The sequence below is a fragment of the Notolabrus celidotus genome, chromosome 5, assembly GCF_009762535.1.
Source record: "Notolabrus celidotus isolate fNotCel1 chromosome 5, fNotCel1.pri, whole genome shotgun sequence".
Taxonomy (NCBI): domain Eukaryota; kingdom Metazoa; phylum Chordata; class Actinopteri; order Labriformes; family Labridae; genus Notolabrus; species Notolabrus celidotus.
Window position 1 is genome coordinate 2,244,064 of NC_048276.1, and position 72,089 is coordinate 2,316,152.

At 42.2% G+C, this 72,089-nt stretch overlaps 1 protein-coding gene across 1 annotated transcript; it reads right to left on the reverse strand.

Moving 5' to 3' along the window:
- Window positions 1-6,304: 6,304 nt before the first annotated feature.
- LOC117813352 (transcription factor 7-like 2) lies at window positions 6,305-42,081 on the reverse strand. Its single transcript, XM_034684520.1, has 4 exons — window positions 41,587-42,081; window positions 40,310-40,379; window positions 38,943-39,043; window positions 6,305-7,338 (listed from the first exon to the last, which is right to left on the reverse strand). Exons 1-4 carry the CDS (start codon window positions 41,767-41,769, stop codon window positions 7,264-7,266), a joined length of 429 nt encoding a protein of 142 aa, XP_034540411.1. The 5' UTR covers window positions 41,770-42,081; the 3' UTR covers window positions 6,305-7,263.
- Between the last annotated feature and the right edge of the window lie 30,008 nt (window positions 42,082-72,089).

The following is a 72,089-nucleotide window of genomic DNA, read 5'->3' on the forward strand; positions in this document are numbered from 1 at the left end:
CCTGGAAAAACAGCTTCAGCCTGGCTCCCTGCTCGATGGTTATAAGTGGTTGTTACCGCGAGCGGTTTGGCTCGCTCTCTGAGGTTATACCATGCTTCTCCGTACCGCGGATAAACCCTGAAGTCAGTTACTGTTCACAGCTGCAGCAGAGTCCCTGAGCCAGATCACAGAGGCCCTGAAGTCCAACTGAAAAACCCTCTGCTGAGTGTCCTCACACAGGACCAGCATGAACCCAGAGCTCAGGTACCCCCTTAAAACACTCAGATTAAACCTTTGAGTCTGTTCTATGATCCTGTCCTATGATCCTGTCCTATGATCCTGTTCATATCATCACCATTACCCTGTTCTATGATCCTGTCCTATGATCCTGTCCTATGATCCTGTCCTATGATCCTGTCCTATGATCCTGTTCTATGATCCTGTTCTATGATCCTGTTCATATCATCATAACTATCCTGTTCTATGATCCTGTCCTATGATCCTGTCCTATGATCCTGTCCTATGATCCTGTTCTATGATCCTGTTCATATCATCATAACTATCCTGTTCTAAGATCCTGTCCTATGATCCTGTTCTATGATCCTGTCCTATGATCCTATACTAAAATCCTGTCCTATGATCCTGTCCTAAAATCCTGTCATTTGATGCTGTTCATATCATCATAACTATCCTGTTCTATGATCCTGTTCTATGATCCTGTTCTAAAATCCTGTTCTATAATCCTGTTCATATCATCATAACTATCCTGTTCTGTGATCCTGTTATATGATCTTGTCCTATGATCCAGTATATATCATCATAACTATCCTGTTCTATGATTCTGTTCTATGATCCTGTTCTATAATCACGTTTAAGATCTTGTTTTAAGATCCTATTCTGTGATCCTGTTCTACAATCCTGTGATCCTGTTCTATGATCCTGTCCTATAATCCTGTCCTATAATCCTGCCCTATAATAATGTCCTATAATCCTGTTTAATGATCATGCTCTATGATCCTGTTCTATGATTCAGTTCTAGAATCCTGTTCTATAGTCCCGTTTAAAGTCCTTTTCTATGATCCTGTTAATAACAAATCTATCCTGTTCTTTGATCCTGTTCTATGATCTTGTTCTATGATCTTGTTCTGTAATCCTGTTCTATGATCTTGTTCTGTAATCTTGTTCTATGATCTTGTTCTATGATCTTGTTCTGTAATCCTGTTCTATGATCTAGTTCTGTGATCCTGTCATGTCTCTCAGTGGCGCTCTGTGTATCTCAGACCCCTGACAGTTAATGTTCTTCTTCGTTGGTGTCTCTCAGTGGCGCTCTGTGTATCTCAGACCCCTCACAGTAAGAGTTCTTCTTCGTTGGTGTCTCTCAGTGACGCTCTGTGTATCTCAGACCCCTGACAGTAAGAGTTCTTCTTCGTTGGTGTCTCTCTCTGCAGTCTGCGGGCTGAGCGACGCCCCTCGTGTGTCGGGTAAACCTCCTGGCTGCAGTTTAGCTGTCTTGAATTATAGATGGAGACGCGAGCCACCCGCTGCTTGTTTGTTTGTTTGAGACTTTGAGTAAACAAAGGGAACGCGAGAGGAATGAGACACAGAGAGATGTGAGGGCGAGCGAGGGGGGCAGAAGAAAGAGAAGAAAGAGCTGAAATGAGAAAAGGACAGAATAGAAAAGGAGGGGACAAAAACATGGAGAGATTAAATCCTGCAGAGGCCACCCGCGTGAAACATGAAGTCATACACGGGGAAGATCAGAAGCTCACATGCTGCGTCTTCATCATGGAGGCAGAAACATCCAGAGACAAAGACCCTGAGTCCACAGTCAGACCCCGAGTCCACAGTCAGACCCAGAGTCCACAGTCAGACCCAGAGTCCACAGTCAGACCCAGAGTCCACAGTCAGACCCCAAGTCCACAATCAGACCCCGAGTCCATAGGCAGACCCCGAGTCCACAGTCAGAACCGTTAAAGAGCACTGCCTTACATCACGCCGGCCCTGCTGCTCCTCAGGGTTACATCCTCTGGATCCAAAGGGGGAATCCTCCTCTGCCCGTCCAGATCACGTTACAGGACTCCGGCTCTGATGTGGCTACTCACAGAGAGCGCACTAACCCCGGCCCACAACCACACAGACCGGCTCGGCTCAGTCCTGCGGTCTGCTCGCTCTGAAAGAATATTTCAGTGAATTCCCTGAAGACCGCCTTCCCCCACATGCTGCTCTGTTTACAGGCCTCGTCTGTGGGGGGTTCATGTCAGCGGCTGTTACTGAGCTGAGGGGACGCACACAGAGCTTCAGGGGGTCTCGCTGTGGACAGAGGGTTCTGCTGGGTTCTGGTTCGAGCCGGAGACAATACAGATAATCAGAGACAGAGCGGAGGATGGAGAGCAGCGTCGCTCTGTTTCTGAAGTCACAAAATCAAGTTATTGTTAAAGACTCTCTCCTGGGTCAGGACTGACAGCTGAAGAAGATCCTCCTCCAGAGGAACCAGGACTTCATTTAGGTCATATAAAGACGGAGGGGGGCACGCACGAAGGGGACTCAGGTTTGAGACTCGGGTCGCTTTGAATCGAACACAAACGTGACTCGAGACGCGACTCACCCCTCAGACCTGAGACTCGACTCAGACTCCATCTTTCATTTATGTTTCAGATCAGACAGACCGGGCAGGACACACATGAAGACTGGAGGGGCAGGACTCTGGAGTCCTTTTAATGGATCCAAAAACTAGAAGCAGGAAGCAGAGACAGGAGGAGAGGAGGAGAGGAGGAGAGGAGGAGAGGAGGAGAGGAGGAGAGGAGGAGAGGAGGAGAGTAAAAGGTGGAAAAGATGAAAGTTTAGAGAGACGGATGAACACAGAGGTAAAGACAGGACGGTGAGGAGAAGTTAGATTTAGTAAATAAGTCAACAAATGAAATCTCACTAATGGATCCCCCCCCTCCATCACATCTCACTCAGCTCTCACCTTTTCATCCCTCTCTCTCTCTCTCGCTCTCTCTTCTACACATCAATTAAATCACTTTCCACGGCCTCGTATCATCAGCTCCCGGTCTCCCCCCTCGCTCTGAGAGCTGCTCTTTAATCTTCAGATGTTCATCCATGGATCTATTGATTCAACGCAGAGCCCGAGGCTTTCATCTCCAGGGGTCTGAAGAGGAGGAGGAGGAGGAGGAAGAGCGGCTCTACGCTGCAGGTTTACCTACACAGACCCAGACTGAAGACCGTCTGTAACTCTGAGACCGTCTGTAACCCTGAGACCATCTGTAAGACTGTCTGTAACTCTGAGACCGTCTGTAAGACCGTCTGTAACTCTCGTGATATAAACTCGGTCCGCTTGGAGAAACAGAAAATACCTCTCTCCAGCTTTGAGCCATAAACTGAGCCGAGGGTTTGAACTCGGCGCGGCTCCACTGAGTCATCTGTGTACGTTGGGAGAGCGAAGCGAGGGCGCTCCCGTCCAGCTGACCACACGTGGAGCCGGTCCAAAACCCTTCGAGAGCCGGTGCTGCTCCGTTCCACCGCAGAGCTGCATGCACAGGCCCAGGGGGCCCTACCATGCAGCAGCATCAGAGAGACCGCCTGTCACCACGGCAATCTCTCAGTGTCCCTCCGACAGCAGAGCGAGCTCGCTCCACTGTTTGGACCAGAGCGAGTGTGAGTGTGTGTGTGTGTGTGTGTGTGTGTGTGTGTGTGTGTGTGTGTGTGTGTGTGTGTGTGTGTGTGTGTGCAGCAGAGGGACCCTGAGAGCAGGCCTGTGGTTTGAGGAGCTCCTGCAGAGGCCTGACGGAGGAGGAGAAGGTTGATATATTCAGATCGATCGTGCTCTCTAATAACACGCTGACTCAAACACACCGTGTTATTATCACCCCAAAATAAAGAGGCTGGTTGGTCTGAGGGACCTCTGCCCTCCAAACAGCTGATCATCTGCTCCCTCTCTCTCTCTCTGAGCTCTGCATGGAGGAGTCCACTCACACACCTCGTCGTGTAAATCTGTTAAACCAGCAGGGATCGAGTCGGAGCTTCTTCCCTCTGACGTCTGAATCTTCCAGGTTTCAGAATGAGGAGCTTTAAGGATCTGAACGTCTTCCTCTACAGCCGAGGAAACACAAGCAGCATCAGTCAGAGGTTTACACTCACACCTGTCCAAACCTGCGCCCCTCTTTCCTCCTCACATCTTTAATCCATGAACGTCTCGAGACTCAGAGTCTGAGAGGTTTACTGACTTTCACTTCGTCTAAAGATCAACAAACTAAAGAGAAAGATTATGATGAAATAATCTGAACATGACTGACAGAGAAAAGGTTCACCACTTCTGTCTCTAACCACTCCATCCTTCTTTCCATCCCTCCCTTCTTGACTCATCCCTCTATCACTCTTATCATCCATGAAGACGTCTGAAGTCTGAGTCTGCGGTCGGATGATTGTTTAGTGCTGATTTGTAGTGTAAATATGTGGCTGCGTGTGAGAGCATCACTCCCTTTACAAACACACACACACACTGACACAGTACTGTAATTGTTCTCGTCCTCTCCTCCGTCACAGCGTGCCGAGCGTCTAACCATCAGCAGCCGTCTCTGCTGGCTCCTCCCTCAGACTCTCTCGCTCTGTGACGGAGCGTCAGTCAGGAGGAACCGCTCACACTGATTAAGAACGAGCTCACACACTTTATTTCTACTTAGTTTAAGATCTTTAAACAACTTCAGGAGACCTAACTCTGACAACAAGGTGTGTTTTTGTAGTCCCAGTGAAAGCAAACAGTTCCTCCCCTTCCTTAAAGCTGGGGTTGGTAATCAGATTTAGATCCACTTTTTGTTATACTGGTTAAAATGATCTTTATGTCCTGGTAAAAAAAATCTGCTATCAACAGCCGGAGTAAACCTGGGAAAACACCAACCAATCCCTGCCATCAGGAGCCAAATGATGAAACCAATCAAATCCCTCGTTAGTTCATCTCGTCACAGAGAGACGTGATTATCAGTTTGTTTTATAACCAGTGAGAAACTCCTCACAGGAGCTTTAACCCTCCTATTATCCTTGGGGTCAATTTGACCCCATTCAATGTTTAACGTCTCTAAATTAATGACTAGGCTTGGCTTCATATTTCATGACTTTTCCTAATGGAGCGCCGCCTGCAAGCTAGTTCAGGCAGACAACTCGAGCGCGCTCATCATACTGACACGTCACCACCTCTCCATCAGCTGATCTCAACATCCTCATTCGGCGGTCTATTTAAACGGCAAGCCTCCTGTCTCTGCCTCTGCTTGCAGTGCTCCTGCTGTTCTGCTCAGTGCTGTGTGAAGTTTGTCCCCACCTCCTCCCCGGCTTCCACCTGCGGGCTCCAGGGGGGTTAGTCCTCTCTCATTGCTCCTAATGTCTGCATTTAAATAATCTACGAGGAGTAATGAAATTCGGAGCCCACACGCCAAACACAATACTGTATGCTGCAATAAACTTATTAAGTAAACGTGAGTTGTCTGACTGAAATTTAATGGGGACAACAGGGAAAATGTCAAATTAAAATGTTGATATGTTCTAATTTCCTGTGAAAAAAAATGTTTGCAATGGTGTTCCTTGGGGTCAATTTGACCCCAGGCTGTTTTAGCTGTAATAACAGAAGAAATATCAACATTTTCCATTTGTTTTGGTTGTTTTGGATGATATTGAGGTCACTATAACCATGGACACTTCCTCATGTGACTGCAGGAGCTGGGATCAAACTACCAACCTTCACATTGAGATATAATATTTCCACCATGTCTCTGAAGACATTCAGTGATGAGTCCTGTGTCAGACGTTTTGATAACATAGAAACAAGGCAGGGCTGAGAGAGCATGACAGACTCACAGCAGTTTGATGTTCTGTTTTATATTGAAGTTCTTCTGAATTCTTTAAATTGTGTTTATGGTTAAAGTATATTTTATTTAAAGGTAGGTAGTCAACAAAGAAACATGAAGTACCTGACACATAAACCTGGGTAACAATCAGTTTCTGGAGGTTTAAATTGCTGGGGTCAAATTGACCCCAGGGATAAAAGGTGTTAGTACATTTCAGGGTGTAGGAGCCTTATTCTGTTTTGTTTTCTTATTTGCATAGTTTGTACATTGTCTGCATGTTTTGTCTTTTGCCTTTTAATTTTGTCTGCGCCCTCCACAGGTGGTGAGGGCGCTAATAGGCCTACTTAAGTTGATGCACATGGCACAGAGGGAAAAGGAGACGGGTCACGGCGCATACCGTCCTTGACCGCAGGAGAAAAGACTCCCGACATTCCCCCCAGATTAACTCTGAAGCCAAAAGATTGATTTCATTTTGTTTATTTGTCATTTCTTCCTTTTTTGCAATAAACCTCCCAACAAACTTTGAATGAGCGTTCACTGGATTTTTTGATTTCTTATTACAACATGTGCGTGTGAAGCCAATGCCCGTACCCCCTGGTTACAGGACAAACCAGATTTTTAAAGTTTTTGCTATTTCAGAGGGTCAGGGGAGGGTTAATATAAAAGCTGAAATCATCCAGCCTTTATCTAAACTCTCATTATCCACTGATGAACTCTCTTATAATGAAGCTCACTGAGGAGGACTTAAACTGCTGCTGATCATCTCTTTGATTAATCATGATATCATAGCATTCATTCAAATCACCTGAACTAATAAAATATCTACTTCATGAATCTCTGAATTAAATTCTGGAAAAACAACTCCTTCATAAGAAGATTAAAATTCAGGGACCATATGATAACATTCTAACAGTTTGTTAAAGCCGTTATAATAAAATATAATAATAGAAACATCTGTGAACTTTGTCGTCCTTGTTGATTAATAAAGAAACGTCTCCTCAGGGTCCGTTCAGATTATCTGCAGCCTTTAATCGTTCTTTCCTCAGCAGAGACGTCTGCCCTGAGATTATTCTTCTGTATTTGATTTAAGAACTCATTAAACCTGATAAATGGTGTCTGTGTAAAAGGATCAGAAAGAAGCCGTTCAGGTCTTCATCTGGTCCCGAATCCTCAGACTCTCCGGTCTCATGACATCTCTCCCTCTCTCTTCAGAGGAGCGTCTTCCCTCTCTTTCTCCCTCGCTCGTCTCATCTCCGTCCAACAGAAACATGGTGGGAAACCAAGAAACCCGGCAGCTCCACTGAGGCCAAACCATAGATCACTGCTCACATCACTCCCTCTCTCTCTCCTTTCCTCTCTCTCTCCTGATGCTGTGGAGCATGAGCAGGCTTCAGCATGTTGATCTGACTCTTGATGATTTTCCGTGACTCTCTCTTGATGAAGCATCTCATCCACAGCCAGCGAGCAGAAGGATGGCTTCGTATTGTGCAGTTAAGTTTCCTCGTTTCCTGGACTTCCCCACCTGGGAAATGTAAACTAAAAGTCAAGTCTTTCCATGACGACAGACGAAGAACGCGCTGAAAGAGGGAGGAGAGTTTCCTCTGCCTCGTTAGCTGGGTTTGTAATCTCTGCAGAGGCGCTGACGCTTCAACTGCAGAAACAACAAGACCTCAAATACTCTGATAAGATGCAAAGAATCACTTATAGCACAAACTCTATATAACTACATCTTTAAAAATATATATATATATATATTTAAATATATAACTATAACCACAGAGGCTCCTCCTCTGAGCTCGGTTAGAGATCGTGTTTGTTGCTCTCCTGCAGACAAACTTCAGTTTCATGAAGTGAGAAAGAAAAGCAGACAAACATGAACGAGTCAAGCTTTAAAAATTTTCCACTACAGGAACAACACACACACAGTTAGGGTGGAGCTGTGTGTGTGTGTGTGTGTGTGTGTGTGTGTGTGTGTGTGTGTGTGCGTGTGCGTGCGTGCGTGTGCGTGCGTGTTGTTCAGGTGACGATGAGACTGGGGGCCTTTATTTTCCACGGTAAACCACAACAGGCTCAACCGCGCCTCACTGTACACAGCAAACACACTCTTGGCACTTGCAGATGCAAACACACACACAGACACACACACTTACACACACACACTGATAGAAGGATGATACTCTACAGGTCTCACTTTTACATTTACAAATCAAAACCAACCTCCAGCTGAGCGCTCAGAGAGAGAGATAAACCGTCTCTTCGTCCTCGGCTCCTCTGATCTGAACGCCGCTGACCTCAGGTTCAGGTGTAAGGTTTATAAAACATGAACTAGTCTCAGTGATACCTCCTGTTTGTGTCTGCAGAGGAGTTATGAAACCCAAAGTGTCAGCGGCCATTTTGAAAAGCTGACTCTCTTTAAGATAAGCAGTGAAGCAACGTTATTACCGTTAATGGAAACTAATGAGAGGTGAAAAAACATTTTGTTAACTTAATGTTTTGGAATATGTGTAATATGTGGTTGATGAATATAACATGTAATGAATATGGTGTGTGATTAATGTATATGTTGTGAGTGTAGTGTGTTGTGGATATATATGTAATGTATGTGTATGAATTTATGTGCTTTGGCAATAACATGTCTTTGTTCATGCCACTAAAGCAAAATTGAATTGAATAAACTGAAATAAAAATTAAAAAACAATAACTGTCTGTAACTGTATTGTTAGTTTACAAAACTAACTATAATAAACTCAAATTCTAGAGAACATGTCTTTAGTTTTTGTCTTTGTCAATCTATCTCATACATAAACTCAGTATTTTGAGTGGATATAAATTTTGTTTATTTGTTTGTTTTCTGACAGTTTCACTTCAGTTGGAGCAGTCGCACAATCACCCGTCCACACTTTACCTGCTAGCAGAGTGTCCACACTTAACCTGCTAGCAGAGTGTCCACACTTTACCTGCTAGCAGAGCGTCCACACTTACCCTGCTAGCAGAGTGTCCAAGCTTTACCTGCTAGCAGGGCGTCAACACTTTACCTGCTAGCAGGGCGTCCACATTTTACCTGCTAGCAGAGGGTCCATACTTTACCTGCTAGCAGGGCGTCCACACTTTACCTGCTAGCAGGGCGTCAACACTTTACCTGCTAGCATGGCGTCAACACTTTACCTGCTAGCAGGGCGTCCACATTTTACCTGCTAGCAGAGGGTCCATACTTTACCTGCTAGCAGGGCGTCCACACTTTACCTGCTAGCAGGGCGTCCACATTTTACCTGCTAGCAGGGCGTCCACATTTTACCTGCTAACAGGCGTCCACATTTTACCTGCTAGCAGGGCGTCCACACTTTACCTGCTAGCAGGGCGTCCACATTTTACCTGCTAGCATGGCGTCAACACTTTACCTGCTAGCAGGGCGTCCACACTTTACCTGCTAGCAGGGCGTCAACACTTTACCTGCTAGCAGGGCGTCAACACTTTACCTGCTAGCAGGGCGTCCACATTTTACCTGCTAGCAGAGGGTCCATACTTTACCTGCTAGCAGGGCGTCCACACTTTACCTGCTAGCAGGGCGTCAACACTTTACCTGCTAGCAGGGCGTCAACACTTTACCTGCTAGCAGGGCGTCCACACTTTACCTGCTAGCAGGGCGTCAACACTTTACCTGCTAGCAGAACGTCCACACTTTACCTGCTAGCAGGGCGTCCACGCTTTACCTGCTAGCAGAGCGTCCACGCTTTACCTGCTAGCTGAGCGTCCACGCTTTACCTGCTAGCAGAGCGTCCACACTTTACCTGCTAGCAGAGCGTCCACGCTTTACCTGCTAGCAGAGCGTCCACACTTTACCTGCTAGCAGAGCGTCCACACTTTACCTGCTAGCAGAGCGTCTACACTTTACCTGCTAGCAGAGCGTCCACACTTTACCTGCTAGCTGAGCGTCCACGCTTTACCTGCTAGCAGAGCGTCCACACTTTACCTGCTAGCAGAGCGTCCACACTTTACCTGCTAGCAGAGCGTCCACACTTAACCTGCTAGCAGGCGTCAAAACTTTACCTGCTAGCAGGCGTCAACACTTTACCTGCTAGCAGAGCGTCAACACTTTACCTGCTAGCAGGGCGTCCACACTTTACCTGCTAGCAGAGCATCTACACTTTACCTGCTAGCAGAGCATACACATTTTACCTTCTAGCAGAGCGTCCACACTTTACCTGCTAGCAGAGCGTCCACACTTTACCTGCTAGCAGAGCGTACACATTTTACCTGCTAGCAGAGCGTCCACATTTTACCTGCTAGCAGGGCGTCCACACTTGACCTGCTAGCAGAGCGTCCACACTTTACCTGCTAGCAGGGCGTCTACACTTTACCTGCTAGCAGAGCGTTAATGACAGCGAAAGTCTGGAGAAAGTAGCAGAGCCCCGTTTGGGATTACTTTGAATATGACTGTGTCTCTGATAGGTGTAAGTGCCTTGCAGTGAAAGGTAATTAAATATTCAGAACATTTCTAAAGTGGGAAAATCCCAAGAAATCTTAAAGTCCATTTGTAAAGCTCACACAAGACCGCTAACCTAGCTTACCTTGGCAGAGCAAGGGAGAGCGCCCAGCCCCTTTTCCCCTGCAACAGAAGCTAACCCCCGGCCAGGGAACATCTCCCATCTCGCCCTCTGCCTGTCAGCCCCTCTGCTGCCTGCATGCCTATTGCTGAATTTTCTTTCATCCCACCCCCAAACCCTAGCATCCACCTGCAGGCTCTGGGGGGTGTTCAGTATGTTTTGCTCATCACTCCTCAATGTCTGCATGTGAACTTATCTGCAGGGAGTGATGAGGCCGGAGCCTGGGCGCCAAACATGAATATGTATTTGCTGCTACAATAAACAATTTAAACGTGAGTTGTCTGACTGAACTAAACTAAAACTCAGCATTTTCAAAAACTAAAAACTAAGCTGAACCTGCAAACTGAAATTGAAAACAAAAAGTCAAAACGAAATGAAAATGAAAACGAATGAAAAATGCAAAACTATAATAACGTTGTAGTGAAGGGGAGGAGCTAAAACCAGCCCTGCCACCTGGCACGCAGCTGCTACATCTTAACCTGTCACCTGCAGAGCTCCTAATACGATCAACAGATGATCAGGTTTCTGCCCCGAGTGGACGCAGGAGGAACTGCAGCTCCGTCTCTGCCGCTTTGTTCAGCTGATGCGTGTTTAATTGAAAGCAGTATTCCTTGAACTGGTCTGGGATTACTGTGACTCTGCAGGGGGGGCGGACTGGAGCCGGGGCTGGGGGCTCCCGCTGCGCCGCTTGTTTGTGACAGTGTCAGAGTTATGGCTGTGTTTAATTGGCAGCATTAAGACTCCGGGCGCTCCTTAAACACTAACAGAGAGGAGAGGAGGAACCACGAGCTGGAGGATGAGGCAGGGAGGAGAGACAGTCACCGGTCTGCAGCGCTGTGGGAGAGCAATGAGTCCTCTGGGGTCCTGACAAAAGGGCTGCCTGTGACGCTGCCTGCTGTAAATCTGCTTCTGTCTGAGGGAGGATCATAAAAACATCAGGGATGGAGTCTGACTGACTGACTGTCAGGAGGACTCAATCCTCTGTCACCCTGTTGTATAAGAGAGAATAAAAACCTGATCCATGAACTCGACACGCAGGACGAGAAGCTCCAACCAAACAAACATTCATCTCTCTGCTTCACACGGTCTCATTCTCTCTCTTGAAGACTTCTTTCACAGTCACTGACGAGACCCTGAGTCTGTTTTAAAGGATGTTTAACTCAGAAGTGAAATCATGTGACGTTACATAATGAAGCTTTAAATTCCTGACTGTGTTCACTGCAAAAAAGGGAAGCTTTAATATAGGATGAAAAAACTTAATTCAAGGGGAACATTTCTTTAAACTAGTGAAAGTATCTGTTAATTTTACTTGACAAGAAATCTTAAAATGTGATTGTTAAATCTAGAAATAAGCCGGCTCTGAAAAGTATTAAAAAGGGTTGAAATAAGGAGAATTTTAATTTTAATTTTTAGCTCAAACTACTTGAAAACAAACTTCTTACAGCACAGTTATAAATTAATTATACTTAATATAAACAAAGACAACCTCATTTATTTATTTTGTATACTTAATTTGAGTAAATTAAGACCTAGAGACAAGAAAAACAACAATTTAATTTAAAAATGAGAATTACCTTCCTTTTTTTTTCATTGTTAATTATTATTATTGTTATAACTAGGATTATTATATGTGTATGTACGTATGTATATATGTATATATTTATATATATAATTGTATTGTTTGTTTGTTTTGTTTGTATCATTATTATTATAAGACATTGTTAATTACAAGTGTTTAACACATTTGTCAAATTCTGTCAGAAAAGTCCAAATAAATAAAGTTCATACATTTTTTTTTTTTTTTTAAATGACTCATTATTAGAAAACTATGATGACACCGTTTCTTGATATAAGCTGGCTTGTCTTAAAATAAACCCTAATTCATCTTTAAACTAAAATCTGTAAACCAGTTCTTATTCTTAGAATATACCTCTTAGATGTTTCTACAGAAACCAAAACAGCAAACTGGATTACAACATTTAATAAATGTCAGGATTAACAACATATAACATCAAGAACACTTTAATATTGGCTCAGGGTTGATGCATACTTCCAGACATTTAAAACAGTCTTTATTTTCTTCAGTTAAACAAAGAAAAAAATGAAATGATTGTTTTTGGAGGAAGAAAGGTTAAAGGTTACTGCTCAGCTCCAATCTGCAATGATGAAATGTTCAAACCAAGCCAGAAACCTTGGTGTAATCATAGACTCAGACCGTAATTTCAGCAGCCACATTAAGACAATTACAAAGTCAGCCTATTATCACCTTAAGAATATATCAAGGATTAAAGGACTTATGTCTCAGCAGGATGCAGAAAAACTCCTCCATGCATTTATCTTTAGCAGACTAGACTACTGTAACGGGGTCTTTACAGGACTCCCTAAAAAGTCCATCAGACGACTGCAGCTCATACAGAATGCTGCTGCTCGAGTCCTAACAAGGACCAACAAAGTAGACCACATTACTCCAGTTCTTAGATCTCTACACTGGCTTCCTGTCTGTCAGAGAATAGACTTTAAAATCCTGCTGATGGTTTATAAAGACCTGAATGGTTTAGGCTGATCTGCTACTACTTTATGAACCACCTCGACCTCTGAGGTCATCATCAGGTACTGGTCTGCTTTCAGTTCCTAGAGTCAGAACGAAACATGGTGAAGCAGCGTTTAGTCATTATGCTCCACATATCTGGAACACACTCCCTGAAAGCTGTAGGTCTGCTCCAACTCTCACCTCTTTAAAATCAAAGACTAAGACTTTTTTATTTGCCACTGCCTTCCTATCTTAGATTATTTTAACTCACTTTAAATTAAAATTTTAATGTAATTTTTAATATATTTCTAATTTTCATTTTCTTTTCTGTTTTATCATATTTGTCATTTTAATTATGTTCTTTTATGCCTGTCTGAATGTCTCCAATGCTTTTAATGTTTTAATGTAAAGCACATTGAGTTGCCCTCGTGTATGAAATGCACTATACAAATAAAGCTGCCTTGCCTTGCCTTGCCTAGAGCAAAACCAAAACTAATATATATCACCATTTCGCACAGCATATAAAATGAGCAGTCCATAAGATACAAGCTGAACTGTGTCTTGAATTGTTGCCTTATGTGTTATTCTTAAATCAACTTGAAGTTTTTACTCAATCTTGAAAGAAGTTTTATTTTAATGAGACTTTAAGTGAGACAGCCGATGAAGCTTATTCAATTTGTACACACTCTACTGTTCATGTTTATACTGTTTAAACTGTTATGTATATATATATATTTTTCTGTTTCTATATAGCTTTATAATTTATCCTATTGTACATTTTATACAGTGTATATTTTTAGAGTTATAACTTTAATTCTATTGTTTATTTTCTTATAGTTAAATACTTTATTTTAGACTTTCTTTTTCAGGCATCTGAATGCTCCTTACTAAAATCACTGTTACACCGTAACAATGACAATAAAGATATCTTACCTTATCTTTAATATTCCCAGACTAACTGAGACAGAAAAGAAATGTTCATAATCAATTTAAGATTCAACCATTACATACAAAGATTCAAAACAAGTAAAGAACTCTAAAAACAAGGTCGTTCCTCGAACATGTCTCAATCTAAGAATTAAAATCTTGGCAAGTGCCGAATTATTTTCAGTGTTTCTCCCTGCAGGACTCATCTGACCTGGATCCATCAATATGACTGACTGACCTTTTATTTTGAAAGAGCCAGGCAGGATGTTTACGTCCCTGTTCCACCTCAGCTGGGCTCACTATGATGCACAGGGCATGGAGGTTGTGTTTCCCTGACCTCCTTCATATGTTCATCCTCAATGAAACTTGAACTCTGAGCTCTGCACACACTCAGAACTCTTCTTTGTCATGTAAGCTGACAACTCAAGTTCATGCAAACACTCTATGTGACAATCAGTGTGTGTTTGTGCAGCAGAGTTAAATGATGTGACTCACACACACATCATGGACCCACAGGACTCAGACTGATGCTTGGTTTGATAACATTAAAATAACTCTGACTAACAGAGAGAATAAAGAGTGTTTCAGTGTGGACCACTTCTCATCAGTGACTCTGCTGCCCGCTCTGATCCTCTCTGTGAGCACAGTGAGCCTCTCTGGGATCCGTGTGTTTCCTGGAGAGCGGTGGTGTAAGGGTTAAGGCGGTGGTGAAGGGGTTAAAGGTGTAGTTAAGGTGTCAGAGTCTGTTCTCTTCTGCTGTGGTTTTTGTTCACCAGGTGCACGGCACAGTAACCGCTGCTCATTGTTTACTGCTGCCTCCCTTCCGCTGCTGCTGCTGCTGTCTTCTTCTCTTCCTCCATCCTTCTCTCATTCTCTCTCTATCTCTCTATCTGTAGTAATCTCTCTTTCTTTCTTTCGTTTTCTCTCTGAGTAGTCTCTCTCTCCTCCTTCTCCTCCTCCTCTCCTCCATCTGATCACCTCATCTGTCCAGGATTTGATAAATCAGAAGTTGTGTTCCTTTTGTTCTTCACTTCCTGCCACCCCCCCCCCCCCTCTCTTCCCTTTCATCTGTCCTGTGTGTGCGTACAGTGTTTCCCACATACATGTCCTGTATTGTGTGCAACGCCTACACGTCACAAACGCCCACGCACACACACACACACACTCACTCACACAGCGACCACAGTGCAGCGGCGCTCGGTGCTGCTGCTCTAGTTTCTCTGCTCTAGTTTCTCTGGCCTGGTGCGAGCTGAGTTACCGCAGCAGCTTCACCGATGAAGCTCCCTGACTTCCTGAAACTGAAACGTCTCATTGTTCGAGACTCATGGGTTCTTGTCCTTCTTTATTTAGCCCCCTGATTTCCTCTCGGGCTTCTCTCCTCTCTTTCCGCAGACCTTGGGATCTGCAGCCATAAAAAAGCCGCAGCATCACCTTCTCTGCTCTTCAGTTCTGAGCATGAAGGACGATCAGAGCTCTCTCTGCGTGTCTGTGAGAAGCTTTGCGTGAGTGTTGATCAGTAAAAGCCTGAGTGTGTCTCTCTGTAGACCAACAGAAAAGCTTCCCATGACCACCAAACGAGGAGCTGGGAGTCTTTCCCCAACTCTTCAAACGGCCCCAAAACAAAGGTAGGAAATCAATTTGACGCATGGCGAGCTCCTTTCGAGGAAACCTGTTGAAGAGGGAATTCCTCTCTGAGCCGTAAACGCTTCAAGAATTCAAACGGCAACAAAGCAGAAACATGGAGCTCGCTCCGAGCGGCAGACACACCTCGGCCTTAAATCTGCCGCTCGCTCACCGGGGACTCGTTGGGCGTCCTTCAAAGGCTGGACGAGGTCATTTTAACATCACTAACTGGCATGTTTGGCACTGACAAGCCTGCTGGAAGCACAAAGAAGCAGGATGACATTGATCTTCCATAAAGAGTCAGAGCTGCAGCTGTCACACAAAACACACAGAGAGAGAGAGGAGTGAAGAGTAGAGTCCAGAGAATAAGATCTCCACCTTCTCCCAGTGCACTAAAGTGAAGCCAAAACAACACACCACAGTGTTCCCATTCTAGTCCATGCTCTAGTGTCCACAGGGCGCGCCGCGGTGCATCTCAGCAATCTGCACAGAAAAGACCGACCTGGACAGGAAGTCAGGCACGAGGATCGCATGCAACATCCGCCAATTTCAAAATAAAACACCACATATGGACTCCCGACCGTTTAAAGATCGTACAGATCAGAGATACTCATAGGGGGCGCTGGTGGCCTAGCGGTCTAAGCACCCCACATACAGAGGCTACAGTCTTCGTCGCAGGGGTCGCTGGCTCGATTCCCAGCTGTGACCATTTCCTGCATGTCTTCCCCCACTCTCCACTCCCCACATTTCCTGTCTCTCTTCAGCTGTCGTATTGAATTAAGACAAAAAGCCCCAAAAATATAACTTTAAAAGAAAAGAAAAACTAATGACAAGACTTTAAGATGATGTCAGAAGGTAACAGGACTTTAAGATGATGACTGTCAGAAGGTAACAGGACTTTAAGATGATCACTGTCAGAAGGTAACAGGACTTTAAGATGATCACTGAGTCAGAAGGTAACAGGACTTTAAGATGATCACTGTCAGAAGGTAACAGGACTTTAAGATGATCACTGTCAGAAGGTAACAGGACTTTAAGATGATCACTGTGTCAGAAGGTAACAGGACTTTAAGATGATCACTGTGTCAGAAGGTAACAGGACTTTAAGATGATCACTGTCAGAAGGTAATAGGACTTTAAGATGATGACTGTGTCAGAAGGTAACAGGACTTTAAGATGATCACTGTGTCAGAAGGTAACAGGACTTTAAGATGATGACTGTCAGAAGGTAACAGGACTTTAAGATGATCACTGTGTCAGAAGGTAACAGGACTTTAAGATGATCACTGTGTCAGAAGGTAACAGGACTTTAAGATGATCACTGTGTCAGAGGGTAACAGGACTTTAAGATGATCACTGTGTCAGAAGGTAACAGGACTTTAAGATGATGTCAGAAGGTAACAGGACTTTAAGATGATGTCAGAAGGTAACAGGACTTTAAGATGATGTCAGAAGGTAACAGGACGTTAAGATGATCACTGTCAGAAGGTAACAGGACTTTAAGATGATCACTGTGTCAGAAGGTAACAGGACGTTAAGATGATCACTGTGTCAGAAGGTAACAGGACTTTAAGATGATCTCTGTGTCAGAAGGTAACAGGACGTTAAGATGATCACTGTGTCAGAAGGTAACAGGACAACAAAGTAGAGCAGAATTATTCATATTAAACTAAACCTGCAAAAACTAAACTTTATAGTGGTGCAGCATACTCAGAGATGATTAAAGCACAAACAGAATACTATCCAAGTGATTCAGCCACAGAAAGGCTCTGTGACCTGTTGTTTGCATGTGGTTCTCTCTATGCTGGATCCAGCTGATCCTGGCTTCTCTGAGCTGGCGCTACGCTCCCAACACGCGTCCTGTGCAGCTACATGGGATCATCTGGGCAACATGAGTTAGAGGACACGACACATCATACTGTGTAAGCGTTAGCTCCTCACACAAAAACCTGTGTGCACACATTTAGACCCCTGCATGTCTAACTCAACAAAAACAGTGCATTATGGGTAAAATATACATACGGCATGCTGTTTTGAAAACTCAAATACTGAAGATGAATTTTCTTTGATGGGGAAACAGAAATGATACGTGTGTGTGTGTGTGTGTGTGTGTGTGTGTGTGTGTGTGTGTGTGTGTGTGTGTGTGTGTGTGTGTGTGTGTGTGTGATGTATGTAATGTGTGTGTGCATAAAGAGGAAGAAGAAAGTGTAGACATAAAAACAGCTACACAGCTCTGACTGTAAGTGAAGGTACTTTACATTGGAGTGTGTAGAGAGAGTGTGTGTGTGTGTGTGTTTGTTATAACATAGAGTTGTGTGTGTGACGATGTACGCAGCGTTTCTGTGTTTATATATATGAACAGGGGACGATGATGGAGGCTGCTTCCTCCCCTCAACAGATGAGTATCTTATGAGGGAGGATTAGACTTCTGCTTATGTGTGTGTGTGTGTGTGTGTGTGTGTGTGTGTGTGTGTGTGTGTGTGTGTGTGTGTGTGTGAATATGTGTGTGTGAGCCTGTGTGTGTGTGTGATCACAGCCATGTGTGCTGGGCTGCTTCATGCGGCTGTGGAGGCTCCAGCTGGTCTGGGCAGAGGCTCGGGCCCGGGTGTGGAGGGGCGGAGGAGGAGGCCGGGTTTGAGTTTCATTCAGAGGACTATTTTTAAAAGGCTATTTTAATAAAGTGCACATTAACGTGGTGATAAAGGGCGCTGAGGTTTACAGGGTGGTGTCAGAGGGAGAAATAATCACAGGAGATTATCAATGACTGAGATCAACACACAGATCTGGACGTTTCCTCACACAGAGACTCTGAGTTATTGTTCCAATAACTGCTGTTTGTTATTGAGAGTCAGAAAGACACACCCTGACATCCTCCAGAGTAACACCCGTTCACTGAGCCAGGGGAGTCTCAGCTTCACTGTTAATGCTGAGTTACACAGAGGCTTCATCCAGCTTCACAGAAAACAAACTGTTTGATTATTTTAAGTAAAGTAACATCATGATGCAGATTGTATTTAAAGCCTTGAATATCACTTTAAAGGTGACATATCACGCTTTTTTCATCAACATATATTGGTCTAAGAGGTCCCCAAAACATGTCTTTAAAGTTTATGCTCAAAAAAACACTTTGAAATCAGATTTTGGTCTGCCTGAAAAACCCTCTTCTTCATTCCTCATCAGAACACTCTGTTTTCTCTCTGACCACGCCCCCTCAGGAAGTGGGTGTGGCCTCGGCTCTCCAGCACGTTGATCTAATGTTTACATGTTGGCTGAATATACACGGCTGCTCAGAGATCGCGTTACTTCAACCCTCTGAATCTGATCCTGACGGAGAGGCGCCTGTAGCAGGACCTTTCTGAAGGATTGGTCACAGATTTAGTGTTTCTTGTTGTTTTATTTGTCAGTATGTAGACGTGTGTCTTGGTACACAGCTACGAACATGTAGCTATGTGGCTATGCTAACTAGCGCTAGCACTTATCCATGATAAATAAAAATCATCCACTAGATCTTCAAATCTGCAGACGTGGGGAGTCAAACCGACCTCTGCCAGAAAGGCAGCAGGACCTTTTATGAAGGATTGGTCACAGATTTAGTGTTTCTTGTTGTTTTATTTGTCAGTATGTCGACGTGTGTCTTGGTACACAGCTACAGCTATGAACATGTAGCTATGTGGCTATGCTAATTAGCGCTAGCACTTATCCATGACAAATAAAAATCATCCACTAGATCTTCAAATCTGCAGACGTGGGGAGTCAAACCGACCTCTGTGTTTATTAAGACAGCCTACAATTAGCATGCCTCCCTCCTAAGCTCCTTGTTAGCACACATGTGTGCAGGTAACGAAAAACGGAGGAGGGGTTGAGTTGTATTTTATACAGTCTATGGGCTGAACAAGCTCCGAGCTCTGACTCCGTTACAGACCGGATATTGTTGTTACGTAACAAAAACACTGAAGTCTGAAACGGCTCGTTTCACACACATTTACAGAAAGGTGGAGAAATCAGAACAGGGGCAGAATGGATTATTTTCATTCTCGGGGGGTTTGTAGACAGGGACACATATTTCAGGTAGAGAACCATTAAAAAGTCCATTTTGCATGATATGTCACCTTTAATTAAAGTAACATCATGATGCAGATTGTATTTAAAGCCTTGAATATCACTTTAAATTCTCGTTGAACGGTGACTGGAGCTTTGATTGATCATTTGTTGATCAGATCTAAATGCTGATTGTTTTCAGCGACTCAGCGTTACTCAGATTCTTTGCTCGAGTTATTTTTGTAATCCAGGTTGTTTCGCTGCTTTTGCATAAATTATGAAAATTAAAAAGTCATCAGATTATTCCCAATGAGAGCAGGGATATCATTAACATGGATTGCTCTCTGCCTGCTTTTGCTCTCCATACTAACTGTGTCTCCTGTATGCACCAAAGCTTGCATACAGCTTTATAGGTTGAACAGATTTTAAATGTTAAGATGTGAGCTGTTGTTTGTGTGAAGAGAGGATTATGTCTTTTAGCTGTTAGCGCTCTGCTTCAGTCTGAACTGGATGTAAACAGTCTCTGGTTTCAAATTCGATGCTTTTGTAAAGTTAGTAGAGACGTTTAGAACTAACAGAGTTCAGTGACTAATCCAGCTTTTAGTTACTGAGGCTGTCTTTCTGCAAAAGCTTCACTTGAGTTCCATGTTTCTGTTTGCAGATCAAGTTTAACAGTAAGATGCATTCATTTATTAAAACCTTTATGAATGCATTTTATCTCACTGAGACACAGGAGCTCATTTTAAAGAGAAAATCGTCTTAAATTAAAAAAAGAGAAGTGATAATTAAAGTTGAATTTAGGGATATCTGTAAAACTGTTAATTAATTAAGGATCAATTATTGTCAGTTTATTGATTCAATAAAAACATATTAAAGCAGAATAAATGTTTGTAACTTCTTCACTGTAAGTTTTCAGATATTTGAAAGTCTTTGAATCTTGATGTTTTTTGTTTTTTTTGCTGAGACAAAGTTTTAAATAATTTAACTGAATGCTTTTTTTTTTTTTTTTAAACATCAGGATATAAAGATGAAGAGGTGATAATGTGAAAATGTGCTGCACAGATAAACTTCAGTCAGCTGCTTTAAAGACTTTAAATTAAAACAGCAGAGTAGGGGTGACCCCAAATAGTTGAATATTGGACGATTCGTTCTAAGGAGCCTTAGTCGACTGCCAATCTCATAGTTGAATATTTGCATATGAAACGTGGATCATTCCATTCAAACCATGGGGGTGCTCAATGTCTAATTTTACATTATTTTCCTGCTTCCCGTAAAATAGTGTCTCATATCCTATTTTTATATAAATATAAACTTATTTAATGTAATTCTGAGAACAGCTCTTGAAGTGTTAAATCTCCTTAAAGTGGTAATTAAATCTCCCCTGGTAATTAAAGGTGGACTCTCCCATTTAGCGGGGACCTGTGGAGCAGACGTACCTCAGCTGGTCTTTAAATCTTTCTACGTTCATGGCAGCTCAAAATGTCAGGAAATAAAACTTCAGATGATCCTAAAAACTAGTGATGAAGATGAGGAGCAGCTTCATGAAGAGGGCTGTGAGATCAAGGATTACCGGACCACACAAAAACTGTACGGGGCCAAAAGAACCAGGAGGGATACCCAAAGCTGTCCGAAGCCTCAAAAACAATCCACAGCATCCCATCCACCTCCACACCATCAGAGAGGTTATTCTCAAAGACAGGATTTACAGTCAACAAAGACAGGAGCGCACTTCTGCCCGTACACACGATGGTTTTCCTCACGTACAATTTGAAAAGACTCAAGCAGACAAAGACGAGATGAAAGACTGTTTTAAAAGGTTCTGTTAAGAGATTTAAAAACCCTTTAGCTGGTTCAGGTTTGATTTTGAACATTATAAACATGTTTAGTCTTAAGTTGGACAGACTACCCTCTGCAGTGCTGCTCTCCTCTGTGTGAACACTGTTTAAATATCTCCTGATTCCTTATTCTATAGTGGAGCGTTGTTCCATGTTTAACTGATGGTGGCCTTATTTGAGTTTTCTCTCCTTCATCACCTCGTTGTTTTTACAATATAGATTTAAAAAATCTAAGTTTTATACTTATAATATTCTGTTGTCCCTTTTACTTTAAGCTATGAGTCTCTTAATTGTAAAGGGTTATGTGTAATATTGTCATGCGGTCACCATCATGCAGACTTTGGGTCAATAAGGAAAAACAACAAACATTCCACTATTCATCCACTATGGGCAAAATCTTTTAAAGTTATATTTTTTTGGCCTTTTTGCCTTTATTCCATACGACAGCTGAAGAGAGACAGGAAATGTGGGGAGTAGAGAGTGGGGGAAGACATGCAGGAAATGGTTGACCGGCCGGGAATCGAACCGGCGACCCCTGCGATGAGGACTGTAGCCTCTGTATGTGGGGCGCTTAGACCGCTAGGCCACCAGCGCCCCACTATGGGCAAAATCTGATGATCAGATTCGACTAAGCAAATCCTTAGTCGGGCTCACCCCTACAGCAGAGTGTTACTTAAAATGCTTAAACTGATGGATTCACAGTTTAAAAGGACAAGATGATCAATAATTTAATTTACAGAAATTAAACAAACATGAAGAAAGAAAACAAGTCATGGTCGCTTAAGTCCTCACAGACTGAGTGAACTAACACGAGTATCAGGGTAACACTTAAACACACACATCAAGATGTCAAGTTAGATCTACACCCACACAGACACAGAGACACGCACACACACACACACACACACACGCACACACACACACACCTCCATCTCTAAGTGTAAACAGGTTGTAAATTTCCTCTCAGGGAGAGATGAAAGAGGCCGAGCACATGGTCCTCACACTGACTCTGTTTGCAAACAATAGAAGCTCACACACACAGACAGAGACACACACACACACACCCACACACACAGGCACTCACGCATGCACACATGTAAATAACTAGTGAGACGTGTGTAGGCTCTGGTGCTCGACATGTTCAGGTTTAAAGGTTTAACTCGGTTTAATCCTCTTCCTGGTTTTAATGATGCTGCAGCAGAGACAGGAGTTCAGAGTGGAGTTACACTCTGAACGTTTCACCCTCTGAAGAAGAAGACGATCATCATCTTCATCATCTTCATCAGGGTCAGTTTATGAAAGGCAACATGATTTAACAAACAGCTCTCAGAATAAACTTCCTGTAACGCCTCACATTCATTCTCATAACTTTAAACAAAACGTGGCGTTACACATGATTTGATCTCCTGTGTCGTGGAAAGTCCAGGAGGGTAACGTGTGTGTGATCTGCAGAGGCAGAGAGTGATGAGAGTGATGAGTGAAACTGAGCGCCGGCTGATTATTGACTGTAATAAAGAGGAAATGAAAGCAGAGTTTTATTCCCGTAGGTCACGTGACTTCTTCAAAAAACAAACAATAGAACTCTCACAGAGCAGAATCAGATCACATCAAAACATGCCAACTACATCATTAAACTACAGCAAACATGCTGGATCCAGAACTCTGAGGAGGACTGATCTGGATTGATCCGGATCACTGATCCTCTGCACGGGTCGACTAACCTTCAGTATCGTCTTAAACTCTCATTCCTCCTCTTTATAAAAGTCCTTCATGTGCACACACACTCATGAAGACACTGATGAATCTGTTCTATTGTTTCTCTCTCAGCTGCAGATTCTTCTTCAGATCCACATGAGTCCTCCTAAGAGGTCACACCGCTCCGGACTCTGAACTCCTCACTGACCGGCAGCTGAGGGAGGGAGGGACGCTGTGTTTCCTCTGAGCGTGGCACACTGACCTACAGACTGTGTGTGTGTGTGTGGGTGTGACATGTAAACACAGCGTAGTTTCTATGAATAACTTCTCTTTTTCAGAGCTTCATGCTTTTATACTTGTTCTAATATAAAGGTTCAAACCTCCAGGAGGACACGAGGTCCACGTTCAACACAGAGGACTTCACCACGCTGCAGGACACCCTCAGGTCCTCTGAGACAAACTTCAGATCTTCTTTCAGATCAAATCTGAATATGATATGAAGTTTGACGACACTTCATCATAAACAACACGCCCGAGTCTGAAGTTTGATTTGATATGTAGCGCTGACAGATACAGGCGAGTCGTCACTGATTAACCAGAAACAGAGAAAACCCCTCTGACAGCTCCGGACAGCTCACTCTGTCAACAAGGACGCCAGAGAAACTCACAGTTTCACTCCACAGGTCAATGACTCACCTGGGCGCAACATTTTACAACTACACACACACACACACACCCATAGAAACACACACACATAGAAACACACACACATAAACAAAGAGCTGCCTCTTCATTCCCGTGTTACGTCATCTCTCGTCTGATTCTGCGTCCTCTCTCTGAATAACAGCCGCATGTTTCGACTTCCTGTTTCTCCCGTTCTGTCTGAAGGAAACAATCCTCACTTAAAGACAGACATGCCCGTCATAGTCAGACACCTTTGTTTAATGTGTCCTATTACCCCTCTAGAACACTACGCTCCCAACATGCAGGCCTGCTCCTCGTACCTAGAGTCTCTAAAAGTAGTATGGGAGGTAGAGCCTTCAGTTGTCAGGCCCCTCTCCTTTGGAATCATCTACCAGTCAGGGTCCGGGAGGCAGACACCCTCTCTACTTTTAAGAGTAGGCTTCAAACTTTCCTTTTTTGATAAAGCTTATAGTTAGAGCTGGATCAGGCTTGGACCAGGTCTTAGTTATGCTGCTATAGGCTTAGACTGACACACTGGGATCCTGTCTTTCCCTCTCTCTCCTCTCTCTGCCTGTCTCTCACTTTAACTCTTCCTGTCCCATTAAAGTTACTAACCATAGACCCTTCTGGAGTCCCTGAGCTCCCTTGTCTCGTAGGTTCCTCTGGATCTTTGCTGCTGTGGCCGTGCCAGACTCCAGCTTATAGTTAGAGCTGGCTCAGGCTTGGACCAGCTCTTAGTTATGCTGCTATAGGCTTAGACTGCTGGGGGAACTGGCGCACTGACACACTGGGATGCTATCTCACCCCCTACCCCCTAACCCCCCCATCACTTACTTTAACTCTTCCTGTCCCAATAAAGTTACTAACCATAGACCTTTCTGGAGTCCCTGAGCTCCCTTGTCCCGTAGGTTCCTCTGAGCTGCTGTAGACGTCTTCCTGCTGTGGACGTTCCAGACTCCAGCTGATACGGACGTGCTGGACTCCACACTCACTATCACCGCTCCCTCTCTTACTCTCCTCTATCCCTCCTTTCAGACCCAACTTGGTCGTGTCTAACATGAGTCTGGTCCTGCTGGAGGTTTCTGCCTGTTAAAGGAAGTTTGTCCTTGCCACTGTAACTTGCTAAATGCTGCAAAGTACAATGCCCATGGTGGATTAAGGTGGGGTCAGACTGAGTCTGATCCTGTCCTGGTGTTGGGTCTCATAATTTGACATAGAGCGGTCTAGACCTGCTCTGTTTGTAAAAGCGTCTTGAGATCACGTTTGTTGTGATTTGGCGCTGTACAAATAAAGATTGATTGATTGATGTTGAAGTGAAGCTTCATGAATACCTTCAGTGATCTGTGGATAAAGAAAGTCCTGGGGTTTGTGCATGAAGGCCTGACGGCTGTCTTTCGGTCTCTAGAGGACTCTCAGCTCTCAGAGACTCGAGTGACAAAGTGAAAGGCAGGCAGAAAACAAACATGTCTGACCTCCAGCATCCTCAGAGTTACAGGAAGCGTGGGAGGAATTATGGGAAATGTGGTTTCAGTTTAAAGAAGCAGCAGCAACAGCTAAGACGACATGAGGTTAGAGACGGTCTGTGAGCCTCATCCTGGATCAGACCAAACAGAGACGATGCTGAGCGTGTCTCAGAGTCTGGACGTATAAAAAGAATCAAACAGAGGTAATAATATCAATCACACACTTCCTCTCCTTCTCCAACACCTGTCTTTTACTGCTCCTCCATTCATCCCTCCTCCCTCCCCTCCGGAAAGGAAGACGTGGATGAATAATTACAGGTAGAAACACCTCGGGGCCGTCTGAAGGGCTTCTTTCTTCTTCTCCTCGTATTCTTTCAAACGTTTCCGCCTCTCTGTCTCCCTCATGACTGAAGACTTCTTTACTGGAGATAGAGTCTGCTGTCTTTGTGGTTATTTGGAGACAGCAGGTTCTCCTTCATACTTCTGATGAACGGTAGATTATAAAAGGTCTTGAAGAACCGTCTCTGTCTCACTCTTGACCGTCTCTAGAATCTGCACCAGCTCCTGAGCTTTCAAAGCTGCTTGTTGTTTGTTCATGACGTCTTCCCCGTCAGGTGAGGGTGAGTCGTGGGAGGCGGGACCTGACGGGAAAACACACCTCAGAAGGAAACAGAGTCACGCAGGTGCAGACTTCTTCACAGCTCTCGTCCTGAGAGGGATCCTGGTTCTTCAGTCTCAGATCCTTCACGTTCGTCTTCATCGTCCTGACTTCCTTTCTTCAAACTTCAGCTCACAACACTTCACCAGCAGGATGAAGTCTGTCAGCATGGACACACACAGCTCAGCAGGAAGACTGCAGAACATCTGGAGGATCCGGGTTCACGTGTGGAAACAGCTGCAGACTCTTTAGATGAAGACGAGGAGAGCGTGAGCGATGATGAAGACTTTGTGTCCCATCGTTCCTTCACTCAGTAATCTTCACACAAACTGTACTAATCTGGTATTTACATTCATCCCAACAATAAGGGTTCAGACTCTGCCAAGTCCTCCACAAGAGAGCCAGTCCACACGTTTGAGACCGTCCTCATGTTTCAGCTTTTAAAGCTTCTTAACCCTCCTGTTATGTTGCGGGTCAAATTGACCCCTTTTTAAAGTTCTAAAAAATGTTTTTTTTAACTTCCTCTGCTTTTCTTAAAAGGTCAAATTAACATATACAATGAAAATGGTTGATTTAACACAGGGGTGTCTTTTTCAAAGAGGGCCACATATGATGTTGTCAGAATACCTCAGGGCCAGTGGATCCTACTGAGACTTAGGAATCATAAAAGTTATATATGAAATATTTATTTAATAACAATTATTTTAAATTTTGTCTCAATAAATCAGTAACTAGGAAGTCCTCAGTTCTCCACAAGCCATGTACACATGAGCAAACGTTATCTTCTTCTGGAGGAAAATGTTTTTCATTAGAGTCGGGCAATGTGGGGAAAATATAGTCTCATTATTTTCCTATGGCAGGATCATGATCTAGATTTCATCACACTTCTTTTTCATGTGGTTTTTAAGACTTTTCTGACAAGCAGGCAACATTTTTAGAACTAAATAATTATTTTCCTGAGTTCTGAACATTTTTTGACGCACCAAATTTAGCCCTTTCTGCACAATTTCATAATTTTGATCTTGTCTTGTGTCCTCTTTTGTGTCTTCTGAAGTTTAAGTGTTCATCAAGAACATTTTCACATCATGATAAAAACATTAATTTGAAAACTTGTCAGCTTTAAGAGTCCTTGTGTTTCTTCTTTATTGCCGTCTTGCAGAATTCCCAGAGCTTTGGCTTTAGACAGGAAGTCCATATGAAGCTTTTTGAGACGTTTCTGGATTGGCTTTATTTTAGTTTGTAGAAAGAAACTGTGATTAATTTCTTTGCTATAAATAACACAATTTAAGATGGAAGCTTGGGGCCATAAATAAATGGACCTTGGGCCGCAATTGGCCCCCCGGACCGTACTTTGGACACCCCTGATTTAACATATTGCATGTTTATAGATATAGATACTGTGTGTGGGTCAAGGTGGAGGCTAAAAAAGGTCAGAAGTGTCAAATACTGGGGTGCTGGTGGCCTAGCGGTCTAAGTGCCCCACATATAGAGGCTATAGTCCTCGTCGCAGGGGTTGCCGGTTCGATTCCCGGCTGGTCGACCATTTCCTGCATGTCTTCCCCCGCTCTCTGCTCCCCACATTTCCTGTCTCTCTTCACTATCCTATCAAATAAAGGCAAAAAGCCCCAAAAATATAACTTAAAAAAAAAAAAAGAAGTGTCAAATACTAATTGTTGACTAACTGTGTGACATATTTCACCCCAATCCCACACACACGCACACACACGCACACACACACACACACACACACACCCTTCTAACATGAATTTTCATTAAAAAGAGTGAGATATCCTCATAAAACCATGATCTGTGAGGATTACAGAACACTATTTCACTGAATATTGATTTAAATGGTGAGTAATGGAGTTAAAAATTAGATTAAAAAAATGTTTTGGGGGATTTTTTTTAGGTTCTGACACTTTTTGATAATTAAATATGCCCCGGGTCAAATTGACCCAGGAACATTATTGCTGTTCCTGAGAAACAAAGATACCAGGAGGGTTAAAGTGTAAATAAAAAGAGAGTAACTGTACTCCAGGGTAGGGATGGGTACCGAATTCGGTACTTTTATAGTACCGATTCACGTAAAATCAAACGGTACCATGTTTCGGTACCTGAACGCATCCTCATGACTGTGAGGGAGTGGAAGAGTAGGTGATTTTTTTATACTTTCGCCCTGTAATAAAGTTTGAGACTGACCGGGTGGACCTCTCTGCTCTCTGCATCTGCGCGGGAGCGCGCCAAACGGAGCCTTAAACTGACGGGCGCGCGCGCGCACTCACCCAGAGCTGCATGAGGATTAAATTGAGACCAGGTTGAGACCTTTTTATTTACAGTCTATGTTTGAGACGGACTCTCTCGCTCTACCTGCCCTGTTTCTAACCGTTCCTGTTTGCCTGAATGCCCAACAAGTAAGTTCTGTGTCCTGTTATTATAAAGAGACGATGAACTGACTTTTCCCCGTCCGCAGACATTCACGTGTGTTCATTGATAAACTCCCTAAAGAGCAATTAGACGCTACGAGCACGTGTCAGCTAATATATCTTATCCCCTATATAATCCTGTTTCTGTTCAATTCATGTAGAATGAAATAAATATGTTAAATTAAAAAATTTTGAGATTTTATTATTTAACAAATTAATATTTAGTACCACATAAACACACACAAGTACCGAAAATTGGTACTGTTGAGTACCGGTACCGATTCCCAGGTACCGGGTATCGGTACCGTATCGGTTCAAATGTGAAAAGTACCCATCCCTTCTCCAGGGGTGATTCTAGGATCAGATGTTTAGAGGGTGCTGAGCCGGGCAAGATACATTTCACTGTTTTTTACATTTTAATGCAACTTCATTCCCACATCTGTGAAAGAAAAGTCTAACACTTTTTTGGGAAAGTCTGTGACTAAACCATCAAATCTGATAAAGGTTATTTAAATGCTGAGCCACAGCAAAAGAGGAATGGATTGGAATCATAGAAGAAACATGGTAACCCTAATTTCTGGGGGAAGAAGACTCATTTTGATACAGCAGCTCCTCTACATATACATAAACACTATGCATGTTTCTGGAGTAAAACAGCCCCCTATAGTGAGGACCAAAAATACCAAAAATTTACATTGGAGTTATTTTTTGGACTTTCATTTGCAATGCACAACATGTAAACACAGTGGAGCTGCTGTATTTCTGTTGTTAAAATATTACGTTTCAACCAAGTACTGTATGGTTTTGAAACTGTTCTAGCTTGTTAAAAACGACATACAGTAAAAAAAACATTAGAAATCTCTCAAATTTTAGAGGTGCTTCAGCACCCCCAAAAAAGGTCTAGAAACGCCTCCTCTGCAGCCTCATGCTTCAGCTTTTAAACTTCCTAAACTGTAAATAACAGAGAGTAACTGTAGTCCTCTGAAGTCCTCCTACTGTATATAAAACATCCTTAAAGAGCGCTCCTCAGAGACTTTAAGGAAGACTTTCATGCGCCCCTTCAGCTCACAGAGAAAGCTGCTTTTCTTTCAGGCCTCTTAAATCTGAAGCCGGTCCTTATCGTAAGCAGTCAGAGGCAGGGAGGCCCCGCGCCGCTCATCCCGGCCCCTGGGTCTGCATGGAGGGGGGGATTAGGGAGGCCTCAGCCTGTGTTGCTGCCTTTGTTGACTCGGGGACTACAGGCCGGCTCAGCAACCCCCCTGTCAACACGGCAGCACAATGAGGAACAAGGAAGTGGAAGATCCTACAGGCTCGCACACACACATGCCATTCCCTTGATCTCAGAGGATCCACTTTGTATTATTCAGGAGGGGGGGGGGGGGGGGGGCGGGGGGGGGTGTTAACACCAGCAGCAGATCTGTGAATGGAAAACGAGGAAGAGGAGGAGGAGGAGGTGGAGGCATGTGAAAACATTTAAAGGCTTAAGACGTGAGACTTAATATTTCCTCTGAAGAATATAAAAACAAACACGGAGGATGAAGAAAGTTTAACGTCTCTCTCACGTGTCGGGGAACTCTGATTCAGAGAGGGACGTGTTAAATGTGCAACATGAACCTTTAAGTCGAAGAAATGACTCCACCTCACCCCTACTCTTCCCAAACATTGCACACTCGCTCAGAACAACAAGAAAAAGTGACAGGAAGAACACAGAGAGAACAAAATGTCAGGAAATTCCCCCAAACAACACGAAGCTCTGCCGGCTGTGAACTCTCCTGACTCAGAGGAGACGCTCTCAGAGCTTTAAACTAACTCTCCTGATTGATCACATCCACCTGAACGCCTTGGTGTGACCACAGCTTCCATATCAGACGCAGTTTCAGAGTCTCCCTCTCTCTCAGACATCAACATCACTCAGTATCAAACACTGGGATCAATAGATGATCACACTGGGATCAATAGATGATCAGTTATTGGGAAACAGCCTGTTCAGGATCACATGACCTCCTCTGAGGAATCCAAAGTTTCATCCCTCCTTTAAAAAGAGAGAAGTCTGACTTCTTCCTCCGTCAGAGGACGAGAATCTGAAACTCAGAGATCAGAAACAGGCCGAGCTCATGAAGATGGTTAGGACGCGTCAGTGATTCAAACCGAGTCCAAACATTCGTCAGAATAAAACCTTGAGCCTGACTCATCGCCAACTTCACTACAAGCCCCGCCCCGTTTGTGCTGAGGTGGGCGGGTCGACCACTAATCCTGAGCCCACCAAACATCTCCTGATATGACTCCAACTTCATGTTTCTGATCTCATAAACACACACAGAGAGGTCTCTGTAGTCTGAGACTGAAGTCCTGTTCAGACTGGGCCAGCAGCACAAAGTCTTAAACCAGGACACCGCTTACTGGGTCTACTGAGGAGCTGCAGGACTGTTAAACACTGTCCCTGCTCTCAGACCGACCCGCCTGAAACACTGACAGAAGAACGGACGACAGAGAGAAGATGAAGACCTGAAGCTGGAAGAAGAAAGTCTGTGTCCCTGCAAACATGAAGAACCAGTCCTGTCTGAAGTCTTAAAGGACCCGGTCTCTATGGGACCTGCAGAGACGATCAATTCTCAATTACTCGTTTAAAAAACAAACATAGATTTTAAGGATGTAAGGAAACACTCAATCCACGATTCGATTCACTCAAGAAAACAGGACTGAACTCAAAATTTAAATAACTATTATTTTATTTCAATTCTCAGATATGGACAGTTGCAATATTTTTTCTAGGGATAGACCGATTATCGGCCGGGCGATTTATCGGCATTTTGACGTATATCGGCATCGGCCTTTTTTAAAAATCAGACAGCCGATAAGAGATCATTTTAAAAACTGGGTTATTTTGTCTCATTTCTCCCTGCAGTTGTGAAAGATTAACATTTCAGTTATGTTGACATATTAGAAATCGTTATTCACCCCTGGCCTGGGTCCTTCGGTCTGACTGCTCTCGCGGCCCGGGTGCTGGGCTGAACGGCTCGGCTGATCTGACCCAAGTGGTCTCATCTGCACCAGTGGTGGTCTTGTTACACAAATAGAACACAGCACAGCGGCAACCCTCTGAGACCCAAGCTTCAGTAATGATTGTGGACACTAAGGGTTGCTTAATCATTAGTATCACCGCACAGAGTTTCTGGCGTCATGGTGAGATGGTCCCTCTCCATCTAAGTGTGTTAGGTCTCTCTCTCCTTCTCTTTCCCTGTCCCTTTGTATATCCTTATGTAATCTTTCTTTCACTTTCTCTTATTTATTTTTTTTGGTCCACCTAGGTGTTCACACCCTCTTTTACAGAACATGATATTAGCTGTCAATAAAAGATAGACCAGAGTTCTAAGAGGGATGGTGATGGTCGCATGCACACAGTCACAAGCACTGAAGAAACATGTGTTCTTTCTTTTCTTTTGCTGCAAGAATAAACTGCATTAATATTTGACAGTTTGTGACAAACATGACACAAACCAGAAATATATATGCAGACAAGATAAGAGAAAAAGAAGAAAAAAAAAAAGAAAACTTTATTCACTGTAGAAAATTTCAGGGTGCTATTTATTTGTTGAAGTTTTCATTGAACTTTATAAGACATGCTGCTGAGCCTGGAAGCTTTAGAATGTTAAAACAAAGATGTCTACTGTCTAAGATAAAAAAAAAAAACCTTTAACATGTTGCAAATGTGAAAAGCTGTTTAATAAACACATGCTTAAAGACATTTAAATGAAGTTAAGTGTTGGAGTTGTATTATTCAACATTTTGACGCCAATATTTCCCCTTTTACTGCAAATGAATATCAGCTCCAAATATCGGTTATCGGCCTCCTGGGTTACTAATAATCAGTATCTGCCCTGAAAAAACATATCACTAATATTTTCTCTTATATTTCTTTGTAAACAAAGTCATCCTTTTTCATTTTTAAAGTGTGTTGGAACTCAAATTAAACCACTGCACATTTTTTTTCAGCAACTTCCAAAAAAACTAAAATCACCGTACAAAAATAACTTGTTGGAAAATTTCAGAACAATTATAGAGAAATGGAAAGTGAAGGATTCCTAAATGAAAGTATTAAATATTAAAACAAATCTCTTTAAATTAGGGATTTACATTTCAAGTATTTTCAGTGATCGATCTTTGGAAATGTCAAAAAATAATGCCAAATGTGTTTTCCCCCCTAAATCAAATGTTCCTTCCTGACACAGTGTGTTTCACTGACAGTGTTAAACAGCTATGGATCATATTGAGGAGTTCAACATGTTAACATGCTGAATATCAACGTGAGGAGCAGCTTATAAATAATCTCTGTGGACATGAAGTCACAAAGAGCGAGGACCAAACCTCCTCATGTTGTTTCAGACCCTCAGAGTCTCTGTTTAGACGTTCTTCAGAGAACAGTGAGAACCTCCTCGTGTTCAGACGTCACAGAATGAACGTCGGTCAGGAGGAGCACGCAGGGTTCATGCTGAGGTACTGACACTGACCTCCACTCCTCCAGAGGTGGAGCAGAGTCCCGCACTAAGATCTGAACCCGTGTGTCCGTGCTGTCAGTGTTAGGAGACGTGACGCTCGTCTGAACGTCCTCATCACCTTCAGTTTGTTCTGACTGAAACAGCTGAATGTGAGAACACACGTCATTCGTCCGCCTCATCATCAAAGAGAGTTCTCTTTAATAATCAGACTTTATGAAACGTTAAAGGTTATAAACGTCAATCCACCGAGAGAGAGAGAGAGAACACAGTTTCCTCCTCCCCCCTTTTCTAAACTCTTCATCAAGGAAAACTTCTCACACTCAGAAACATTACTCACAGATCAGTTTCAGGTTTCAATCTGCAGCAGTGTGGATCTTTATCAAGGACCAGGTCCTACAGAGACCATATTTAACTCTCCTCTCAGGGACCAGACTCCTGAGAGTCCAGCTCTGTCTCAGCAGGACTCTTTAAACCACCTTCATCAGGACTCTGTGAGACTAGCTGCTGAGAGACTGAAGCAGCAGGTACAGGTGAGGATAAGTGACTGAGGGATGATGACATCCTCACTTTGAAACAGAGAGCATTCTGGGTAGTGAGAGAGCGTCATGGATGAACTGAGAGTTTCATGTGTGGACGGACTTTAAAACAAGAGAACCAGCTCCTCAGGTTCACCTCTCACTCTGTCGCTTTTTAAAGGTTTGAATCATGAAGTTATCTGAGAGGAGGAAGAGAAACAGAGGGATGAGGAGGAAGAGAAACAGAGGGATGAGGAGCAGAGGAAGAGAGAGAGAGACAGACAGCAGGAACACAGAGAGGGAGACGCTCAGTTTACAATCTCTCCTCCGCCGAGGTCTGACTCCTCCAGACGACAAAGACCAAGAATGATCCCTCAAAAACACAGCCTGCTGGTAATCCAACGAATTATAATAACACACACACACACACATTAATACACACACACACACACACACACACACACACACACTGCAGCCCACAGGGACAAACTTCTGATGAAAACACGCAAACGCAGAACATGCCAAAACCTTACAAAAATACAAATGTGTGCGTGTGTGTGTTTGTGTGTTTGTGTGTGTGTGTGTGTGTGTGTGTGTGTGTGTGTGTGTGTGTGTGCGTGTGTGTGTGTGTGTGTAGTCCATTACTCTCACACACTCCGTATGAAGCTTCATCCAAAGACAACAAGCAGAGGGAGTTTAGTCATATCTCTGAATCCCATAAATCCTCCCGTTTGTCCCTGAGAGGACGAGAGAGACGCTGAGGAAGAGGAGGAGAAGGAAGAGGAGGAGGAGGAGGAAGAGGAGGCTTCACTCCTCCACAGATTACAGATTAACATTAATATCAGAATAAAGAGGATGTTATTGATCCCTCTCTTTCATGTTTTTCATCCGTCCACAATAAAAGCAGCTCGGAGGATTCTTCAGTCTTGTTCTGAGACACGACGTGACCTCTGACCTCTGAGATCAGACTCACACACACACGCGCTCCACGTCCTTGGACGAGCTCTCATTCATCCTCTCCTCTTTATGCAGTTTGAAAGGATGAACATGCAAGATCACAAAGAGAGAGAGAGAGAGAGAGAGAGAGAGAGAGAGAGAGGGAATACAACACTGAACACTGAAATGAAAGATTAGTCTACAATGAGGAAACCCACGCAGCAGCAGCCGCAGCAGCACGCCACGAGAGAGGAGATATTAAAACTAATACGTACAGTCATTCAGACGCTGCTCTCACTATGAGCTTTAACCATTTACTGGAACACACACACACACACACACACACACACACACACACACCACAGATTAGTTTGTGGTATTAATGTTCAGTCTTAAAAATGTTGAGAAATAAAAGATGTTTGATTTTTAAAGAGACGATGCGTCACGTTTGAGAAGCTGGAGTCAAAGATTGTTTCAGGTTTTTGAATTCATCCATCTGATCAGTTTCAGAGCTCTGTGATGGATCTGTGGACTCTGACCTGAAGAGAACCTGCAGCAGCTTCATGCTGAGGGCTGAACTCAGAGACAGAGTCCATATTTAAAGTCTGTGACTGAGTCTGGGATCAGAGCGTCTCTAACCTGCTGATGTATTTACTCCCTGAGAGAAACAGCGTCTGATAAACACGTTACTGTCTCTTTAAATGTGTCTTCTTTTTGCATCATTTTTACACTTAATGTCTTTAAAAGCTCGTCAGAGTTTAAACTGTTCCAAAGGCTCCACCTCCGGGTTTAGAAATATTTAACCCTTTAAAGGATCTCAGTTTAATGAAAGAGACTGCGTCAGGAGAGAGGAGGAGAAGAAGAAGGAGAGGAGACGGACAGAACACGAGCCCCGCTTTCTGTCGTTCTCACAGGCCTGTAGTTTCCCGTCCATAATCATCCCCCCCTCCTCACCTCCTCACCCAGAGCCCCCCCACCCAGACTAAACCACCACCCTGAGCCTTTCAAGTGGCAGGTAGACGAGGCCGGTACGTCGCTCCCGCCTCAAAACCAGCGACTAATTACAAGGAGAGAGGCAACAAGTGAGCATTGTGTGGAGTCTGGAAGACACACGGGAAGAAAGTGCTCTTTATCTCTCAACCACGACTCCCCCACTCACCCAAAACTCCCCCACGACTCCCCCCTCTCGCCCTGAGTCCCCCTGACCCCCCCCCCCCCCCCTCCTACGACGACTCCCCTCTTCTACACCGACTCCCCTCTTCTACAACGGTTCCCCCCTTCTATCACGACTCCCCAACTTCTATCACGACTCCTCCCATCTTCTACAATGACTCCCTCCTTTTACACAAATTTCCCCCTTCTCCACCGACTCCCCCCTTCTGCAACAACTCCCCTCTTCTGCAACGGCTCCCCCATTCTACAACAACTCCCCCCCTTCTATCATGACTCCCCCCTTCTGCAACAACTCCCATCTTCTATCACGACTCCCCCCTTCTACGACTCCCATCTTCTGCAACAACTCCCCTCTTCTATCATGACTCCCCCCTTCTACAACGACTCCCCCTTTCTTTCACAACTCCTATATTCTACCACTCCCCTCTTCTACACCAGCTCCCCTCTAATACAACGACTCCCCCCTTCTATTACTACTCCCCCCTTCTACAAGGACTCCCCCCTTCTACAATGACTCCCCCCTTCTACAACGACTCCTATCTTCTGCAACAACTCCCCTCTTCTATCACGACTCCCCCCTTCTATCACGACTCCCCCCTTCTACAAGGACTCCCCCCTTCTACAATGACTCCCCCCTTCTACAACGACTCCCCCCTTCTACAAGGACTCCCCTCTTCTACCACGACTCCTATCTTCTGCAACAACTCCCCTCTTCTATCACGACTCCCCCCTTCTACAACGACTCCCCCCTTCTGCAACGACTCCTATCTTCTGCAACAACTCCCCTCTTCTATCACGGCTCCCCAACTTCTATCACGACTCCCCCCTTCTACAACGACTCCCCCCTTATACAACGACTCCTATCTTCTGCAACAACTCCCCTCTTCTATCATGACTCCCCCCTTATACAAGGACTCTCCTCTTCCGCAACGTCTCCCTCCTTCCACAATGACTCCCCCTGAAATCCCCTCTTCTACAACGTCTTCCCCTCTCACCCTGACTGACTGAGGAGAGGAGAGGATGATGATATGAAGGTGAAGAAGGTGAGTCGTGTTGATGAGCCCCTCGTACCCTCGCCGTGAGGGAGCGTGTTGGTGTGAGGGTGACGCCGGATGTGAGCTGCGTTATGCAATAAAGAGTCTCTTTATCTCTCTCTCTCTCTCCTGGTGGAGTGATAGAGGAGAGGACGTCAGTGTGGAGGATGTGAAGGCCTTTGTTTGTTTAACAGAATGAAATTCACCTTCACAAGAGACGACAGGAGGAGCAGCTCTAAGGTTCTCTCTGATTCAGAATGACTCTGAGAGTCTTTAGAGGATCTGAAGCGGACCGGTCTCTTCTGACGTTTAGATCTGTTTTCTAGAAGTCACACGTCGGTCTGTAACTCAGATCATCTTCTTTATTTTGTTGATGAAGAGGAGTTAGATAAAGTCTTCCTCCATTTCAAACACACACGGTTTGATTTGTGGTGAAAAAGGACGTTCATTTTTATTCTTCAGTTTCTTTTTAACATTTTTCTCTTCTTGTGTAATTTTAAATCAGCAGGTTCAAAATAAAGATATCAAGCAAATCTAAAAAGTCTGTGATCATGAGTTTCTGTCCAGCTGATGAAGATGAAGATGAAGATGTGTTATAATGTTCAGTTAACCGTTAATAAATACAAAGATCTACATGAGGGAGTCTGGACTCAAAGCTTCAGGAGGATCTCTGTGAAATCCTGAAACCAGTGATCCAGCAGCGGCCCTGGATCCCTCTTGACCCCTCACTGACCCGTCTCAGACTTCATGACCTGCAGCCTGGTCTGGGCTCAGTCTCTGAAAGTTCCCTGTGTCTTTAAATAAACCAGACTGAGTCCATTAATGTGGACTGAGTGATCCTGCAGGTTCCTGATTGTGCGTCTTGTTAGATCCGCCGACATGTGATCACATAAACAAGGATCTGTTTAACAACACGGCCTCTGCAGCAGCAGCAGCAGCAGCAGCAGAGCGGCGGGTCGATTCAGGAGACTCAGGATTACACAACACGAGAGAGATGAATGAAGCGGCTCGTGTTTGCTGTGATTACTCAGCCCCGTCCGTGGATCTCTCACAGCTGCAGGATTTCATGATTCACTTTCTCACAGCGGTCTGGATGAGTGATACTGCAGAACCTGAGATCCTTCCACGAGTCTGTCTCCTGTTTGTTTTTTACTCTCACATCCGCCGTCAAGGCGGCAACAAACCCCCTGAGTGATTCACAGCAGGCGGGAAACGTCACGCCAAACGGCCCCGCAATGACGACATCCATCATTCAAAACTTGTGGAAGGCGTAAACAAAAACAAGCTGTGTTCGAGGACGGCTTCATTACATGAGGAAAAAAAACACACAGCTCAGAGTTAAATCACTGCACATGTGGAGTTAGAGATCACAGACGAGGAGATCTGATCTCCATCAGTGCAGGAAGACACAGAAACTCAAACACAGCAGCTGATTCTGTATGAAAGACTCAAAGATCAGCAGAGACTGAGAGCTGGAACAGCAAATAAACAACAACAACAACACTGCTTAAATAATAATAATAAAGAAATGAACACAGCTCCTCTCTGCAGGCCGATCACCGACATGAATCAACCCTTCATCGTGCAGAAAGGAGGATTTCAAAGTTGAATGTTGCAGACTGAAGCTGCAGTTCCAACATGTCGTCTCAGAGTCACAGGTCAGGACTCTCAGCCTCATATTAATGTGAGTTTAATGATCTACAACCAAAGTCCAGGAAAGCAGAACAGCCTTAAAAACTCTTAAAGCAACAAGATCACAAATATGAAATATACAGAGTCAGCAATCTTCTCCTTTAAACTGATAGTTAAGTAATTAAGTAGTAAGTAAGTAGTAATTAAGGATCTATTCACTCCATCCACAGATGTCAAACCGACCAGCAGCTGTTTCTGTCTGAAGACTCAAAGATCAGTACAGACTGAGAGCTGGTTATTGTCACAGGAACAGCAAATAAACAACAACAACAACACTGCTTAATTAATAATAATAAATAAATGAACACAGCTCCTCTCTGCAGGCCGCTCACAGACGTGAATCAACCCTTCATCGTGCAGAAAGGAGGATTTCAAACAAAGAGGCCTCCAGGAAAATCTTCACCATGAGATGAAACTGATGTTTAAAAGTGAAATGTTTCTCGGCCTCATATTAATGTGAGTTTAACGATCTACAACCAAAGTCCAGAAAAGCAGAGCGGCCTTAAAAACTCTTAAAGCAACAAGATCACAAATATGAAATATACAGAGTCAGCAATCTTCTCCTTTAAACTGATAATTAAGGATCTATTCAAACCAACCCTGAGTTTCTATAACATGTTTATTACAGATCAGACTTCTGACGGCGAGAAGACTTCAAACACGACCCGTCACCTGTGGCTTGAAGAAGAAGTCCAAAGAAGGACATCAACAACGAGCAGAGACCAGGACCTCAAGACGTCCCCTCGAGAAAACCACCACAGAGACACACAGAGAGCAGAGGGAAACGAAGCAGGACTTACAGACGGAGAGCTGTTGGGGAGGTAGGGGTCGGGCAGCATCAGGAACGGGTACCCCGGGTACGCCGGCGTTTTGTACATGCCTCCATCTTGTTGCTTCGACACTGAGGTGAAGACAGGGGGGCGAGAAAAAGAAGAGTTAGAGTCTGCAGAGGAAGTTTGATCCCTGGATCATTAAACTTTTAATCTCTGATGTGATCTTTAAAAAAATGCTTTAATGCTATAATCAATAAAACTGATAAACACTTACTTTCAAACAGACGCAGTGAGATGAGTTAGAAACTAAGAGATAAAAACACTCCACAGACTTTACTTTAAGAGCTCTGAATGCTTCATGTTAGATCCTCGAATGAGCGCAGACGACAATGCTTCAGACAAAAGCGTTACAACCGTCACCCCGAGAGGCGTGAACTCCTGCAGCAGCCTATGTGTTAATTTATCTCTCACCACCACCCATATTAAGCCCCGCGGTGGCCTCTCTCTCTCTGAGGGTCAGCTCTGTGTGACAGGCCTCCTCTTCTCTGAGAGCGGCAGAAGACACAGACTGCTCTCTGACGGATTGATGCCATGAGAGGGGGGAACCTTTCTGTACGGGACTGCACTTTAAAACCAGCCAGGAACCAAGAACCACAAAGAGAGACTGTGTTCTGGATTATTTACAGCATGTACTTTAATTTGTCTGTGTGTCATTTTTTCCATAAAGAACATCTGATGCATGATTTTAAGATTTTTTTTTACCCTCAATTAAAAACAATATGAGGTGTTTTATCTTTAATTACAGTCTGCAGGAACATTTATAAATTTAAGTTCTCTGGTTGTGTATTTTGCAGAGAGTAAAGGGGGAACTGGTGTCTTATTTTGGGCTGCAGAACATGTTAGAATAAACCCGTGGAGGACCCGGGTTGACTCTGCTTTTCTTGCAGTAAAAACCTAAAGCCTGATCCTGAAGAGGTCTTTAAATCTGGAGGGAGGGATGCAGGAGAAACTCTCTGACTGCAGTTTAAGACGACATATTAAAAATGAAAGAACGTACTCACTCCAATGAGCTGCTTCAGAGCTGATCACTTTATTACAGGACAACACATCATCTTATTTAAAGCAGGTATAAGTAACTTCACTCTCTCTTTCTGTTTGCTTATTAAGAACAGAAGAAGAAGAAGTTTCCTCTCTGAGAGATATATTTGACCTGTAGACATTTCTGAAGCGTGCACCTGAAACAAACTCTTTGAAGTGTCTTTAATGCGGCAGCACGTGTGCACGAAACCGAGAGTCTCCTAATTAAACTCAGTGTAGTTCAATTCAACATCACAGATAAAACCGGCTCCTCTGACCGGATGTGGACAGCTTAAGTGTGAGTGTTTTGTTCTTACCGCTGTCGTGATGCCCTCGGTGTTTCTCGTGGAAGTCCCTCTGCTCGCCCTGCTGGGCCCGCCGGACCGCCTGAAGGACCCACAACAGACATGGTTCAGAAGCAGGTAAGTAAAACCTCAGAGGGTTATCTCAGAGCGCCGAGCGGCATGAGATCACAGCCTCTTAATGCTTTATAACTCTTTAACAAAGCAGCTCTCTCCTGGAGTTTACTGTGACCCTGAAGGCAACACACACACACATCTCTCTCCTGAAGTTAACCTGAGGTAGAAGTTTACTGTGACCCTGAAGGCAACACACATCTCTCTCCTGAAGGTTTAAGTTTTACTGTGACCCTGAAGGCAACACACAGCTCTCCCCTGAAGTTAACCTGAAGTTTAATTTTTAATGTGACCCTGAAGGCAACACTCTCCTGAAGTTATCCTGAGATTTAATTTTTAATGTGAACCTGAAGGCAACACACATCTCTCTCCTGAAGTTAAACTGAGGTTTAAGTTTTACTGTGACCCTGAAGGCAACACACAGCTCTCCCCTGAAGTTAACCTGAAGTTTAATTTTTAATGTGACCCTGAAGGCAACACTCTCCTGAAGTTATCCTGAGATTTAATTTTTACTGTGACCCTGAAGGCAACACACAGCTCTCCCCTGAAGTTAACCTGAAGTTTAATTTTTTATGTGACCCTAAAGGCAACACTCTCCTGAAGTTATCCTGAGATTTAATTTTTAATGTGACCCTGAAGGCAACACACAGCTCTCTCCTGAAGTTAAACTGAGGTTTAAGTTTTACTGTGACCCTGAAGGTAACACTCTCCTGAAGTTATCCTGTGATTTAATTTTTACTCTGAACCTGAATGTAACACAGCTCTCTCCTGAACTTAACCTAAAGTTTAAGTTTTAATGTGACCCTGAAGGCAACACTCTCTTGAAGTTATCCTGATATTTAATTTTTACTGTGAACCTGAAGGCATCAAAAAGCTCTCTCCTGAAGTCAACCTGAGGTAGAAGTTTTATTGTGACCCTGAGGTAGAAGTTTACTGGGACCCTGAAGGCAACACACAGTTTACTCCTGAAATTAACCTGAAGTTTAAGTTTTACTGTGACCCTGAAGGCAACACTCTCCTGAAGTTATCCTGATATTTAAGTTTTACTGTGACCCTGAATGTAACACAGTTCTCTCTCCGGCTTCATTCAAAGCAACAGCTTGTAGAATAAAACACACACACACACTCTCTCTCTCACTCACACACACACACACACACACACACTCCGTGCCACCTACCGCTGTGTTGGGACTCTGATTTATTTCCGACTCGTTGACCAGGGAGGACTTGAGGTCTGCCAGGTCCCTCTCAGTGAAGGCGTTCTCCTGGATCTTCTCCTCTTGCTCTCCTTCGTCTTTGAAGGCGATCATCTCATCGTTGGCTCCCAGGTCGTCCCCTCCGCCGCTGCTGAGCTGAGGCATGTCTGCTTACTTTCCTCCTCCTGTGGTTGATGTGAACCCCTCTTTAAAAAGGTTTATGAAAAGCCCTCAGAGTGTGAGTGAAGAGAGGGAGCCTGGATATGTGTGATCTGGGTGTCCTCGGTCCAAAGTGCAGAAAACCTCAGCACATGCAGGGAGAAGTTGCGCAGAGTGTTCCCCCGGCTGTGTGCTGCTTCAGTGAGGAGCTCTGATGTTTCCTACAGCAGCAAACTGCTCAGCTCGAGACAGGCACACACTCCCGACATCAAAGGGCGCCGACCGGATGATTGACAGGTCCGATGACTTGTTGGGGGGTTGTCCGATTGTTTCTGCGGAGCCTCTTAAAGAGACATCACCTCCTCCGAGCTCAGCAGTTGCAGCAGCAGCATTATTCATGACCTCCAGGGGCGTGTTCACACCATCCACGGCCCACAGTCTGCAGACGGGCTGCTGCTGAACACACTGAAGGGTCTGTGGTTAGTTATTACTGCAGAGAGCTGAGACTGACCCTGATTCAGGATCAGGTTTATCTGTTTTTGTCTTCCTCACATTTATCTCTTATTTATGTATTTTTCATTTAAAAGGACCGTGCATGTTAATTAACACTTCTGTGAATATGCCAGTTAGCCAAAAGGTGAGTTTACATCTGTAGTCCCATGCCAGATGTTAAAAATGCTCCCTGAAAAGAAAAAGAAAAGAAGATAAAAAGAAAAGAAAAGTACAAATAGCACCATACGGTTAAAAAGAGTAAAAGCTACAGGAGGAGATCAGGTCTGCTGAGTCAGTGAGCTCTTTTAAATCCCTTCTTAAAACATACTTTTAACGCAGATTTTATCTGAATTTTATTTGAACAATCTTAAGAAATATCTTTTGAAAGAATTGTATTCCTTTAGAGTTCTTTTAGGGGAATTTTATGTCTTTTAAAATGTGTTTTATTTCTTTATCTTGACTTGTGTGTTTTTATGATCTGCCTGTTTTATTTTGCTGCCCATGTAAAGCACTTTGTAATCTGGTTTTGAAAAGGGCTCTACAAATGAAATTATTATTATTATTATAACAACATAAGGACATGATATGACCGTCTTTAAGGAAGTGGCCATGGATATAAAAAACATGGAGCTTGTTGTCTTTTACTTTCTTTTCTATTTTTAAATCACTTAGTAACCCTGTTCTTTTTTTTTAAACCCTCCTGTTACCCTAACATCTTTTATCCTTCGGGTCAATTTGACCCCAGCAATTTAAGCCTCCAGAAACTGATTGTTACCTTTATGTGTCAGGTACTTAATGTTTATTTGTTGACTATCTAAATAGCCCTTTAACCCTCCTTTTATGTCCGTTTCTTAGGGACAGCAATAATGTTCCTGCGTCAACTTAACCCGGGGCATATTTAATTAACCAAAAATTATCCAAATCCCCAAAAAACAGTTTTTAAATCTCATTATTACCTCCATTACTAACCATTTAAATCAATATTTAGTGCAATGTGTTCTTTAATTCTCACAGATCATGGTTCAAAGAGCTCATTTTCATGAAAATTCATGTTAAAACTTTTTTAAATGTACATTAAAAACCCCTCAATATAAATACAGTAGTTTTACATGACCTCCAGAGGCGTGTTCACACCATCCACGGCCCACAGTCTGCAGACGGGCTGCTGCTGAACACACTGAAGGATCTGTGGTTAGTTATTACTGCAGAGAGCTGAGACTGACCCTGATTCAGAATCAGGTTCATCTGTTTTAAAATTATTATTATTCTTCATTGTCTTCCTCACTTCACTCTTTTTGTCTTTTAGTTTCTTTCCTATTTTCAAATCACTTTATAACCCTGTTTTTTTTCACCCTCCTGTTACCCTCAAATTTACTAACATATTTTATTCTTCGGGTCAATTTGACCCCCGCAATTTGAACCTCCATAGACAAATTGTTACCTTCATGTGTCAGGTACTTTATATTTCTTTGTTTACTTCCTAAATAGCCATATAAAGTGCTTTAAATAAAGATTATTCTTATATTCTTCCTTATTTTCATTTTTATTAAATGAATTAACTCAAGATCCAAACTGTAAATTAAAACTGTGCTTTACTTCCCATACATGCTACTTCATACCAGGGGTTCCCAAAGTGTGGGCCTGGACCCCCTGGGGGGGGGTCACAAGACACAAATGGGGGGGTCATGAGATGTCTTCCAGAATGTTTTTTTTTAAGTTATCTAAAAAATGTTATTATTATCATTATATTTTTTTTACCTTGTTTTCTTATGTTTATCTTCCTTTTTGTTTGTACTGTTAATTATTATTTAATTCTTCTTTTTCTTCTTATTGTATTTATTTATTTTTTCTTCTCTTTTTTGGTTTTGTGTTACTTATAATTTGTTAACTTGTGGTGAACAAAAGAATACTGAAAAAATGCAATAAAAAAAGTTGTAAAATAGTAGCTAAACTTGAACTAAAACCTTGAAAATAATAAATGTAATGAGTTTTCTGCTTTTCTTTGTTGTCAGATGTCTCCTAAGTTTAGGGTTAGTGAACAGTTAATTATCTAAAGCATCAGTAGCAGCAGGTTCATTCATAGAGGAGCAGGAAACACAGACACATGCTCATATAGGTAGGGTCATTTTCTGCAGACCAGCTAAATGAAGACACATTAAATCACTTTGAGGGACAGTGGGGGTTTGGCACCTATATTTTTGGGGCCGTGGACTGAAAAATTTGGGAACCTCTGCTTTATACCACAACTCACTTTAATCATACAAACCTAATTTAATTAGATTCCTTTTATTTGTATAACTACAGTTGAGAGCAATAATAAGTTAATTAATAAATAAGTATTACTTAATTAAATAAGTTGAATAAAATGCTAATTAAAAAGTTTTATATTTTATTCTTAAAATATGTAATACATGTTTTTATTTATCCTAACCTTGTTTTTATTTTTATTTCATTATCATTTCCTTGATATTTAGTTTTGCTGTTGTATGTTTTTAAAGCAGCCACAATTATAAAATGCATTAAGGTAAATGTTACACATATAGTGTGAGGAGTATCTGTGAAATATATGAACAGTTTCAATAGTTTATAAAAAAGCAGAGAAGATCTTATAGAATATTATTTAGACACATAATCAATGAGACGTAAATAATTGGCTTCACTTCCCTGTTATCAAAATAAATACACATAAAATGAAACATTTTAAATTCACATTATCAAATTAATCAAATTTTAAATCATATTTAGAGAATATATCACAGTGCTAAATTCACATTTCAGCTTCAATTGTTTTTACTTTTGATACCTGAACTGCACAGTGTGAGATTCCTGCCTCTAGGGGGCGCTCATCTAAAAACAACAATTAAAGGTTTCATGAAATAAATAATATTATTTTTGTTTTCAGGCTGAAAATCAATGTAATGTATATGATACAGATCTCATGTTATTAACAGGAAATCTAAAGTGTCATCATCACTCACACTGTGTTATTACATTAAACACAAACAGCCTCTAATAACACGAGAACTGTTAGCATACTCAGCTCACCGACTTCCTTCCTTTCTCTCAGCTGTTTTTTTTTCTTTAAATCTGTCACAATGAAACACACACCGACCTGTGAAAACAAAACAGACATCTCTCAGTTTGATGGTTTCAAACATACGACAGAAGACGTTCATACCCCACTCAGAAATCAGAAATCAAATAAAGATCTGGTGTTTTTATAAGTTTTCCAATCCACTTTATTTATATAACACATTTAAAAAAACAATCAAGTTTAGCAAAGTGCTGCACAGTGAGGTAAAATAAGTTAAACACACAGAACATAAAATGCTGTCAGAAAATAAAATAGAATAAAGTAGAAGAATCAAATAGAATAAAGTAGAAGAATCAAATAGAATAAAGTAGAAGAATCAAATAGAATAAAGTAGAAGAATCAAGTGTTAAAGCAGAAATATTAAATCTGGATACTTGTGATATTTGTTTGCTGAAAGCACTTTTATACTTTTACTTGAGGACTTTTAAAATTACAAACCATACTCCAAATACTCTGTAAAGTGTTGATGAAAATTGAATAATCAAATTTTATAATATTAAATAGATATGATATATATGATCATGAATCCCCGGCCGGGCGGGTGCCTTTCTGTGTGGAGTTTCCATGTTCTCCCCGTGTATGCGTGGGTTCTCTCCGGGTACCCTGGCTTCCTCCCACAATCCAAAAACATGCTCAGGTTGATTGATCACTCTAAATTGCCCGTAGGTGTGAGTGTGTGCGTGAATGGTTGTCTGTCTCTCTGTGTTAGCCCTGTGATAGGCTGGCGACCTGTCCAGGGTGAACCCTGCCTTCCGCCCAAAGCCAGCTGGGATAGGCTCCAGCCCCCCGTGACCCCTAACGGGATAAGCGGTCAAGATAATGGATGGATGGATGGATATATGATCATATATTAAATTAAAAATAATGCAAAGACAACAAATGAAATGCTGAACATTTTTAAAGTTTTAATAAAAATAGAGGCTCATTTTAAATTTGGACACTGAGCCTGCACTCGTACTGACTCCCTGAGCAGTTCAATATACAGTAACTTCTATCAGTCCATGTTTGTTCTTCTGCAAATACTGAGTAAACTGCAGAAAGAGAAGTCTTTGCTGTGTGATATCCAAGCGGCAACCTCCAGTCTCAAACGATGACGCCCATGCTGAAGTGTTATAAACTGCAGTTCATTGAGAATCCGCTTGAGGCTGGCTGCAGAAACACAGGAAACCACATACACACCCATTCAAAGAAGACGATCTTTGCAGCAGAAATAAACATGTTTACAGCCTGGTTCAAAAAACGGCTTGACCCCACGTAGCTAATCTCTCTATCGGCACACACTGTACGGGGTCGAATTTTTTTCTAACGCAACGGTTCAGAAGATATTAAGATTACAAGTTTTTGCCCAAATAAGGACATGACTGACTTGACTCCCAGACAGGAACACATAGCTGTTGGCTAGGAGGCTGAAACTCCTCCCCTTTACGTCACACTCTGCCTGGTTGAGTTCCACATTTCCAATATGGCCGCCGCCGTGGATTGGATTCAAATCAGCTCTCAGGAGCAGATGGGGGAAGTCACGGATACTACGTCCATATTTTATACATGCAGAACAAGCAACCCTTTAAATCAGAGAGTACATTTTAAATTAATAGCATGCAAACACTGCTGCGACCTGGTCCTGGTGATATTGCATCCTGGGAACAAACACATGCATCATGCACTTGTTGAATCATATATATATTTCAGTTATTGTAGTGAAACCTAGTGACGCTGATCCTCTCTCACGGTGTGATCTGATGGAGGAAGGAGAACCTATCAGCCGCTGGTGCAGAAGGAAACCCTGCCCTCTCCGGCTGTGATTGGCTCACATGAATCTGTCATCAGCTCTTTGAGGTTGACCTTGTCTCATCAGCAGATATCGTTTAAGTGATTTATAACTGAGGGAACGTTTCTCAGTTTTTAGTCATCAGAAGATGAAACTCTGATATCATCCTGGTGTAGCTGGTGAATAACTGTAAAGTATGCACAGTGATCTCATCCCTGCAGTCCTCTTGTAGCGGCTGTTGTCACACTGTTCACTCGGTAGTCTTCACATTTTGGAACAAACTCCCTCATTTGCATGGACGGAAAAGTGGCGGTTCATGCCGGTTGACGGCGGGGGAAATGTAGAACATTCTGTGAAGAAACATCAGAAGGCACGGCTTGCTCATCAATAACAGATACACAGCATGTTTCTGGCTGCTCCTTACATCCCCCAGATTTTGTAACAGTCTCCAAAAACAGCGAAAAGTGTTAGCTATGGGAGGAGGAGGAGGGGGAGGAGGGGGGGGGGGAGGAAAGAGGAAAAACACAGTTCAAAGATGGAGACGTGAAGTTCTGATTTCAAACTTCTCTGTTTTCCTCCCCATGCAGATGCATTTTTAATGCTGATACAGTAGCAGAGCCGGCTGCAGAGTTTTAATTGAGAAGTATTTATACACTCCCATGCTGTGACTTAATACTTGACTTAATCTGGAGTCGGTTGCCTTGAATGAAAATGATGATCCACAGCTGGGAAACAGAATTAAATACAAACAGAAACGGGCTCCATATTTGCATAAAACTGCATATTTATACAATATTGTCAATGCATATTAATAAAAAGATTAAAATGAGCAGTTTTAATGTATGCAAATCTAAATTATAAATGAGTTGTTTAAACTCCTTGTTTATTCGCCTTGATTAAATATAGACAGCTGTTTTTCCAGAGAGACAGCACCTCTCCTGCGCGGGCCACGCTGCCTCGTGAGCCCGGCTCTGATCTTCACACAGAGGATCTGCTGATGCTAACGCACATTCATCACATGAGTTCAGAGGTTCACCGCAGGCTAAAGGCTCGCCTGCAGCCAGTCTGAGTCTGGAGGGCCCAAAGACAGATCCACAAATGGTCACACACACCATGTCTCTCTTCAAATGCTCTGAGGCGCTCTGACCTACAAACACTTTCTTTCCCTTTGTATCTGCTTCTCTCTTTCTCTCTCTCTCAGACACACACACACACACACACACACATACACACACACACACACACACACACACACACACACACACACACACACACACACACACAAGGTTTGATTTTCGTCAGATCAGAGCCGTATTTTAAGTTCACACCGTTCTGCATTTTCAGAGTTTATTGATTCACACGTCGAGCGTCTTTCTCGTCTTTCACCCCCAAACTGTACCGACTGTTGTGACATCATGCTCATGTGTTCGCAGGAAAGACCATATAAGGAAATGATAGAAAAGATAAGCAGCCCACACAGAAAACAAAAGGATGTTTGCAGCTGTGAGTGCAGGAGCAGAGCGTTCACACACAGACACGAGCTGAGTTTCTGACAGAGATAGCGTCGCGCTGATAACAGAGACGTGTTCGCTGGAAAGATGATTCTGTTACTCAGAGACTTGATTTAGGAAAGATCATGTGTTCTGTTCACAACAATGAAATGCAATCCAAAGAGAGAAGTCTTCAAAATAACAACTTTGAAGAAGTTTAGAATGAGCTGCAGAGTGAAGCCACCACAGTTAGAGCTCCCCCTGCTGGTCAGCTGCAGAATCGCCCTGTAAATAAAAGAAGAGGCTGATTTGTACTTCACTGATTCGTTACGACCCAAACAATAGAGACATGTCTGCTTGTAGTTAATTCAACATGTGTGAAGTCGCAGCAGATGTTTGCTGCTGAGACTGCAGCTCGCACACGCTCAGTGATGAGTTCTTTCATATTCATGTTTAAGCTCAGAGAGCAGATGGACATTATTGAACGGTGGGGGGTCCTTCTGCAGCGTGTCAGGTGGAGGTGGTATCAGAGGGACGGCCACGCTGTTAACGGGGGAACCTGCAGGATGGAACAGAGTCCTGAGAGCAGGGTGTAAAATTCAAAAACATCTGTCAGGTCGGCTCCTACAAATATTTAGGTGTCCACCTGGATATTAAGTTCAGCTGGGAGGCCCACATTGATAACCTGTGTTCCCGCATACAGCTAAGATTGTACTTTTTACGTGGGCTCAGGGTGTTTGGTGTGAATTAGCAGGCTATGTTTTTGTTTTATCAGGCTGTACTGGAGAGTATTATCAGGTATGGGATGACAGCATGGTACGGTAACCTCTCTGTTCAGCTCAAAACCAAACTCTCTCGCCTGGTGCAGACTGCCATGAAGCTCAGAGGGAAGACTGGCAACCCTTCCCTACAGGCCATTTATGAGCAGTGTGTTCTTGGGCAGGCCCAGAGAACACTTGGAGACCCGTTGCACATCCTTTACTCTCAGTATGAACTTTTACCATCTGGAAGAAGGTACAGAGTCCCTAAGTGTAAATTGAATCGTTTTAAAAACTCCTTTGTGCCTCTATTAGAGTTTTAAATAGTAAATAGCCTGTTAGGGTTGGGACAGTGTCATGGTGCTCTCTCCTTAAGAGTATGCTGTGTGTTGTATGAATGTGTATTATTTATTGTACTTTTCTTATTTATTTATGTGTTCTTGTGTCATTGTGGTGATTTTTGTAGGAGCAGGTAACGTGCAGCACTGATGTCAAAGACAAACAACTAGGAAGTCCTCAGTTCTCCACAAGCCATGTACACATGAGCAAACGTTATCTTCTTCTGGAGGAAAATGATTTTCATTCAGGTTGGGCAATGTGGTAAAAATATTGTCTCATTATTTTCCAATGGCAGGATCATGATCTAGATTTCATCACACTTCTTTTTTATGTGGTTTTTAAGACCTTTCTGACAAGCAGACAACATTTGAAGAACTAAATAATTATTTTCCTGAGTTCTGAACATTTTTTGATGCACCAAATTTTGCCTTTTCTGCACAATTTCATAATTTGATCTTGTCTTGTGTCCTCTTTTGTGTCTTCTGAACTTTCAGTGTTCATCAAGAACATTTTCTCATCATGATAAAAACATTCATTTGAAAACCTGTCAACTTTAAGAGTCCTTGTGTTTCTTCTTTATTGCCGTCTTGCAGAATTCCCAGAGCTTTGGCTTTAGACAGGTAGTCCATATGAAGCTGTTTGAGACGTTTCTGGATTGACTTTAGTTTTGTTTGTAGAAAGAAACTGTGATTAATTTCTTTGCTATAAATAACACAATTTAAAGGTGACATATCACGCTTTTTTCATCAATATATATTGGTCTAAGAGTTCCCCAAAACATGTCTTTAAAGTTTATGCTCAAAAAAACACTTTGAAATCAGATTTTGGTCTGCCTGAAAAACCCTCTTCTTCATTCCTCATCAGAACAGTCTGTTTTCTCTCTGACCACGCCCCCTCAGGAAGTGGATGTGCCTCGGCTCTCCAGCACGTTGATCTAATGTTTACATGTTGGCTGAATATACACGGCTGCTCAAAGATCACGTTACTTCAACCCTCTGAATCTGATCCAGAATCTGATCCTGACGGAGAGGTGCCTGTAGCAGGACCTTTCTGAACCATTGGTCACAGATTTAGTGTTTCTTGTTGTTTTATTTATCAGTATGTCGACGTGTGTCTTGGTACACAGCTACGAACATGTAGCTATGTGGCTATGCTAACTAGCGCTAGCACTTATCCATGATAAATAAAAATCATCCACTAGATCTTCAAATCTGCAGACGTGGGGAGTCAAACCGACCTCTGCCAGAAAGGCAGCGGGACCTTTCTGAAGGATTGGTCACAGATTTAGTGTTTCTTGTTGTTTTATTTGTCAGTATGTCGACGTGTGTCTTGGTACACAGCTACAGCTAGGACATGTAGCTATGTAGCTATGCTAACTAGCGCTAGCACTTATCCATGACAAATAAAAATCATCCACTAGATCTTCAAATCTGCAGACGTGGGGAGTAAAATCGACCTTTGTGTTTATTAAGACAGCCTACAACTAGCATGCCTCCCTCCTAAGCTCCTTGTTAGCACACATGTGTGCAGGGAATGAAAAACGGAGGAGGGGTTGAGTTGTATTTTATACAGTCTATGGGCTGAACAAGCTCCGAGCTCTGACTCCGTGACAGACCGGATATTGTTGTGACGTAACAAAAACACGGAAGTCTGAAACGGCTGGTTTCAGCACACATTTACAGAAAGGTGGAGAAATCAGAACAGGGGCAGAATGGATTATTTTCATTCTCGGGGGGTTTGTAGACAGGGACACATATTTCAGGTAAAGAACCATTAAAAAGTCCATTTTGCATGATATGTCACCTTTAAGATGGAAGCTTGGGGCCATAAATAAATGGACCTTGGGCCGCAATTGGCCCCCGGGCCGTACTTTGGACACCCCTGGTGTAGGTAATTGGGAGAGTGCGGGATTGACATGCGGGAAAGAGGCCACAGGCTGGATTGGAACCCGGGCTACCCCCTACATGGGCGCGCAACTTAACCATCAGGCTAAGTCCGCGTCCAAGGACTCTTTTTCTGAAAAGTTTATTTTTCATTAGTTATCAGAGGTTAAAAAATGAGGTTTTACATCCGGGTTTACTTTGATTGACAGCTGCTGTAGAGAGAAACTCCATAGGACCTCGGGACGGTATGCTGTAGGGCGGAGCTTGTTACCGTGGAAACACACAAATTCCCTACTGCACAGACTCTGGCTGCAGAAAATGTACAAGATGTCAGCGTTGTGGAATGGGATATTTTGGCTTCAAAACAGTACAATGGGAAAAGGCTGAGCGACGCTATCCATTATATATATACTCTATGAGTTAGACTGCCAACTAGTGGTCTGGCATGCACACTGCAGCACTTTCAGTCATTGTTAGGTGGTTGGATTATTTCAAAAACTCAAAGGTTAGACTTAGGTCCCTAATGAGGCCGTTCTCGTGTAAACAAGTCCTAACTCTTTTCCCTCCAAACAAACAAAGTCAGCGTCAGTTCCTTAGACCCCTCCATGAACTCTGCCAGCAGTGTGTAAAGCACTCATTTAATAAAAGCACATCATTTCCATCGCTCCATCGTCGGTGGGGGAAACGTTCCTCCTTTAACGTGTTTCTTTTTTTTTTTCCAAACATGAATCACAGCGAGTTCAAAAAAAGATTATATACTGTGCTTTCTAAAGAAACATCAGGCGCATTAAAGCTGCAGAGTAATTAAATCATGTCCTTTCATTGGGGTTAAGCCACATCCAAGCAAACAGCTCTTAACTGGAACCACTTGTGTGCTTTTTATTGGTAGTTTTCCTACAATCAAAACCATGTTCCTTCCAGGCAGCATCCAGCCGGCAGCGTGGAACCTCAACAAATCTCTCTCCACCGTTTGATTTCGTGTCAAAGTTTCTGCCACGAAAACAGACGGAGGAGTTTTGGACTCTTATCTCCAATGTGTGATATCTGAATCAGACCCAGAGTGAAGGGGGACAGGTAACGTGTGTTTGTGTGGGTTCATCGTTTCAGGAGACTCACCTTTAAATCACATTAAAGTGTCTCACAGAGGGAGAAACATGAGAAACAGTAAGAACAGAAATCCAGATTTTTCTGAAGCACCGAGCTCCTGGCTCAGCAAAATAATCCCACATCTAAAGAGAGGGGAGTTGATATGTTATGCCGGATAATGAGGGTTATTCAAGTTCTAGTTTGCTGAGTGTTTGCTGATTTGAATGTGTCTGTCTCCTCTGCAGTCCCTTTACCTCTTCGTTAGCTCCTTATCAAACATTTATGAGCTGATATCACAGATCTGCAGCGGGGCTTTGGGGGTGAAATCAACAAACATAAACAGTGGAGGAGAAGAGCTTTGAAAAACACATCTCTGGTCTGCAGAGGAGGATCAGTGGACGGAGATGCAAACACTTTATTTGTGACTTTGAGATCTGAAAGTAATGAATGTACATTTTATCTTCTCACCAGCAAAACAAATCCTGCAGAAAGTTCAGGGAGAGCATCGAAAAAAAACACCCAAAACTGGAGTCAGTAATGCAGCAAAGCTTCTCAAAGAGAGAAGGGAGATCACATCAGACAACAGGAGAAGAGCTGGAGATCAGTTTAATACATTATAAAGACATCACTTTGTATTGTTTCAGGAAAGTTTAAGACATTTAAAACTCAGTGTTAATCCGACAGATCTGCTGAGTTTGTGGAAACCAGTCCCAAGGATTCCCTCCTGCAGAAGCTTCTTTTATCACGTTCTGCAGCGAGAGGAGAAGACCTCTTTTATTCTTAACTTTCTTGAATCTAAATTTGGAGAAAGCCTGGTATGCCTGCACCCAGCCCGCTCTCCTCTCCCTGTGCGCTCAGAGGAAAGAGCGAAGCGAGCTGTGGTTGGAAGAGCTCCGTCTCTGCTCAGGGCCCGCTTCAGTTCATGAACTTTTTAAAGACGTGCATTAACAAATCAGGCCCCGGCTTATGAAAAACAGGGCCGATAGTGAACGCTGAGAGACGGAGGAGCCTCTGTGACGCACGCACACACACACACACACACACACGGGGTGAGGTTTGAGTGTTGCTGAGCTGATTGAGGTGAGCTGAGGTGATCTGAGGCTCCAGGTTTTGCAGACGTCGTTTTGAAATTTTCTGCAGGTTTTTTGATAACTTCTCAGAAATGTTCAAACTGTTTCTTTTCTTTTAGTCTCGAATAAAAGCTCTGAGAGTTTTCAGAGACCGAACGACAGATCTGTAAGAGAGGAGGTTTGTTTTATTGTTGTTCAGATGACTCACTTCATCTCAAGGCCAATAAGATAACTCTTTAAAAATGATTCTTTCCATATAAAAGAGAAATATCTGTTTAATAAGAGCTTAGATTTGATTTTCCATCTGAGGATATAAGTGAAGAAAGTTCTGTTAAAGTCGTATTTCCACTAAAACTTAGAACTCTTAGTTCCAGGAAGTAGAAAGGTAAAGAAAGTTAAAGGTTCCTTCAGTGCATGAAGTTTAGTTTATCTTCTCAACGTGAGCTGATGACCGACAAACATCACCAAAGACTTCAAAGAAGCCAGAACATTTCTGTCCACACTTATTAAAGGTGACATATCATGCAAAATGGACTTTTTAATGGTTCTCTCCCTGAAATATGTGTCCCTGTCTACAAACCCCCCGAGAATGAAAAGAATCCATTCTGCCCCTGTTCTGATTTCTCCACCTTTCTGTAAATGTGTGCTGAAACCAGCCGTTTCAGACTTCAGTGTTTTTGTTACGTAACAACAATATCCGGTCTGTAACAGGAAGTCAGAGCTCGGAGCTTGTTCAGCCCATAGACTGTATAAAATACAACTCAACCCCTCCTCCGTTTTTCATTCCCTGCACACATGTGTGCTAACAAGGAGCTTAGGAGGGAGGCATGCTAGTTGTAGGCTGTCTTAATAAACACAAAGGTCGGTTTTACTCCCCACGTCTGCAGATTTGAAGATCTAGTGGATGATTTTTATTTGTCATGGAAAAGTGCTAGCGCTAGTTAGCATAGCTACATAGCTACATGTCGTAGCTGTAACTGTGTACCAAGACATACGTCGACATACTGACAAATAAAACAAGAAACACAGAATCTGTGACCAATGGTTCAGAAAGGTCCCGCTGCCTTTCTGGCAGAGGTCGGTTTTACTCCCCACGTCTGCAGATTTGAAGATCTAGTGGATGATTTTTATTGATCATGGATAAGTGCTAGCGCTAGTTAGCATAGCCACATAGCTACATGTTCGTAGCTGTGTACCAAGACACAAGTCGACATACTGATAAATAAAACAACAAGAAACACTAAATCTGTGACCAATCCTTCAGAAAGGTCCTGCTGCAGGCGCCTCTCCGTCAGGATCAGATTCTGGATCAGATTCGAGGGTTGAAGCTAAAGCGATCTGTAAGCAGTGTATATTCAGCTAACATGTAAACATTAGATCAACGTGCCTGGAGAGCCGAGGGCACATCCACTTCCTGAGGGGGCGTGGTCAGAGAGAAAACAGACTGTTCTGAGGCAGGGACTGAAGAAGAGGGTCTTTCAGGCATGTACAAAATCTGATTTCAAAGAGTTTTTTTGAGCATAAACTTTAAAGACATGTTTTGGGGACCTCTTAGACCAATATATGTTGATGAAAAAAGCGTGATATGTCCCCTTTAACAACTATCACACTGAAGTAAAGAGCTGTGAGTAATGGACCAATCAGAAACAATCTGTTATGAGAGCTCCACAAAAACTACAACCTGAGCAGAGGATCTGAAGTGGGTGAAAACAATGTCCCTAGAAGTTATTTTAGACCCTGCACCCGGACAGATCCTGGTCCCTGCAGAGGAAACACAGTCCTAGACCAGCAAAGAGTTGGGGCCGCTCTGGAACAGGTTTTCCAGTCGCAGTCGAAACACAAAACACTGGTTCTAAATTGAGCTCTGGCTCCGAACCGGCCCTGAAACTGCCTTGGTCGAAAAGGGGTGTCTAAAGCCCCGTTTCCACCAAGCGGTTGAGATCGGTTCGTCTCAGTACGGCACGCATTTTGTGGTGTTTCCATCGACTAAAACGGGCACAGTTCCCCAAATTACTGAGTTGCACCGTCCCACTCTTTGGTACCCTTCTGTTGGGGTGCCAGACATACCGATCAGACCCCAGGAGGTGGAGCTAGAAACACTGCAGTCCGTTGATTGGGCGAAAAAATTGTAACTTCCTGTGCGACAGCGCTACAGACCCGGTGCTTGACTTGTGACTTGTAGCATGTGTATATGATGGATGTGTTGTAGGTTTTAAATGCTGTATGGTTGTTGTATGGTAAGCTATAAATGAATTGCCCTTCTTGGGATCAATAAAGTTGTCTGAATCTGAATAACAAACAACACATAACCCCGCCGTGTTTAAATCTCCAGTGGACTTCAGGAAGAGAACTTTCTTTGTTTGGAACATGTTTGGACGTCACGCTATTAGGTAGCTGACGCGGCTATCGGTGTCCGGCTTACACGCCGCCCACCAAGTCGGCTACGGTTAGCTGTGGAAACGCAAACAGGATCAGGCGTTACCGATCTGACACGTGCCAAACTGTACTGATCCATACCAAACCGCTTGGTGGAAACGAGCCATTTGAGCTCTACAGTACCAGCAGGAACCTTCAGCAGGAACCTTCTCTGTGAGCAGAAGAAGAGCAGAACTCTGACATGATTTAAATTCATCACACAGCTCTCTGAAAAAGCTTACATGAGGAGAAACACAGATCACTGCTGTGAGAGCGCCGAGGGAGAATGACATAATGAAGTGTATGTGACTTCATGTTAATAACAGACTCTGAGTTTTCACTGAACGTGAGTGAAAACATGAATCTGATTCACAGAGACGGAGAAACGGTTTCCTCTGATCTGATTTAATTTAGTTTACTTTAGATAAAAAAAATGATGATGAGGAGGAGGAGGAAGAGGAGGATTAGACCTTGGCCTTTTGAGTCTACAGGTTATCATGCCCTCCACTCACACACACACACACACACACACACACACACACACACACAGACACAGCTCACTGGCAGCATGGGGAGAGACGTGCTGTAATCTGGGAGGCAGGGAACAAAGGGCCTCGTTAATGCAGAGACTCGCAGGGGCCTTTGATGTGGAGCCAAGTCATTCACTCCTCTCTCTCACACACACACACACACACACACACACACACACACACACACACACACACACACACACACACACACACACACACACACACATTCACAGAGAGAAAAACACCCGTGTGTGTGCTCACAGTCGTGCACAGGCAGCCTCTCACCACAGAACGTCTCAAACACACACTTTAGTAAAAAAAAAAAAGAGTGAGCTAAAAGAGAGTAATCTCCCCGAGTCGAGGCAGCGTGCTGCTATTTAAAGCTTCATACATTAGATTTGAATCAGCCAACACTAACACGCTCACACGCTGATCGACCACAAGCAGCTCGCCTTCTTTCAGTGGAAACTCACTTTTTTTCCGTTGCACTTTTTACAGCCTGTTGTGTGATATCAGAGTTCGGTTTAAAACAAAGGAAACTAAACACCAGAAGAAGTTATCACATCAACAGAACTTCACACACTCAGTCACTTTCTGCACAAAGTGACTGAGTGAGAGTTTTTAAAGATGCACTGAGCAACGTGTCCGTCTGAAGCTGAAGTCTTTTCTTCTTTCAGGTATTTTAATAAGCAGAGCCTCAACATCACATGTGGGGGGATAATGCATTGATATAAAAGCCCAACCTGTCATCACAGCGTCGTCTCTGCTGCTTCGTCTGCCATCATGTTGTAAAAAATTACACCGTAGCTTCCGCAGCGTGCTTTTGATGTCACCTCGTCCCGGGACTCCCCGCACCCATCCCACCCACCCACCCACCCTCGTCCTGGGACGAGTACGAACAAGAAAGTCTGGAAAGTTTCAGAGACGGAGCTCCTGAACATTTCTGGAACATCTCAGGAGAGAGAGGGAGAGAGAGAATCAAACTGTGGATCAGAGTTCAGCTCACACAGCTCCTGAAGGACAGAGAGAGAGTGACCGCTGTGATGAAGGAGGATGAAATGTAAAAGCAGAAAACAGCACAGAGCTGAGCAGTAGATGATTTGATTAAAGGTCAGCAGAGAGATGTTTTTACTGCCTGAGACATGAAACATGATAAACTCACCCAGAGGAAAACTTTACTGCTCAAGGCTTTCTCTTCTAAGTCTCCAGAGACAAAATTAAGATTCTCACTTCAGCCTCATTCAAGTTTCAAATTGCTCTCATTCGTTTCTCCTAAAATTCACTAGGAGAAATAGTTGAGAACATGACATGAGACTTAAATGAGAGATCTCATTAATGGCTCATTTTCTTCTCTTTTATAAAATATATTTTTGGCCTTTTTGCCTTTATTTGACAGGACAGCTGAAGAGAGACAGGAAAAGTGGGGAGTAGTGAGCGGGGGAAGACATGCAGGAAATGCTCGACCGGCCGGGAATCAAACCGGTGATCCCTGCGACGACCCATAGGAAAATAAATTTAGAGAGGAGATCTCAAAAGTGTTTCATTTCTGTCCCCTAGACAACAATGAGATCTGTTTGAAAGCAAAATGAGACTATAGCTTATGTCTCCTGTTTCTCATTCTTGCCTTCAGAAAAAAAGTTTCAAAAAGTCTCAGCTTAGTCTCCCTTTCAGTTCAAAAGGAGATCTGGTCAGAATCTGAAATGATTCTCAGGTATTCCTCAAGTGTTGTGACTCCTTTTGAGCTCAGGTGGAGAAATCAGGGAGCTCTCTCAGTCTAACCTCATCCATTTGTATTGGTCAGACTCAGTTTTTGTGTCTCAAGTTGAGCTCAGATGGAGCAAAGAAAGAGCCTGAGCTCATCTTTTCATGAACATTTATAGTGCCCTGCAAAATTAAGATTACAATGAAATTTGAACTACTTCAAGATCAGCTATTTAGATGTGAAAGGATCTCTTCTTGACTTCACAGTCTGGTCCTTCCTTTACAAGTCTGTTTGGAACAAAACAACTTCACAAAGATTTAGTGGATTTGAGAGAAATTGCAAAAGATAGAGATTTCATCCCAGGTATGACAGACCATTTATTTAATATATGGGCCGCAAAAAGGGCTGACCAGATTTAGCCAGATTATTACAATTAAAGGGACGGATTCTTTGGGCACTGGTGGCCTAGAGGTCTAAGCACCCCACATACAGAGGCTACAGTCCTCGTCCTAGGGATCGCCGGTTCGATTCCCGGCTGGTTGAACATTTCCTGCATGTCTTCCCCCGCTCACTACTCCCCACATTTCCTGTCTCTCTTCAGCTGTCCTGTCAAATAAAGGCAAAAAATATGTTTTAAAAAAGAGAAGAAAATGAGCCATTAATGAGATTTAAGTCTCAAATAAGACTCATGTCATGGCAGTAAAACTTTCCTCTGGGGAGGACTGTAGCCTCCCAGAGGAAATGTTACTGCTCAAGGCTTTCTCTTCTAAGTCTCCGGAGACAAAACTGAGATTCTCACTTCAGCCTCATTCAAGTTTCAAATTGTTCTCATTAGTTTCTCCTAAAATTCACTAGGAGAAATAGTTGAGACCATGACATGAGTCTTAAATGAGAGATCTCATTAATGGCTCATTTTCTTCTCTTTTATAAAATATATTTTTGGCCTTTTTGGCCTTTATTTGACAGGACAGCAGAAGAGAGACAGGAAAAGTGGGGAGTAGAGAGCGGGGGAAGACATGCAGGAAATAGTCGACCGGAAGGGAATCGAACCGGTGACCCCTGCGACGAGGACTGTAGCCTCTGTATGTGGGGCGCTTAGACCCCTAGGCCACCAATGTCCAAAGGAACACACTCCTTTAATTGTAATAATCTGGCTAAATCTTGGTCAGCCCTTTTGAGGCCCATATTTTAAATAAATGGTCTGTCATACCTGGGATGAAATCTCTATCTTTTGCAATTTCTCTCAAATCCACTAAATCTTTGTGAAGTTGTTTTGTTCCAAACAGACTTGTAAAGGAAGGACCAGACTGTGAAGTCAAAGAAGAGATCATTTCAGAATCAGCTTTATTGGCTAGGTATGCTTGAACACACAAGGAATTTGACTTAGGTAAACTGTGCTCTCTTTGTACAAGGCATAAGAATAAGACATACAAATAAAATACAATAAAAATAATAACAATAACATCAGCTATAAATACAAAAGAACAACAAATAGGCATGATGCAGTGCAGTGGTGAGTGGCAGATTTCACATCTAAACAGCTGATCTTGAAGTGGTCAAATGTTTGAATGAGAATTGTAAGTTTGTGGACAATTACATTGAAATCTTAATTTTGCAGGGCACTTTAAATGTCCATGAAAAGATGAGCTCAGGCTCTTTCTTTGCTCCATCTGAGCTCAACTTGAGACACAAAAACTGAGTCTGACAAAAACAAATGGATGAGGTTAGATTGAGACAACTGAGAGAGCTCCCTGATTTCTCCACCTGAGCTCAAAATGAGTCACAACACTTGAGAAATACCTGAGAATCATTTCAGAGTTTGACCAGATCTCCTTTTGAACTGAAAGGGAGACTTTTTGCAACTTTCTGGAGGCAAGAATGAGAAACAGGAGACATAAGCTATAGTTCATTTTGCTTTCAAACAGATCTCATTGTTGTCTAGGAGACACAAATGAAACACTCTTGAGATCTCCTCTCTAAATGTCTTTTCCTGCAGGTGGACTCCTCCTCTCCTGAATATCAGTGCTCCTCTGCTCCACAGTATCTGGAAGCAGCTCTGCTCCTCGTGTAATTATGATAATCATTTGTAGGATTGTCATCTCTATTGTTGTTGTTGTTGTTGTTGTTGTTGTTATTATGCTAGCTGCGTGGCTAATCCCACTTGTATGTTATTGTGATACAGGAAGCTGCAGCTGTGGGTTAGTGCGGCCGTGCTGTTGTTCTCCTCTGCTGCACCAACCTGATATTAGTGGTCGGTGCGTTCACCACAGTCAGAGAGCAGCGATCTGTCTCTGATCACAGCTCTTCATTCAGCCGAGTTTAAAAAACGCTGCATGAAGCTTTAATAATCAAAGTCAGATTCTGTTTGTGTTCTTCTCTTCTCTCCGCTTTGACGTCAGAGATCAGCTCCGTTTTAATTTCATATTTGAGTTTAATTGTTTATATCTGACATTCCTCCTTCATAACTCTGCCATGTTGGTTTTTGGTCTCTAATGGATTTAGGAAAAAAGAAGCAAAGCACATGCACAGTCATCTGCTTTCAATGGAGAGACCACATTCACATTTACATAATTTTTGATGTTGACAATATGATTGCTGTTTTGTGACACACCCATCGTCTGCAGCTCGAACATACAGAGACGGTTTAACTCTGAGAGGAGAGGAAGTTTGTAGCTGCAGGAACCTTTATGAGTTTTATTAAAGAGCTGTAAGGTCACAACAAACCCTCTCCTGGATAAACTCCCAGCTGCAGACTCTCACACTGCACCAGCATGTTTAAAATCATCACTGAACCAAATCTTAACATTTGTTTTTGCAGAGTCCACCTTCACAGAGCGCCACCCCTGCTCTGCCAGACGGCTGGAAAAGGCTTTAAAGCATCACTTAGGGACTGGCTCAGGAGGAGCTCGTGGTCAGGCTAACGAGGGATCCATACGAGGCTCCAGATGCTCCGTAACCAGGAGCCGGGGAGTTTGATATTAATGCTGCGGCAGGGCAGAGAGTGTGGGTGGTCAGGTCTGATGACCACACACGCATGCATCCATCATGAAACCATGATGAAGTGATGGAGAGAGTTTCATTAATGGAGCATCCTGAACTCTCCGTTTATTAAACTTCAGGTTCTTTTTATTTAAGGCCGACGATGTTTCACAAACAGTCTGTGGAGCCTGTTCATTAAATACATCACTGACCAATCTACAGGAAGAATGAAGGTTACAAACATGCCTTCAAAATAAAAGCCCTGACTGATTTTAGATTTAGATCTATTAACAGTCATAGATCAGAACCAGAACTTTGGATTCTGATAGTTGTGTGTGTCTTTTTAAAGGTGTTGGAGTCTGAAAACACATGTGTACATGTGTATATGGGTGATATGTATATACATTTGCATCGTGGATTCATGTAACAAATAATCAGTCTGCTTTAAAGGTGACATATCATGCAAAATGGACTTTTTAATGGTTCTCTACCTGAAATATGTGTCCCTGTCTACAAACCCCCCGAGAATGAAAAGAATCCATTCTGCCCCTGTTCTGATTTCTCCACCTTTCTGTAAATGTGTGTGAAACGAGCCGTTTCAGACTTCAGTGTTTTTGTTACGTAACAACAACATCCGGTCTGTAACAGAGTCAGAGCTCGGAGCTTGTTCAGCCCATAAACTGTATAAAATACAACTCAACCCCTCCTCCGTTTTTCATTCCCTGCACACATGTGTGCTAACAAGGAGCTTAGGAGGGAGGCATGCTAGTTGTAGGCTGTCTTAATAAACACAAAGGTCGGTTTTACTCCCCACGTCTGCAGATTTGAAGATCTAGTGGATGATTTTTATTTGTCATGGATAAGTGCTAGCGCTAGTTAGCATAGCTACATAGCTACATGTCATAGCTGCAGCTGTGTACCAAGACACACATCGACATACTGACAAATAAAACAACAAGAAACACTAAATCTGTGACCAATCCTTCAGAAAGGTCCTGCTGCCTTTCTGGCAGAGGTCGGTTTCACTCCCCACGTCTGCAGATTTGAAGATCTAGTGGATGATTTTTATTTATCATGGATAAGTGCTAGCGCTAGTTAGCATAGCTACATAGCTACATGCTCGTAGCTGTGTACCAAGACACACGTCGACATACTGATAAATAAAACAACTAGAAACACTAAATCTGTGACCAATCCTTCAGAAAGGTCCTGCTGCAGGCGCCTCTCCATCAGGATCAGATTCTGGATCAGATTCAGAGGGTTGAAGTAACGTGATCTCTGAGCAGCCGTGTATATTCAGCCAACATGTAAACATTAGATCAACGTGCTGGAGAGCCGAGGCACATCCACTTCCTGAGGGGGCGTGGTCAGAGAGAAAACAGACTGTTCTGAGGAGGACTGAAGAAGAGGGGTTTTCAGGCAGACCAGAATCTGATTTCAAAGTGTTTTTTTGAGCATAAACTTTAAAGACATGTTTTGGGGACCTCTTAGACCAATATATGTTGATGAAAAAAGCGTGATATGTCACCTTTAAGTTGCTTGTTTTACAGACAGTAATACACATTAAAGGTTAGAGATCTTAAAGACTCTTAAAAGAGTCAGAAACTTAAAACAGGAAGACATACAGTCAGCGTTACACAGAACAACACATTACATAAGACAGAGCTCGCAGCAGGACTAACATGAGTGTGAGATCTGAGCTCACAGCCTCAGTAAGAGGACTGAACAGAGACCAGCAGAGGAGGGTTTTATTTGAAGTCGGCTCCTCAGAGACACATCTTTAAGTAAAAACTGATTCCAGTCTCTGAATGTTTGCTTCTAATGGCTGCATGTGTGCAGAGGAAACTGCAGAGACCTACGTGTAAGCAAACACACACACACACACACACACACACACACACCACCCACCACCCGTAAACCCTCACTGACAGCCGAACAATTCACGGACGATGACAAGGAACTAAACTAAGACTAAAATCACAATTACAGCCACGACAAATCCTCCATTGTGCTCGCTCTTTTTGGGGTTTCTCAAAAAAGAGGGGAGTCACAAATCCAGAGCGAGATCAGAGAGCTCTCAAACTAAGCCTCCATTTACTGTGATGGCAGGCCCATTAAATGCATGCGTCCACAGTGGTCTCTTTCTAGTGGTGAGTGGGCGGCTCGCAGTCCTGCAGTTGACAGTTAGCAGCCGATTCTGGGATCAGTTTTTCCGCAGCAAAGGGACTGATGTGGCTCTGAGGAGGATGTGGATTCATATGATGGATCATTGTTTAGGTTAGGGGAGTGGGTGTGTGAGCCCGTGTGTGTGTGTGTAAAAGTATTTCCATGCCAGTTCCTGCAGCACATCAAGGATTCAGGATCGGCCCCACAGTGTGCACACATACATACATGTGTGCAGACCAACATCTGCATGGAAGCATGTATGCACACACACACACACACACACTGATGTAAAGATGGAGTAATGAGCAGAAAGGAGAATGATTATATTTCCCAGATATTTAAAAACACACTGACTCATCCTCGCACAGCTTTCACGATGAAGACGGGACGGAGGAGAGAACAATGATCCTCTTCTCTCAAAGCAAAGAGTTAACACTTCTTCATGAATTCAGAATAACAAAGTGAAAACCTGTGAAGATGGAGAGTGTTCAGTGATCACATGAAGTTTCCTCCTCTGATCGAGGCGCCAGGAACACGTTCTCAGAAATACAAAGCAAACAACAACATGAACCAAAGCAGAGAAAATACATGTTTTCAATAGAGCAGCAGTGTGTTTGAGGATTCTTCCTCTTTAAGAAACTTTTAGGAGAGATTCTCAAAGTGAAGAAATGTCAACAAGGCTCACTCTGAGTCAAGGAACGGGCTGATCGCTGGTGGAGAGCTGGTAGAGAGAGCATGGAGGAGGGGAAGTCATGGTTTACAGCCGGGGTTCCCAAAGTGTGGGTCGGGACCCCCTGGGGTCTGCAGCTTTTAACACTTCCACATTGGACTCCTACTTTTAGGAGCTTGATCTGCACACACACAGTAAATGTGTCCTCACTGTGATTGACACTTCAGTCACCTGAAGCAGATTTAATGAGTCAAACACTCTGGACTGTGAAAATGTCAAACCTGGTCTGTGTCCCTGAGAGAAACTGATCCTCAGAGATACAGAGCGTTCTGCAGGACTCTGATAATCCGAGTCCACGCTGTGAGAGCTCTGAGGAGCGTTCAAAGAGCTCATCAGGATGATTCACTCCTTTAATTCGTGCAACACGAGGAAGCCCGGCCGGAGTAAGGAAAGTTTGATGCTGGAGTCAAACAGAGGGAAGAGCTGGAGCGACAGCTGATTCAGATTCAAAGGATTCAGACGTTTATTCTGTCAAAGAGGAGGAGGAGGAGGGAGGAATCATCTCCTCATCAGGCTCTTTACTGGGTCTTACAGAGCTGCAGAGAAACACACTGAAAGAGAAATACAGCTCATGGCCTTCAAGGAAACAGCCGTGTGTAACTCCAGTGTGTCAGATTTATAATAACAAAGCAATTAAAGAGGATCACAGAGAAAGAATCTCCTGCTGCTCTGTGATTCTCTCAAACCTCCTCAGCAGCAGAAAGCATGAAGGTCAAACACAGGGAGCGTCACACTCCACTGAGAGAACATCCCAGAAAACTGTCAGCAGAAAGAGGAGGGAGGACTTCTTCAGGCTGGTCTGACTGAAGTCCTGAACGCTCTGCCTCCACAGTCCAAACCTACAAACACAGACTGAGGTGGACTGCAGGTGGATTCAAGATGAGCTGACTCTACAGAACGGACTCTGTCAGGATGTGTGTTTGAACCACGAGGGGGTCTGAGAGATGACCAACCTGACTGGCCACCCCAAAACCCTGAACAATGATTGGCTGTTTGCCTCTTCAGGGGGCGGGACCTTAAAGTACAGCTACTCGGTCCGTGTTGACACAAACTACTCGTAGCTTTCTTTGCATTTCAATGGACCGGGGACGGAGGAGGAGACGACACGCAGCAAAGGGTCAGAGGTCAAACTGGAGCCTGAGCCGCAGACTTCTGTGTACAGGGCGACGATGCAAACCTTAAACCAAACCAGAAATATAAAAGTCACATCTTACACACTGGAAAAAATCCCCCACCAAAAACAAGAAAAGAAAACTTATTTCAAGGTGCTTTTACCTTGAAATAAGCAAAAAAATCTGCCAATAGAAGAAGTGAAAATTTGCTTGGTAAGATTTCTTAAAATAAGACTTAATATTTAGAAAACTGTGATCTTAAAAGGGAAAACTTATTTGGATTAATATTTTACCAGTGTTTTAAAGCTTAGTGTCTCAGAATAAGACAGGAATGACTCAAAAAAATATTTTTCCACTAATACATTTCATGTTCTTCATTTGAGATATATTCACCTTAATCTGAGTTGTATTATAGCAGCACTTCTCTAGGTTTAAGACCATCTTGTTCTTGAAATAAGATGACAAAGTTGAATTGTCTCATGTTGAGATATAATGTCTTCTCATAGTGAGCTGGATATACTAATATTCAGTCATGTTGTTCTTTAGGAGAAGACAGCTCTGCTCTAAAGAGCTGTTTCATTGTGTGCATGGAGTTTGAGGAGGAAGATTTATATCTGATTTAAAGAAACAGTGACTGGAAAACTGAAACCCACCCTTAAAAACAACAACTTCTCTTTCTTTCTTTCTTTCTTTCTGTCTTTCTTTCTTTCTTTCTTTCTTTTTTCTTTCTTTCTTACTTACTTTCTTTCTTTCTTTCTTTCTTACTTTCTGTCTTTCTTTCTTTCTTTCTTTCTTTCTTTCTTTCTATTTTCTTTCTTTCTTTCTATTTTCTTTCTTTCTTTCTTTCTTTCTTTCTTTCTTTCTTTCTTTCTTTCTTTTTTTCTTACTTTCTGTCTTTTTTTCTTACTTTCTGTCTTTCCTCTTTCTTTCTTTCTTTCTTTCTTTCTTTCTTTCTTTCTTTCTTTCTTTCTTTCTATCATTCTTTCTTTCTTTCATTCTTTCTTTCTTTCTTTCTTTCTTTCTTTCTTTTTTTCTTACTTTCTGTCTTTTTTTCTTACTTTCTGTCTTTCCTTCTTTCTTTCTTTCTTTCTTTCTTTCTTTCTTTCTTTCTTTCTTTCTTTCTTTCTTTCTTTCTTTCTTTCTTTCTTTCTTTCTATCATTCTTTCTTTCTTTCTTTCTTTCATTCTGTCTTTCTTTCTTTCTTTCTTTCTTTCTTTCTTTCTTTCTTTCTTTCTGTCTTTTTTTCTTACTTTCTGTCTTTCCTTCTTTCATTCTTTACTTCTTTCTTTCTTTCTTTACTTCTTTCTTTCTTTCTTTACTTCTTTCTTTCTTTCTTTCTTTCTTTCTTACTTTCTTTCTTTCTTTCTTTCTTACTTTCTTTCTTTCTTTCTTTCTTTCTTTCTTTCTTTCTTTTTTTTTCATTCTTTCTTACTTACTTTCTATCATTCTTTCTTTCTTTCTTTCTTTCTTTCTTTCTTTCTATCATTCTTTCTTTCTTTCTTCCTTTCTTTCTTTCTTTTTTTCTTTCTATTTTCTTTCTTTCTTTCTTTCTTCCTATTTTCTTTCATTCTTTCTTTCTTTCTTTCTATTTTCTTTCTTTCTTTCTATTTTCTTTCTTCCTATTTTCTTTCTTTCTTTCTTTCTTTCTTTCTATTTTCTTTCTTCCTATTTTCTTTCATTCTTTCTTTCTATTTTCTTTCTTTCTTTCTTTCTTTCTTTCTTTTATCAATGGATCTGTTTTCTGATAGATTAATAAAAGTCATTTCCTTAAATCAAGTAAAGTGTTTGTCTTAAATTAAGATTATCCGTCTTCTACAAATAAGATCTCTGCTTGAAAAATGTCTGAAATGTTAAATAAACCTTGTTTCTTCTAAATTAAAACTCAAAACAAGATCATTTCAAGATTGTTTGACTGAACAAGATATTTAAGATGTCTTAAAACAAGTCCCTCTATCTCGCTCAAATGTTCCTTGTTAAGTAAATTTATCTTAAATCAAGAGGGAGAAGACATTTAGACTAAAAATGAGAATATCTCACTTGGTAAGATTTGGAGTTTTTGCAGTGCAGGTACTTTGATGTCAGGGAACGACACACTGAAGATGAAATCTGAGGTTTAAGATGTTGTAGAGTCAGCAGCTGAACTGCTCCTCACATATCTTTACATTTCTTTATTTCAAAGCTTTTTAACTGTTAAGTAAATAAATGTATAAAGTATACTTATATAAATATACTAATGCAAAATAATCCCCTCTAAATGTTGGACATCACATTCAGTGATTTCATGTAGAAAGATGAACTAAATACTGATAAAGGTGATGAAAGTTAATGTAAACACTCAGATCTTATGTTCCCTCTCTAAAGGTTTCCCCGGACGCCGTGTAGAATAAAGTTTGAATACAGACGAGTCTGAGCAAAGACTTCTTCATAAAAACAAACCTCTTTCATCCCCGCTCTCTTTTTTTGGCTGAGCTGCTTTCAGGACTTTCAAAGAGACGCTGGGTGAGAACTTGTTTGTCTCTGCTGCGTCTTCTTTGATGGATTCCTCCCCGTACATTTGTCCAACATCAGACGACACTGTTTCTTTAAAAACATTTTACAGGCTGTTTCCAAAAAAAGAAAAACTGATCCTCATACTGATGTTCCAGATCACTCCAAAAACAAAAATACATGAAGCCATGATGTGAGTCTGAATCTGGACTGCAGATAAAACAGTCTGCAGAGATGCATCATGTATGAACATTGATGTGTTTTTATCTTAAATCCATAAATGTGAGGGTCAGGGGTCACGCGGGGCTGATGCTCAGACTCTGACACTGGGATGAGAAGAAGGTGATCTACCTGTGTCAACATGTTTCTCTGTATCATGACTTACATAAGAAATTAAACTTACATCATAACAAACATTGCATGCAGCAGTTTTAGTATATAAAGGTGTTTGTCAGGTGACTCACGGTCTCTCTCTGGAGCTGATGGTCAGCAGCTCAGCTGGTCATCTGCTGCCAGCTCAGGGAGCGAGACTGACCTCTTGAGGTGGAACGTGGAAATGAGTCTGAATGAGAGGCCTCAGCAGGAGGTGTGAGGTCACCTGCATCCTGACACCTGAGGGAGGAAGCAGGGAGATGTATGATATAATTGAATCCCTGAATATAACAACATGGAGGGCAGACGTCTCTGTTTCCATCATCACCTTTAATCTTCGTCTGTAGGATGAAGTTAAAACTGTCATGGCGGACACAGAGCATGTTCTCTTCATCAGGCCGAGCAGGCGGACAGGAGAGTCAGAGGAGGAGGAGGTTTGTGTTGGATGAGATCAGATTGTTTAAATTTGATTCTCCAGGCTGTGGCATGTCACAGGATGTTTCACTCAAAGGCATATAAAAAATAAAGAATGCATAAAACTTTAAAACCACAAATAACAACAGTTAACAAACAGAAATCTGTGGATTCAAATAAAAGATTGGGTGTGGGTGAACACGACCAGAGCTCTGGCTACAGTTTTATGGGGCGCCGTTTGTTAAAATGTGCACACTGAAAAATAACAACAACATTTCTCCACATGTAGATCCAAAATGTCACAAAAATGTAGATTGAATTTTTAAAAGTCACTTTTTTAAATTCACGTTTAGAGGAATATTTGTGATCTTCTTCACATTTAATTTAGCTGTGAAAAAAATATCAAGTTAAAAACATCGTTAAATCCAAATGTTAAATCAAAATGTTAAATCTAAATCCAAATCTTAAATCTAAATCTGAATGTTAATTTTAAATCTAAATGTTAAATCTAAATAGCCTACAAAAATGAAACGTTTTGGTATTTCCGCTAGGCAGCAGTGGGAATTTGCATATAAGCTAAATATTTAGGATCGCAGAGCAACATTTAACATTTTTATTTAATATTTAGATTTATGTGTAACATTTATATTTATATTTAACATTTATATTTAACACTTAACATTCAGATTTAACATTCAACATTTATATTTATATTTAAAATTTATATATATATTTAACATTTAGATTTAACATTGAACATTTATATTTATTTTTAATATTTAGATTGATATGTAATACTTAGTTTTATATTTAACAATTAGATTTAGATTTAACATTTAGACTTCAAATTTGGATTTATATTTACGATTTATATATAGATTTAACATTTAGATTTAACATTGAACATTTAGATTTAATATTGAACATTTATATTTATTTTCAACATTTAGATTGATATGTAATACTTAGTTTTATATTTAACAATTAGATTTAGATTTAACATTTAGACTTCAAATTTGGATTTATATTTAAGATTCATATTTAGATTTAACATTTAGATTTAGATTTAACATTTAGATTTAACATTTAGATTTAACATTTAGATTTAACAGTAAACATTTAGATTTATATTTAATATTTTGATTTTGATTTTGTTTTAACGTTTAGATTTAGATTTAACATTTAGATTTAGATTTAACATTTAGATTTAGATTTAACATTTAGATTTAACATTTAGATTTAGATTTAACATTTAGATTTAACATTTAGATTTAACATTTAGATTTAACATTTAGCTTTATCATTAAACATTTCTATTTAATATTTAGATTTAGATTTAGATTTAACATTTAGATTTCTATTTAACAATTAGATTTATTTTCAGCATTTTGATTTAACAATGAATTTAACTTAATATATTTCTTCACAACAAAATGAAATGTGAAGAAGATTATAGGAAAATAAATATTCCTCTAAATGTGATTAAAAAGTGACTTTTAAAAATTAACTCTACATTTTTATGACATTTTCGAGCTACATGTGGAGAAATGTTATTTTTTGGTGTGCACAAATTTACAAACTTTACAGCTATTAGAGCAAAAGTGAAGCAGCTTAACTTTTTAGCTCTTGATGCTAGCTTAAAATATTAAAGCTACTCATTCAGACCATCCTCTTCCTCATCATCTTTATCCTCCATTAGCATCACAATATCTGTTAGCATTTACCTTCCTCATCGTCGTCCTCCTTCACCTCCATGTTTAGCATCACAATGCAGTCTCTGATTTAAACTGTGAGATGATCCTTTATTTCAACACTTAGAGTAACTTCTAGACTTTAAACCTTTAGAGTAATGTTTCTTTACACTGGCCCAAACATCACAGCAGCACAGACCTAACAATTAAACTGCTCAACAAGCAGTGAAGGTTAACCGTTGTGATATTTTAAATGACTGCAGTTTCATGATGTAAATTAAAAACCTGATCATATTTATGAATCTGCAGATAAAGGACAAACTCTGTTCTGTGTCATTAAGAGAAGGAGAGGTCGAGTAAGAGGAAACCATCCTTCCTCAGAAACTCTCCTCGTGTTTGTTTTCCTCCAGAAGTAAACTTTTAGATGTTGGTATCAAGATTTCTGAAGAATTAAAACTAAAGTAGTCTTCCTCAGATCCGGCTCATGAATCTGAAACCGGTCAGACCACAACTTGCCTCTCTCAGCCCACAGCAAAACCTCTTGTTATTCCAAATCGTGCAGAATCAGAGAGCGCATTATTCATGGGACCAGACTTTGAGAAATGATTTGGTCCCATCTGGGTTTGATCGCCAAATCTTCACAATTCTTTTCACATTTCTTTTTCTTCTGACGGAGGGACATGCATGAGTTTGAAACTAGAAACCCTGTGGATTTATGGGACATTTTACAATGGCTGGAACACTAATGTATTACATACTCACACATCATTCTGCTGTGACTTCTGTCACATGAAAAATATAGACGCCATAAGAGTTATGGCTCTGGGCTGGAGGCCTGAGAGCTGGTTTGTGAAAATCTAGTTTAGACTTGAAAAGAAGTTTAATGCAGGCCATTACTGACTGAGTACGCTTTATGACCCAGTCAAGGATCTTCAAAACCACTTAAAACGCACGGCATGATTCTTCAGTTTACGTTTTATGATCGATGTCAGGAGTCGACGGGGCTCTTTATTTCTGAATGGAATCATTTTAGATTTATGACTCCATGATGAACAGATTTATGTTCAGATTCAGGACTGACAGGTGAGAGAGGCTGATTCTGAGAGACAGGCTGTCTTCACATCAATTCAAAGAATACACAGAGAGGTCTCTGAATCCAGTGAGGACGAGGGTGTGACTGGTTGAGACATTAGAAAAGTTCTAATATGAGCTGAACTCTTTTTATTACTTCATCTTCATCAGAGATCTTTAAAACATTTGAAGAGATGACAAACAATGCCCCCAAAAATAAACCTATACATTTAAAATGACTGTAATGAAATACACAGATATGATAACAACAACACAGAAGTCTATCTGACTCTGGAGGGGTCTGTCCTTGTGCCCTGAGTGTTGAGGGTTTTACACGTCGAGCTAAAGCAGAATATAATCCCTGATATGAAGTCTGTGAGCCACTGTGCCGGCTCGGTCAGGCCGCATGTATGAGAAGCAGAGACCTCGTAATCTTTTCACTGTGACTCCTTCTCCTTGTGTGCGACAACGGGGACGGGGGGGCTAATTACATTAATCCAAAACAAATAAACGTCTGGCAGCTCTTGAAAGGCTGCGGGGAAGGGCTGGAGATTGAAGCGACTTTAGAGTCCCCAAACCTCAAGCTTTGATGGTTTGAGTCAGAGACCGAGAACACAGATTGGATATCCAACTGGAACTGAACTGCTTCTCTCTCTCTCTCTCTCTCTCTCTCTCTC

Excerpts from the sequence above, each read along its gene's own strand:
- LOC117813352 (XM_034684520.1), bottom strand. The coding sequence starts at position 41,769 with ATGCCTCAGCTCAGCAGCGGCGGAGGGGACGACCTGGGAGCCAACGAT. Across the intron at positions 40,380-41,586 it reads ATCAGAGTCCCAACACAGCG|GCGGTCCGGCGGGCCCAGCA; the intron begins GTAGGTGGCACG and ends TGGGTCCTTCAG. Across the intron at positions 39,044-40,309 it reads CCGAGGGCATCACGACAGCG|TGTCGAAGCAACAAGATGGA; the intron begins GTAAGAACAAAA and ends TCTTCACCTCAG.